The sequence below is a fragment of the Pelophylax lessonae genome (genome assembly GCF_965119305.1).
Source record: "Pelophylax lessonae genome assembly, chromosome: 7".
Classification (NCBI taxonomy): Eukaryota; Metazoa; Chordata; class Amphibia; order Anura; family Ranidae; genus Pelophylax; species Pelophylax lessonae.
The window spans coordinates 34,229,185-34,290,132 of NC_138774.1; the positions used below are offsets into that span (position 1 = coordinate 34,229,185).

Here is a 60,948-nt window from a genome sequence, read left to right on the forward strand (position 1 = left end):
GGACAATTGATATCATAGACAGGACTGAGGAGGACAGGGGACCAGTGATAGAGGAGGAGAGACTGAGGAGGAAGGTGGATCACTAATAGAGAAGAGGGGACTGAGAAGGACAGGGGACCATGGATATCATAGACAAGACTGAGGAGGACAGGGGACCATGGATAGAGAAGAGGAGACTGAAGAGAACAGGGGACCACTGATGGAGGAGAGGAGAATGAGAACAGGGAACCACTGATGGAAGAGAGGAGACTGAGGAGGACAGGGGACCACTGATGGAGGAGAGGAGACTGAGGAGGACAGGGGACCACTGATGGAGGAGAGGAGACCGAGGAGGACAGGGAACCAGTGATAGAGGAGGAGAGACTGAGGAGGAAGGTGGACCACTAATAGAGAAGAGGGGACTGGGAAGGACAGGTGACCATGGATAGAGGAGAGGAGACTGAGGAGGACAGGGGACCACTGATAGAGGAAAGGAGACTGAAGAGGACCTGGAACCAGTGATAGAGGAGGAGAGACTGAGGAGGAAGGTGGATCACTAATAGAGAAGAGGGGACTGGGAAGGACAGGGGACCATGGATAGAGGAGAGGAGACTGAGGAGAACAGGGGACCACTGATAGAGGAGAGGAGACCGAGGAGGACAGGGGACCACTGATGGAGGAGAGGAGACTGAGGAGGACAGGGGACCACTGATGGAGGAGAGGAGACTGAGGAGAACAGGGGACCACTGATAGAGGAGAGGAGACCGAGGAGGACAGGGGACCACTGATGGAGGAGAGGAGACTGAGGAGGACAGGGGACCACTGATGGAGGAGAGGAGACTGAGGAGAACAGGGGACCACTGATGGAGGAGAGGAGACCGAGGAGGACAGGGGACCACTGATGGAGGAGAGGAGACTGAGGAGGACAGGGGACCACTGATGGAGGAGAGGAGACTGAGGAGAACAGGGGACCACTGATGGAGGAGAGGAGACTGAGGAGGACAGGGGACCACTGATGGAGGAGAGGAGACTGAGGAGGACAGGGGACCACTGATGGAGGAGAGGAGACTGAGGAGAACAGGGGACCACTGATGGAGGAGAGGAGACTGAGGAGGACAGGGGACCACTGATGGAAGAGAGGAGACTGAGGAGGACAGGGGACCACTGATGGAGGAGAGGAGACTGAGGAGGACAGGGGACCACTGATGGAGGAGAGGAGACCGAGGAGGACAGGGGACCACTGATGGAGGAGAGGAGACTGAGGAGGACAGGGGACCACTGATGGAGGAGAGGAGACCGAGGAGGACAGGGGACCACTGATGGAGGAGAGGAGACTGAGGAGGACAGGGGACCACTGATGGAGGAGAGGAGACTGAGGAGGACAGGGGACCACTGATGGAGGAGAGGAGACTGAGGAGGACAGGGGACCACTGATGGAGGAGAGGAGACTGAGGAGGACAGGGGACCACTGATGGAGGAGAGGAGACTGAGGAGGACAGGGGACCACTGATGGAGGAGAGGAGACTGAGGAGGACAGGGGACCCCATGACAAAGAAGGGGAGACTGCTAATAACAGGGTACCACTGAGGAGAAAAAGGTAACACTGACAGAGGAGGGAAGGCTGAGGAGGACAGGATACCATTGATATAGAAGGAGAGACTGAGAAGGACAGGGGACCTCTGATCAAGGTGAGGACACTAAGGAGGACCAGGGGCCACTAATAAAGGAGAGGACACTCATAGAGGAGGGAAGACTGGGGAGAAGAGGGTACCACTGATAGAGATGGGGACACTGAGGAGAACAAGGTAACACTGACAGAGGAGGGAAGACTGAGGAGGACAGGATACCATTGATATAGGAGGAGAGACTGAGGACAGGGGACCCCTGATAGAGGAGATGGAGGTGGAAAGTGGGCCACTCTTAAAGTAGAGGAGACACAGGAGGACAAGGTACCACTGACAGAGGAGGAGAGACTAATGAAGACAGGTGACCACTAACCCTCACAGACTGAGAAGGAAACAGGTCCACTGATAGAGGAGATAAGTATGAGGGGAACAGGGTACTCCTAAAAGAGGAGGAGAGACTGAGGACAGGGTACCCCCAAAAGACATGGAGGGACACCTAATAGAGGAGGCACAGGGAGGGACGAGGCACAGACACTGATGGAGGAGAAAAGAGGATAGATTAGGCACAGGGATAATTGAGCCTGGGGGTATAGATAGAGGCCCAGGGAGGAGAATAGGGGGGTACAGATTGAGGCCCAGGGAGAAGAATAAGGGGTACAGATAGAGGCCTAGAGAGGAAGATCAGGGGTAAAGACAGAGGCCTAGGGAGGAGAATGGGGGGTACAGATAGAATCCTAAAGAAGAGAATGAGGGGTACAGATAGAAGCCTAGGGAGGAGGGGTACATATAGAGGTCCAGAGAGGAAGATGAGGGGTAGAGACAGAGGTCTAGAGAGAAGGAGGATGGGTATGGATAGAAGCCAAGGGAAGAGGATGAGGGGTACAGATTGAGGCCCAGGGAGGAGGAGAAGGGGTACAGATTGAGGCCTAGGGAGGAAGAGGAGGGTTACAGATAGAAGCCTAGGAAAGAGGAGGAGGGGTACAGACAAAGGCCTGGGGAGGAGGACAAGAGGTACAGATAGAAGCCCAGGGAAGAGGATTAGGGGTACAGACAGAGGCCTAGGGAGGAGGATGAGTACAGATAGAAGCCCAAGAAGGAGGATGAGGGGTACAGAGAGAGGCCTAGGGAGGAGGAGGAGGGGTACAGATAGAGGCCTGCGGAAGAGGATGAGGGATATAGACAGAGAGACCCAGGGAGGAAGGTGAGGGGTGCAGATAGAAGCACACGGACCATGCGGGGGGGGGGGGGGGGGCTAACAGAAAAAATACCAGGGAGGAAGAGGAGGGGTACAGATAGGGGCCTAGGGATGAGGATGAGGGGTACAGTATAATATGTTTGTTATTTAAAAAAAAAAACAAGACTTTACAATCACTTTAACATATAGCAACTTGATAAAAAAAATGTTCTTTAGCAAGGAACACACATTCCACATTAATGATTATGTTACTGAAATGAGTGTGTGCTGTAAATTCCCTCTAGCATTGTTCCTGTTTCTTCTTACTGGAGGCCACCATTTTGCTGAAGCCCAGAGCCCCTGAGTAGCAGTAAATCTTTAGGCTGTCAGCAGATCAACCTCTACAATTTCGGCACAGTGCCCAAAATGGAGAGCAATTGAGCATGGTCAGAGCAGGGTGAGACAGTGTATTATGTTTTACATATCTATACCTGCAAAAGAAGAGAGCCTGAAGGGATCTAGCAGGACTTAATTTTCTGAAAAAGTTAAATAACCAAGTTCAAAACAAGACTTCATATGACATTAAATGTTAATGGATATCAAATTTTCATTATCAAAGGAAAACTGGCCAAAGATAGTAAAAAAAATAAAGAATTTATTGACATTTAGCTGTATGTTTCTTACCATTCTCCTCCACCATTGTCTTCACCGCCAAAAAACAACCCTAAATATATTCCCCCACTCCTGATGTTCATGACATACTGTATATGGGTGATTTTTTTGCACCCCTTGCAGGGCCAAGGAACAATAATGCAAATTTTTTAGTTTTTTTTTCCTTAGTGGCGCTTAGAATGGGAACGGCGATACATGGATCGAAATTTGTCCGGTTCCAACCGAACCAGCCGAATTTCCATCCATATAACTGGCTTTAGATCTACCAACATCTATGTAGTGCAAAAGCCTGCCTGATTGGATACAAATTGATTGGACAGATTTGGTCGGTGCTCATACTCCATAGTGCACTAATTCTCCTCCCAGACAATCAGGAAGCGGGTCCTGAGACCTGTTTCCCGATTGGACGAAAGGCATGCTATTGGACAAGAAGAGGGGAGGAGACGGCCGCTGAGAAGGGACATGAAGGAGCCCGAGGGGGAAGCCGCTGTCGCCTGTCATTCCGGAGGAACAAGGTAAGTAAACTGGTGGGGGGGAGAGATGTGGTGGTGCAGGCTGGAGTGATATGGGGGGGGGGGATGCAGGTCCGTCTAACGCCCCCTCGACTGATTAGATCTACCAACATCTATGTAGTGCAAAAGCCTGCCTGATTGGATACAAATTGATTGGACAGATTCGGTAGGTGCTAATACTGCATATAGTTTTGGTAAATCTAAAGGTGATTGTACTGTCAGGTTGTTAGTGTATGGTGACCCTTAGGCCTGGTTCACACCTATGCGTCTTTCAGTGCGATTTCAGTTTTGCTGACAATCTGAGTGGAGAAAGGTCATCAGCACACCAAGGATTCCTCAGAAGAGTCCAAAGCTTTATTCACATGGTCACACACTACACATACGGCAACATTTCGGAGCCACGCAGGGCCCCTTCATCAGGTCACTTGCCTGGAGAAGGGGCCCTGCGTGGCTCCGAAACTTTGCTGTATGTGTAGTGTGTGACCATGAGAATAAAGCTTTGGACCCTTCTGAGGAATACTTGGTGTGCTGATGACCTTTCTCCACTCAGATTGTCTGTGGTTTCCAGATGGCTGTCATTACAGCACCCGGCATTATTACAGCCATTTCCAGTGGCGGCCCGTCCATTGGGGGCGCAGAGGTGCCACCCCCCCCCCCATCCATGCATCCGGCCCCCCCAATCTACATGCAGTGCGCCGGATGCATGGATTCCAATGGGGTTTTTTCCAATGAGGCTCTAATAGGCTTCAAAAAAGGGTTGGCTTGGAGCGCAGAGTACTGCGCCCTGAGCCCACCCAGTTGTGTGACCTTAGCGAATGAATATTCACTATTGCCACATGGATTCTCCTCCCAGCCAATCAGGAAGCGGGTCCTGAGACCTGTTTGCCGATTGGCCGAAAGGAGAAGGCATGCTATTGGCAAAGAAGGGGGGAGGAGACAGCCGCCGAGAAGGGACATGAAGGAGTCTGAGGGGGAAGCAGCTGCCTGTTATTCCGGAGGAACAAGGTAAGTAAACAAGCGGGCGGGGGGAGAGATGTGATGGTGCAGGCTGGAGTGGTATGGGGGGGGCAGGTCTGTCTGCCGCCCCCCGACTGATGGAGCACCAGCCGCCACTGGCCATTTCCATGACTGTGTGCGTGGGGATTGGTAATATTGTGTTCAGTTTTGCAGAAACACACTACAGTCTATTTACAATGGTTTCCTATGGGTCAGGTTCACATCTGTGTGGGTGCATTTTTTTGGAAAGGGTCGGGGACTTTTCCCGCAGCAGGTTGCATTTTTGGTTTCATAGGCTTGAATGGAAACGCAGTGCTTACGTTTTTGATGTGTTTTTGCTGGTTCCTTCTGCAAGACAACAGACACCTCCCAAAAAAAACGAATCAAGAATGCATTAAAAAGGTGTCAAAGACACGTGTGAAAAAAGACTAAACGCACCCAGAAAACACATCAATTGCAACCTGCATAGGAGTGAAATCAAAATGATGGAATATAAATTAAGTTACAAGTGCTTTGCGAAAGTATTCGGCCCCCTTGAACTTTGCGACCTTTTGCCACATTTCAGGCTTCAAACATAAAGATATAAAACTGTAATTTTTTGTGAAGAATCAACAACAAGTTGGACACAATCATGAAGTGGAACGAAATTTATTGGATATTTCAAACTTTTTTAACAAATAAAAACCTAAAAAATTGGGCGTGCAAAATTATTCAGCCCCCTTAAGTTAATACTTTGTAGCGCCAACTTTTGCTGTGATTACAGCTGTAAGTCGCTTGGGGTGTGTCTCTATCAGTTTTGCACATCGAGAGAATTAAATTTTTGCCCATTCCTACTTGCAAAACAGCTCGAGCTCAGTGAGGTTGGATGGAGAGCGTTTGTGAACAGCAGTTTTCAGTTCTTTCCACAGATTCTCGATTGGATTCATGTCTGTACTTTGACTTGGCCATTCTAACACCTGGATATGTTTATTTGTGAACCATTCCATTGTAGATTTTGCTTTATGTTTTGGATCATTGTCTTGTTGGAAGACAAATCTCCGTCCCAGTCTCAGGTCTTTTGCAGACTCCATCAGGTTTTCTTCCAGAATGGTCCTGTATTTGGCTCCATCCATCTTCCCATCAATTTTAACCATCTTCCCTGTCCCTGCTGAAGAAAAGCAGGCCCAAACCATGATGCTGCCACCACCATGTTTGACAGTGGGGATGGTGTGTTCAGGGTGATGAGCTGTGTTGCTTTTACGCCAAACATAACGTTTTGCATTGTTGCCAAAAAGTTGGATTTTGGTTTCATCTGACCAGAGCACCTTCTTCCACATGTTTGGTGTCTCCCAGGTGGCTTGTGGCAAACTTTAAACGACACTTTTTATGGATATCTTTAAGAAATGGCTTTCTTCTTGTCACTCTTCCATAAAGGCCAGATTTGTGCAGTATACGACTGATTGTTGTCCTATGGACAGAGTCTCCCACCTCAGCTGTAGATCTCTGCAGTTCATCCAGAGTGATCATGGGCCTCTTGGCTGCATCTCTGATCAGTCTTCTCCTTGTATGAGCTGAAAGTTTAGAGGGACGGCCAGGTCTTCGTAGATTTGCAGTGGTCTGATACTCCTTCCATTTCAATATTATCGCTTGCACAATGCTTCTTGGGATGTTTTAAGCTTGGGAAATCTTTTTGTATCCAAATCCGGCTTTAAACTTCTCCACAACAGTATCTCGGACCTGCCTGGTGTGTTCCTTGTTCTTCATGATGCTCTCTGCGCTTTAAACGGACCTCTGAGACTATCACAGTGCAGGTGCATTTATACGGAGACTTGATTACACACAGGTGGATTCTATTTATCATCATTAGTCATTTAGGTCAACATTGGATCATTCAGAGATCCTCACTGAACTTCTGGAGAGAGTTTGCTGCACTGAAAGTAAAAGGGCTGAATAATTTTGCACGCCCAATTCACTTTTTTATTTGTTAACAAAGTTTGAAATATCCAATAAATTTCGTTCCACTTCATGATTGTGTCCCACTTGTTGTTGATTCTTCACAAAAAATTACAGTTTTATATCTTTATGTTTGAAGCCTGAAATGTGGCAAAAGGTCGCAAAGTTCAAGGGGGCCGAATACTTTCGCAAGGCACTGTATATATCCACTACCTGCGCAACCTATTTAGAGAATGAAATGAATAACACTGCATAAAAAACATATGTATAAAGCTGCTGGTTGTAAGACCACAGGGTCTGAATAATTGAATTTCTAAAACAACCGGTCAACTGTTTAGTTGGTCGATACTTTGAACCACGCTTACCAAAAATATGTGTATACAAATTATAAAGTGCAATCTGTGCCAGAGTCTTAATTAGAACCTTCAGGGCCCCGGTGCAAGAAACCATGAAGAACCCCCCGGACCCCTGGCCGGGGCCCTTCCCTTTAAGCCTGGGGCTCCTCTCACTGATCCTGGGGCCCTTTACTCTCATTGCAGGGCCCTTTATTACGGTCCCGCATTGGGACCCTTTCACAAGTTCTGCAGTAGGCCTCTTTCCTGCCACCTTGGGGCCTCCGCATTGTGGGTGGAATACCAGGGCCCGGTCGCAAGTGTGACCTTTGCGATCCTGGAAGTTCACCCACTGGTCTCAGTAGTTTTATTTTTTGGCATTTTATTTGTATTATTTTTATCATTTTATTTTATTTTTTTTACAATGTCACTGACAATGACTCTGTCCATTCAGAAAAGGAAGGAGCTGGTAAATTACATATTTACTGACCCCTTCCTGGTTCTCTATTGTGACACATCCCCTGCAGCAGCCGGCAGGAGAGGGGAGGAAGCACAGTGGGGGGGGGGGGGAACCAGGGGAGCACACAGGGGCCCAGAGACAGCAGAACACAAGTGAATTGGGTAGGAGGAGTGGCGGGGGCAGCATACAGAGGAACCAATCTCCTCCATTTTCCTCCTGCAGCTACAGGAGGAAAAAGGAGGACAGCGGTTTCTCTACATACTGCCCCCCGCCGCCCCTCCTATCCAGGTGTACAGGGGAGCCGCCCAGGCCCCTGGAGCATGGGGCCCGGTTGCAATAGCAACCCCTGTAGTTACACTCTTGATCTGTGCATATGTACCGATAAAGCATCCCCTATGGGCAAATAAATAGTTCTAGCTACAGTAACCAAATTCATATAAGAAAGTGCACTGTGCAAATAAATAGTGCTTAAAACAGAACAATATTATAGCCAATATATATATAAATAAAGTGCTGTGATCAGAGAAAATTGAATAAATCCTGACTGTCCTTAATCACCGACAAGATGAAACGTGCCAAAGTAGTAAATTATATAAATAAAGTGCTGTGATTGGAGAAAATTGGATAAATGCTGTTTTTCAAAGAAGTAGTCCTTAATCACCAACGTGATTAAAGGTGCCAAAGTAGTCCTAACTCATTCATTCAAACTTCTTCCCAAAAGGCGTGTTGTGATAAATTTCTTGTCCACCACCATTAACAAAATTGCCTACTTATCAGAGGTAAGTATATATATATACAGTGGGTACGGAAAGTATTCAGACCCCCTTAAATTTTTCACTCTTTGTTATATTGCAGCCATTTGCTAAAATCATTTAAGTTCATTCTTCTTCCTCACGAATGTACACATAGCACCCCATACTGACAGAAAAACACAGAATTGTTGACATTGTTGCAGATTTATTAAAAAAGAAAAACTGAAATATCACATGGTCCTAAGTATTCAGACCCTTTGCTCAGTATTTAGTAGAAGCCCCCTTTTGATCTAATACAGCCAGGAGTCTTTTTGGGAAAGATGCAACAAGTCTTTCACACCTGGATTTGGGGATCCTCTGCCATTCCTCCTTGCAGATCCTCTCCAGTTCTGTCAGGTTGGATGGTAAACGTTGGTGGACAGCCATTTTTAGGTCTCTCCAGAGATGCTCAATTGGGTTTAAGTCAGGGCTCTGGCTGGGCCATTCAAGAACAGTCACGGAGTTGTTGTGAAGCCACTCCTTCGTTATTTTAGCTGTGTGCTTAGGGTCATTGTCTTGTTGAAAGGTAAACCTTCGGCCCAGTCTGAGGTCCAGAGCACTCTGGAGAAGGTTTTTGTCCAGGATATCCCTGTACTTGGCCGCATTCATCTTTCCCTCGATTGCAACCAGTCGTCCTGTCCCTGCAGCTGAAAAACACCCCCACAGCATGATGCTGCCACCACCATGCTTCACTGTTGGGACTGTATTGGACAGGTGATGAGCAGTGCCTGCTTTTCTCCACACATACCGCTTAGAATTAAGGCCAAAAAGTTCTATTTTGGTCTCATCAGACCAGAGAATCTTATTTCTCACCATCTTGGAGTCCTTCAGGTGTTTTTTAGCAAACTCCATGCGGGCTTTCATGTGTCTTACACTGAGGAGAGGCTTCCGTCGGGCCACTTTGCCATAAAGCCCCGACTGGTGGAGGGCTGCAGTGATGGTTGACTTTCTACAACTTTCTCCCATCTCCTGACTGCATCTCTGGAGCTCAGCCACAGTGATCTTTGGGTTCTTCTTTACCTCTCTCACCAAGGCTCTTCTCCCCCGATAGCTCAGTTTGGCCGGACGGCCAGCTCTAGGAAGGGTTCTAGTCGTCCCAAACGTCTTCCATTTGAGGATTATGGAGGCCACTGTGCTCTTAGGAACCTTAAGTGCAGCAGAAATCTTTTTGTAACCTTGGCCAGATCTGTGCCTTGCCACAATTCTGTCTCTGAGCTCTTCAGGCAGTTCCTTTGACCTCATGATTCTCATTTGCTCTGACATGTATTGTGATCTGGAAGGTCTTATACAGACAGGTGTGTGGTTTTCCTAATCAAGTCCAATCAGTATAATCAAACACAGCTGGACTCAAATGAAGGTGTAGAACCATCTCAAGGATGATCAGAAGAAATGGAAAGCACCTGAGTTAAATATATGAGTGTCACAGCAAAGGGTCTGAATACTTAGGACCATGTGATATTTCAGTTTTTCTTTTTTAATAAATCTGCAACAATGTCAACAATTCTGTGTTTTTCTGTCAGTATGGGGTGCTATGTGTACATTCATGAGGAAGAAGAATGAACTTAAATGATTTTAGCAAATGGCTGCAATATAACAAAGAGTGAAAAATTTAAGGGGGTCTGAATACTTTCCGTACCCACTGTATATATATATATATATATATATATATATATATATCGCTTCATTTGGGTGGGAGAGCCTACTCAACCAATGGTGCGGAAAAAACTCCATCCGGGCATCCATAATATTATAGGAGGCAAGAACAGAAGGCTTCCATAGTGAAGTATGTAGTATTTTTTGCTAGAAAATTACTTAGAACCCTCAAACATTATATATATATTGTTTTTAGCAAAGACTCTGGAGAATAAAATGAAGGTCATTGCAATATTTTTTGTCTTGCGGTATTTGCGCAGCGGTCTTTCAAACGCCATTTTTTTTGAATAATTACTAAAAATCACATTTCACTGCATTTAAAAAAACTAAACAGTAAAGTTAGCCCATTTTTTTTTGTATTTTGTGAAAGATGATGTCACGCCGAGTAAATAGATACCCAACATGTTACGGTTTAAAATTGCGCACACCCGTGGAATGGCGACAAACTACGGTCAATAGAAATCTGCATAGGCGGCGCTTTAAAAATTTTTAACGGTTACCAGTTTAGAGTTGGAGTGTAGCTCTTTTTTTTTTTTTTAATTATTGCTCACACTCTGGCGATCGCGGCGATATCTCACATGTGTGGTTTGAACAGCGATTTCATTTGCAGCTCGACTTCCGTATAGGTTTTCTTTCGTGCGCGAGCTAACGGTGACGGCTAAAATTATTTTTTTTTTTCCTATTTATTTTATTATTTTTTTTAATTTTAACAGGTTTTTAAAAAAAAAATAAAAATCTGATCACTTTTATTGCTGTCACAAGCAATGTAAACATCCCTTGCGACAGTAATATGCAGTGACAGGTACTCTTTATGGAGGAATCGGGGGTCTAAAAGACCCCAAACCCCTCCACTACACTTCCATGTATTCAAAACCCCGAAAACTGTACTTTTGAATACACTCACTTTTTTAATTTGCCACCTTTAGCAGCCGAGTAACACAAATGTGACGTCATGGACGCCGGCCCCTGGGTGACATCATCGGAGACCCGATCAAAGCCGCATCCAGCTTTGATCGGGACTCCATTCAGCCGGCGGAGGTGTCGGCTGGTTGCTCGGGTCTCCCGGTGGGACGGGAGACCCGGGCAGAGCCGCGGAAGGCGGCGGGAGGGGGGGAAGCGTCCCCTTCCGATCGCCGGGGTAATGATCGAGTGGCTCCCGAGCCGCATCGGTCCTTACCGCCAGAAAGCCGACCGCCGGCTCTAAACAACGGTACCGGGATGATGCCTCTAGCTAGAGGCATCATCCCAGTATAACCACGCAAATTCAGCCGACGGACGGGTACGTCACTTTGCGGTAAGTGGTTAAGCAGACACTGATAGAAGTCACAAGACTGCTATATACTGCTGATGAGAAAAGATATTTAGCAGTTTATATTTACTAAAATAATAATTTTCCATAAAAAAAAAAAAAAAATTTTTTGAGTACAGCGTCGCACGACCGCGCAATTATTAGTTAAAGTAACGCAGTGCCGAATCGTTACAAATGGCCTGGTCATTAAGGGGGTAAAACCTTCTGGTCCAGAAGTGGTTAAACTCAAAAGCAAACATTTATTTTATTGCAGCTTACCAATTCTTAGTCCCGGTTCACACTAAGGCGACCTGTGAGGCGACCTGGTCGCCTCACAGGTCGCCTCCCATAGGGAAGCTGCGGACCCGTTCTAATAGGAGCGACACAAGAGCTTCTTTGGGGCGACCAGGAGGCGACCGCCATAGACTTCAATGTTATGAAATCCGTGGCGGCCGCTCCGAGGTCGCGGCGCGCTGCTCGCACCGCGACCTCGGAGGTCGCGGTGCGAAGTAGCGTCGCTCGTATGTGAACGGGCACTTAGATGTGATGGCTGCATTTGTTTTCTTTCTTCTGTTTTCATCTGCTGATCCAGCTAGTAGGTCTGGTGTTATTGTTGTTTCTCCAGCAGAATGTAACATTTTACAGGGATGAGACAAAACATTTAACACTGACAGGGGTGCTTACAATAATCAGCTCTAAATAATTTAGGTAAAACCTTTATCCCAAAAGGAAAAAAAAAAACTACTCGCTGTAACTGATTATAAAGTGTGAACTGGAATTTTTCTTCAAATTGTTAGTGTATTTTTTAAATCTGCTTGTACCTCTAAAACTCCCCTCCCCTATCAATGCCGCTGTCCAAAGGTGCCCCCTGTGCTCCTTCATCCAGAGTGAGGGCGCTCTTAAACAGGTGGTGTGTTACTGGCCAGATCACCAGGTGAAAACAAAGTAGAAAAAAGCCTGAAAAAAAAAGAAAACTAATGCAGCCACCACATCACATAATAACTGGTAAGCTGCAATATATAAACTTTTTGGGTTTAACCACTTACGGCCCGCCCACCGTGTATTTACGACGGTACTTTGACATTAAATACCGGGGTTATGGGAGCAGATAGCTGCCATAACCCCGGTATTTTTTTAAATGGCGGGCGGTCCGCTTTAACATAAGAGTGGTCCCAGCGGCGGATTCGCTGCGGGATCACCTTTATGGGCGGCGAGAGAGGTGCCCCCCCGCTGCTACCTGGTTGTTTTCCCCGCTTACCGGACCTGTCGGTAGTGAGGAAAACAATCCGGTTTGCTGTCCCCTCAGATGGCCCTCACTCGACTCTATGGCCTTGGAGGACCGGAGCGACGTCATACGTGGCTTCCTAGCAACAGATTTAAAGAGCCCATGTTTTTTTCATTTTTTTAGTGTAGAAGTGAGATGTGAGGTCTTTTTGACCCCAGATCTCACATTAAAGAGGTCCTGTCCCGCTTATTTCTATTACAATCCTTGTAATAGGAATACAAGTGATCAAAATTTTTTTTTTTTTTTTTTTTTTAAAGGACAGTGTAAAAATAAAAGATAAAATAAATAGGAAAAAAAAAAACACCCAAAGGTGTTCTATGGGGTTGAGGTCAAGACTCTGTGCAGGCCAGTCAGGTTCCTCCACCCCAAACTCGCTCATCCATGTCTTTATGGACCTTGCTTTGTGCACTGGTGTGCAGTCATGTTGGAACAGGAAGGGGCCATCCCCAAACTGTTCCCACAAAGTTGGGAGCATGAAATTGTCCAAAATGTCTTGGTCTGCTGACACCTTAAGAGTTCCCTTCACTGGAACTAAGAGGCCCTTTGTGTCGTGATACGCGTCAACCTTTTACCTGTCCCATGTCTAACCAATCTTATCTTTGATGCCTGTGATGAAGAATAAAACTACTCCTTTTTTAGTTCAATTTTCGGAGTGCGGTCACCTTTTTTCTATGTTTGATTATTCATCTGGATGGCGGATCCGACCTGCACCTGAATCATACTCTACCTAGAGCGGTCCACCTGTGTTGGATTCCTACACTGGAACTAAGGGGCCAAGCCTAACTCCTGAAAAACAACGGTTATGAGTAAGCGGCTGTGTGCGCCGTGAAACGCGTCAACCTTGGATTACCTGTTCCCTGCACTGTCTGTTCATATATGATTTGAAGAATAAAAAGTATTTCTTTTACTTTCATCTACCTGAGTGCGGTTCCACTATTTCCTTGCACTTTATCCGGATGACGGGTCTCACCAGCACCAGGTCGGACTGATACACCTGAGCGGCTCTGTTTCTCTCATTCCCCCAACTCCTGAAAAACAACCCCCACACAATAATCCCCCCTCCACCAAATGATTTGGACCAGTGCCCAAAGCAAGGTCTATAAAGACATGGATGAGCGAGTTTGGGGTGGAGGAACTTGACTGGCCTGCACAGAGTCCTGACCTCAACCTGATAGGACACCTTTGGGATGAAATAGAGTGGAGACTGCGAGCCAGCTCTTCTTGTCCAACATCAGTGCCTGACCTCACAAATGCACTTCTGGAAGGATGGTGAAACATTCCCATAGACACACTCCTAAACCTTGTGGACAGCCTTCCCAGAAGAGTTGAAGATGTTATAGCTGTAAAGAGTGGGTCAACTCAATATTGAACCCTACGGACTAAGACTGGGATGCCATTAAGGTTAATGTGCATGTAAAGGCAGGCGTCCCAATACTTTTGGTAATATAGTGTATCTGGGGGGGGGGGGGGCCGTCCGAACACCATCTGTATACAGAACACCTCCAGGTAACCATATTGAAGTTTACAGAAAATGACAGCGGCTGCAGATTGAAAAGAAAAGATCATTTTTAATAACATTTAATTACAATAGGATTTGTGTCACAGTTGTATACACTATTTTAAATTAATTTTTGTTTGCTATTTTTTTTTCCTCCCTATGAAAGCGGAGTTACCCTTTAAGCTCACTGCTAATGACTCAATTCTACTAGATATAGCATGACCTGGATCAGCGAGAACCTTCACAGCGATGGATCTTATTCTACTCCATCAGGTCTTGTAATGCCCCCCCAGGGAGAAGGCAGACCTCCACTGACAATAGGGGGGGTATATTCAGAGGGGGGTGGGGGGCCGGGATATCATCTGCACAGTGTGAACATTTGGAGACAGAGGAGCAGCAAAGCTCAGTGGACATGAAGGAGCAGCGTGTCACCTTGTCACCGGCTGTGCCAGACAGATCTCTGCCAGCACGCTCTGATCACACTCTCTGCATGCATCCTCGCCTGTCTGCCGCAGATAAGGCCCCCCTGCGGTCTCGCCCGTGGCGTTCCCCACTCTGGGAAATCATTGTCTGAGTGACTAACGCATTTTAACTTCTACAATGCCATGCTGCTTCCAAGAGATACATTGCATCCGGAAAGTATTCACTTTTCCCACATTTTGTTATATTACAGCCTTTTTCCATAATGGAAAAAAATTCATTATTTTCCTCAAAATTCTAAAAACAATCCCCCACCATGGCAACGTGAAAGAAGTTTGTTTGAGCTCAGGTGCATCCTGTTTCCACTGATCAGCTTTGAGATGTTTCTACAACTTGATTGGAGTCCACCTGTGGTAAATTCAGAAGATTGGACATGATTTGGAAAGGCACACACCTGTCTATATAAGGTCCCACAGTTAACAGAGCATGTTAGAGCACAAACAGCAGACAGGATTGTATGGAGGCACAGATTTAGGGAAGGGTACAGAAACATTGCTGCAGCATTGAAGGTCCCAAATGAGCACAGTGGCCTCCATCATCCATAAATGGAAGAAGTTTGGAACCACCAGGACTCTTCCTACAGCATGCTCCCTGGCCAAACTGAGTGATCGGGGAGAAGGGTCTTAAGCCTAGTACACACGCAACGATTATCGGCCGACCGGTTGTCCGGCTTTTGTCCAAGTTGTGTTTTGTTGCTTGGAATGTGCCTAGACTACACTGGACTTTTGTCGACCGACAGAATTCTACTTCAGGGAGTGATGTCATGTGTTGGGTTGCTTTCTTTGTGTTCTTTCTTCTCTGAGCATGCCCAGACTTGCTCATCAGATTTTTCCCTGTCGAAATCTGTACTGACTGCACGAAAATCGGCCTTGTTTTGACGGTGGACAAAAATCTTATAGCCTGCACACCGACTTTTCGGCCGAAAAAAATCTGGAGTCGGTTGTCGGAAGCATCATACTAACAAGCCGAAAATCGGCAGATCGGTCGTCGGACGAAAATTCCCTGCCAATTTTCGAACGCGTGTGTACGAGGCTTTAGTTAGGGAGGTGACCGAGAACCCGGTGGTCACTCTTGACAGAGCTCCAGCGTTTCTCTGTGGAGAGAGGAGAACCTTCCAGAAGAACAAACACCGTCTCTGCAGCAGTCCACCAATCAGGCCTGTATGGTAGAGTAGCCAGACAGAAGCCGCTTCTCAGTAAAAGGCACATGACAGCCCATCTGGAGTTTTCCAAAAGGCGCCTGAAGGACTCTCAGACCATGAGAAACAAAATTCTCTGGTCTGACGAAACAAAGATTGAACTCTTTGGCCTGAATGGCAAGCGTCATGTCTGGAGGAAATCAGGGAACCGATCAAAACCTGGTCAATACCGTCCCTATAGTGAAGCATGGTGGTGGCAGGATCATGCTGTGGGGATGTTTTTTGAGCGGCAGGTACTGGGAGACTAGTCAGGATCGAGGGAAAGATGGATGCAGCAATGTACAAAGACATCCTTGATGAAAACCTGCTCCAGAGCGCTTTGGACCTCAGACTGGGGTGAAGGTTCATCTTCCAACAGGACAACAACCCTAAGCACACAGCCAAGATAACAAAGGAGTGGCTACGGGACAACTCTGTGAATGGCCTTGAGTAGCCCAGCCAGAGCCCAGACTTGAATCCGATTGAACATCTCTGGAGAGATCTGAAAATGGCTGTGTACCGACGCTCCCCATCCAACCTGATGAAGCTTGAGAGGTCCTACGAAGAAGAATGGGAGAAAATGCCCAAAAATAGGTGTGCCAAGCCTGTAGCATCATACTCAAAAAGTCTTGAGGCCGTAATTGGTGCCAAAGGTGCTTCAACAAAGTATTGAGCTAAGGCTGTGATGCTTATGTACATGGGATTTTTTTACTATTTTATTTTTAATAAATTTGCAAAGATTTCAAACAAACTTCTTTCCAGGTTGTCATTGCAGGATATTGTTTGTAAAATTTTAAGGAAAATAATGAATTTAATCAATTTTGGAATAAGGCTGTAACATAACAAAATGTGGAAAAAGTGAAGCGCTGTGAATACTTTCCGGATGCACTGTACAAGAGGGAAGCCGAGCCTTGGAGCTCACAGTCCGAAATAATGACACGGCAACTGTAGACTAAAATGCAAGCCTGGCCCAGGTCTGACTCATTGACACTACAACGCATGCACTGACACGTGCTTTAGACATTTCACACTTTACGAATTGGAATTTTTGGGTCAGAGCAACCCAAACCCCAAAGCAAGTGCAGCATGCGGGAATTTTGGAAATACACCAGTGTCACAAATAAACAATGATTCACAATGCATGTTACTGCAAAATACGTCTTGTGCATAAGAAACTGGAAAATCCCTATTTGTCTCATGAATGTTGCAAATGGTGCGCCATTTAGTTCATAAGATCGCATACATTTTGGTTGCATGGAATAAGCACATTAGTGTGCCAGGCATTAAGTGGTGCAGGACTCTTTATAAAATAGTCACTGTGACCTAAAGTGTTACTAAACCCACAACAGTAAAATCAGTGTGTATATGCAGTAAAGCATGCTTGTTCTACTCACTGTGGAACCCAAGGGGTTAATCATCTGCATTGTGTAGAAAGCCTGATCCTGTCTTCTCTGATCCTCCCCTTCTTCCACTGTCCCCAATCCATCTCCTGATAGTACAGAGCCTTGGAGTCACTCTGCACATGCTCAGTTTGGTGTGTACTGTTTTTTTTTTTTCTTGGGAGAGTGCATGTGATCAGCACAGGGCCAATCAGCACTGTCCAGACAGAGGGTCAGGGGTCTCTCAGGGTCATAAGACACACACAAGACTGTTATATATTACTGATGGGAAAAGGTATTTAGCAGTTTCTGTTTACGAAAATAATTACATTTCCATGTTCTGTGTACTGTGGGAGACCAGATATAGTGACTGCAGGCTCCTGGGTTTAGTAACACTTTAACCACTTACCGACTGCCCCACCCACATTTACTGCGGCAGGGCGGCTCGGCTGCGCATAATCATGTAGATCTACGTGATTATGTGCACACGCGCGTGCTGCCAGAGCGGCACTCCTGCTGTGATTAGGCACCGCAGGAGGAGCGGGCACGATCACCGCCGACCTCCCGCAATCTTCGGGGAAACTGACAGGAGAGCCGCCTGCCTATGTAAACAAAGCAGGCGGCTCTCCTGTCAGACATGCACACAGAGATGGTGTGACACCCCCCCCCCCCCCCCACACCTCCACACTGTTAGCAAGCACCATTTTTTTGCAATACAGCACTGCGTTACTTTAACTGACAATTGCGTGGCCATGCAACACTGTACATAAATGAAATATATACAATTCCCCCCCCCCCCCCCCCCACAATTAGAGCTTTCTTTTGGTGGTATTTGATCACCTCTGCAGTTTTTTTTTTTTTTGTGCTATAAACCAAAAAAAGACCGACAATTATGAAAAAAATAAAATAAAAATATATATATATATATATATATATATATATATATATATATTTTACTTTTTGCTATAAAACATCCAATAAATAATGTAAAAGAAAAATGGGATTTTAGACCGTAAAATCCCTTTGTCTGATGTTCATTGATGGACACAGCTCCTGATCTTCTTAACCATTGGGTTATACTTCCCGCTACAGCAGTAGGACACTAGGCAGAAAAAAAGTCTGGCTATGCCTATGGACAGTCCCAGGGGGTATACTCCCTCTTCCTGCTATAGGTACAAGCAGTATCAGAAGAATTACAACTCCACAGAGAGGTGGTTGCTGTGTCCGTCAATGAACATCAGAGAAATGGATTTTACGGTACGTCAAAAATCCCATTTTCTCTTTCGTTCATTGACGGACACAGTTCCTGATCTTCTTAACCATTGGGACGTCCCAAAGCAGTGTTTAACATGAGGGTGGGAACAGCGAAAAATAAATTCCCAAGGCTAACTATAGCCAACCAAGTAAACAGGAGCTCAACCAAAACAACTGGAGCTCACTTGAAAAAACAATACACCCTCAAAGAGGATCAGGTCCTCTAAACAGCAGCCTGCAAAACCTTGCGGCCAAAGGAAGCACCAGCAGATACCAACACATCCTTTTTATAGAACTTTGTGAAAGTGTGCACCGACGACCAGGTGGCCGCCTTGCAAACCTGTGTCACTGACGCCTGATGACGGAAGGTCCAGGAGGCACTGAGCGCCCGAGTAGAGTGCGCCTTGATAGAAAAAGGTGGAACCTGATCCCTGATGGAATAGGCCTGGATCACCGCCTTTCTGATCCATCTGGAAATGGACAACCCTTTTCCATGAGCACAAATAGTGAGTCTGATTTCCTAAAAGACGCCATAGCTGCCAGGTACACCCTAATTGCCCCGACCTCATCCAAAGCATGCAAGGCAATTTCCTTTGGATGTTTTGGTCTGGGACACAAGGAAGGCAACACAATGTCTTCATTCAAATGAAAATCAGAGAAAACCTTTGGTAGCAACGACGTACAGGGACGAAGAACCACCTTATCTCTGTGAACCACCACGTAAGGTGAACGATAGGATAAAGTGATAGCCACCAAGAAGGCCACCTTCTGGGACAGAGTAAGTAGGGGAATCTCCTGAAGATTCTCAAAAGGAGGCTTCTGAAGGACTGAGAGCACCAAATTGAGGGCCCAAGGTGGATAACAGAGACGGCAGTGGAGGGGGCAAGTGCCTAACTCCTTGAAGAAAAGTACATACCTGGGAGTATGTGGCCAAGGGCCATTGAAAGAAGCTGACACTTGACCCTCGATAGTACTCAAGGCCAGTTTCTGCTCAACCCCCCGTTGAATCCTGAGTAGAAGTCTTGGTAGAAGCTTGAGAGGAAGGAAGGCGTAAATCAGACGATACTGACCCCACGGGGCCACCAGGACATCTGTGGCATCTGCCAGAGGATCCCTTGCCACAAACCTCTGCATATTTCTGTTAAGCGGAGAACGCCAACAGATCCACCTCGGGGATGCTGCACCGGGGACAGAACTGATGAAACACCTCCAGATGAAGGGACTTCAACTGAGGTAATCCATCTGCCAGTTTTCCACCTCAGGAATGTGTACGGCGGAGAGGTCTGGAACAAACTGTTCTGCCCACCTTAGAATGCTGGCTTCCTCCAGAGCCGCCAGGACACTTCTTGTGCCCCCCTGGTGATTAACATAAGCCACGGCCATGGCATTGTCGGATTGAATGTGCACTGGACATCCCTGAAGACGATCTGTCCAATGGTCCAGGCACAGTCTGATGGCTCTGTTTTTTTACCAGAGCATTAGGAGAATCATCCAAGTAGCCCAGTATCACGATCCCCCGTTGGCGTAACAATGCTAGCACCGGTGCTAACACTTTTGTGAAGACCCGAGGAGCAGAGGCGAGATCAAAGGGTAAACGCCACAAACTGATTATGCTCCTCTCCCGCGGCAAAGCGGAGAAAGCGCTGGTGACCGGGACGTATTGGAATGTGAAGGTAAGCTTCCTTGATGTCGATAGAGACAAGAAAATCCCCCTGATGCAGGGATGCCACCAATGTGCGAATGGACTCCATCCTGAACTTCTGCACCCGCACAAAGCAGTTCAGCGCCTTGAGGTCCAGGATTGGATGCACCTTGCCTTCCTTCCTTGGAACTGTAAACAGGTCTAAATAAAAAAAACTTTGAAAACGTTCTGAAGTCGGAACCATGACAATCACCCCTTGAAGTAACAGGTCTTGTACCGCCCCAAACAGACCCTGTTAGCGGCCTGAGGACAGGCGCAAGTTGGAAGGAAAGAACCTTGCCGGGGGACAAGAGCGAAACTCGATCTTGTAGCCGGACCAAATTACTTTGTGGACCCACTTGTTTTGTACCAGGGAATTCCACGGGTCTGGAAACCAGCGAAGACGTCCCACCACCCCGATACAGGGGAGGGCGCACCTTCATGCTGAAGAAGCCTTGTCAGCAGATCTGGAGAAGCCCGCTCTTGGCTTGCCAGACCAGGTTCCTTTTGATCCTCCCTGAAGGATGAAAAAACGTATGAGCCGAGAAGTAGGGCCCACGTCTATGACGAGGGTCCTTGCCCTTATAAGCCTGTGGAAGAAAGGTACTCTTTCCCCCTGTGAGACCTTTAATGATGTCATTACTTAGTTTATAATTTAATAATAAATTGCAGCCCCTGGACCAGCTGGTCCGCCAGCTCAGCAAAGGCAGGGGGGAGCTGGTCTCCCTCTAGGTCACGGCGTAAAAGCTTAGCCCACTCAGTCAGAGTTTGCGACACCAGGGCAATGGTAAATACCAGCCTCAGTGCCAAACCAGCCAGAGTGTACATATTGCGGGCCACAGCCTCCGCCTTCCTGTCAGTCGGATCCTTAAAGGCCGGGGACTCTTCAACCGGAATCATGGTTGCCTTGTTCAATCTGGAAACAGGGGGTGGGGGGGGGGAGGGGTCCGCCCCCAGTGGAACAGTCCACTTCTTAACAAGGGACTCCTCATAGGGGTATCGCCTAGCAAATAGCTTAGGGACCCCAAGGGGACACTTGTGTCATCCCCACTCTTTAGCGACAATTCTGTCAAAATAGGCCGGGAAAGGAAACACCTTTGCAGTTCTGGATGTCTTGCGAGTGCCAAAGGGAACCTGCACTTTCGTCGCAGCCATGTCCTCCATCTGTAAGGTCTCACGCACAGATATACTTTTTGGTTGCAGATGTGGAGGAATCATCTTCACTATCTGAGGATTCCGGGCGTGTGGTCGCAGACCAAGCAGGGAGACCCACATCCGCGGTTGCCGGGCCAGATTCAGGATCTGATGAGACAGATGAGGCAGGGGAAGCTTTTTTGCTAGCCCATTGCCCGAAAGCCACCTCTACCTGGGACACAAAGGACTCCGGGACCTCCGTCAGTGCATTAATAAATGGTTGGGACCCAGAGGGCCCCGCAGCCTCGGAGAGGGGAGGTGGGGAGATGTGCTCCAAAGACTCCATGAGTCACCAATGGGACCCCACAAAGTGTAAAACACTGCAAAGGGACAATACCCACCGTGCTGGCAGCACCACCCGGTCGCCAGGCACAAAGCAGCAAGCGATCCTCAGCAGAGAGGGAGAGAACCCCACCAGACTCCCAACCCCACAGAAACAGGCACCTGCAGCCGCCAGGATAATCTGCACTCCACGTGCGGCAATCAGGAAGTGAAAAGATCCAGGAGTATGCACCAGGAGATGAGAAGAGGCTCCCCCCTCCAAAATCGCCACCGACAGAGCTCCACAGTCATCGCCGCCGCTATTTTCATTGGCAAACCACTGCAAAATGGCCAGACTATACAAAAATGGCTGCCGTTCATTGAGCACACAGGCTACAACAAAATGGCAGCCCTGCGTGGCTCCGCTCCCAGGAGCGATCTCTAGGCCTCAAGCCCCCCCCCCCCCCGCACAGCCGATCATCTGGTTGCCGGCGACGCCCCCCATCACCAGTATAGTGCCCTGCCCCCACCCCAGGAGGTGAACCAAACCACCCACACAGCCCCAGCATAAGTGGAGGGGGGTAGGATTGAGGGACAGATGAAGGGGGGTGCCTGACGGGAAGTAGGGGAACCCAGGGGTCCAACCGGAGAGGGGGTCAGTTACTCACCATACCAGGAACCAGGTGGGCCCTGCTCCAGACAGAATCCCTTACCATCGAAATGGGGTGGGGGGGCTGTCATCCAGGAGGAACGCTGCGACTCAGGCCGAGACCCGGTCGTATGCTACCTTGCAAGGCGTTTAACTTGCAGGCCAGCCCCTGGCCGGTGGGGCTATGTCACAGCTGACCTAGCGTGGAGCTGAGGTCTGCGCGCACTCGCTGGCCAGACTGGGGTGGCCTCTGGATCTAGATTATCTAGCCTGTCGCCCAGTGAGGCAGTTGATTGCAGATCTCACAGAAAGAAAAAACAGGAGAAAAATTTCTATCTAAAAAGAAAAAACTGCCAGGACCAGAGATCCCAGCAAGGAACTTGCGCCTTTAACATGCCAGTAAACCGGAAGTGATGCAATGACGTGGGCTCTAAAAAACGGTACGGGGGTGATGCACCACTTAAAGTCTAATGATGTACAGGTACATGATTTGGCGGCAAGTAATGTGGTTGTAATCTCTTACATATACCCAGTGAGGTAAATTGCCTACACACAGATGAAACAAATCCTCCTGCACAAGTTGTACCTGTTTATCTGCAGTATTATCAGTACAGCCATTCAAAGTGCAGAATATTTAAAGCTTGTCTGAGAGTTCAGAAGGGGGTGGAGAGCTGAAGTCAAACACAGCAGAGCTCAGTAAGGAGAGCTCTGAGAGCTGATTGGAGGGAAAGGACAAGCAGAGGAAGGGAGGAACAGACAGAAATGACACTTAGTGCTCTTAACTGAAACAATTACACACTATAGAGGGATGTGCTTTGTTCATATTTCATGTCTGAGGTTTACAACCACTTTAAGGCTAGGTTCATAGTTACTAATGTAAGTTAGGAATGCATACAAAGTCACAAGCTGGCCTTTTAGCAGACACGTGTAGTGCCATTCATTCCTAATGGGACCCCCAAGGACCTGCTAATGCGGATGTTTCGTCACAATTTTGAAAGAGCCAGGGGCTTCTTTTCTGCGTTTCTCACGCACAGGGCATCCCATTGAAATTAATGGGATGTCCTATACGCGACGTATAGGAACGTGCTGAAAACACATTGTTTCCGTCGCACACAGTGTGAACTAAGCCTAAAACAAGGACCTTTTTTTAGCTATAATTTTCAAAAACCGTTGTATTTTTTATTAGTAAAGCTGAACTCCAGGAATATATTAGATACACAAATGAACACAGTTCTGTAATCGTCAAATGTATACAATGCAAGCAGTGTAAGCACCTGTACAGAGTTGGGGATGGGTACCATGCTAATAGGAGAGAGCAAAGAGACAGAAAGATATCAGTCTGCTGCTTCTCCTTTCACGGTCCAGTAAGAGGCTGAGATTGGGGACAGACACGTAACTAGAACCTTTAGGGCCCTGGTACAAGAAACCATCCTTCCTTCCGAGTCTGGGGCCCTTTACTCCCATTCCCATCGGGGTCCCCTTTATTACGGTCCCGCATCTGCCCCCTTCCTGCTGTCTTGGGAAGGGTTGCCACCTTTTCTTCAAGCCACACCCAAAGACTTTAGTGGCCTATGGCAATTTGTTTTTTTGTAGCATGGACTATACATATATTTTGTGATTAAATAACATTTCTAATCATATGGATTTAATCACAAGAGTCCCCCCTTACATCAGAGCCTGCAGAGTTCCTTTACACTGTAAGGGGAGACTCTGGGGACTCTAATTTAAGGGAATCACTGAGAACTCTGATGTATGAATGGAACTCTGATGTAAGAGAAAACACTGCAGCCTCTGGTAACCGGAGCCCCCACACATCAGTGTTCCCAGCATTCCCCTTTAATCAGGGTTCCCAGAGTTCTCCCTTACATCAGAGTCTGCAGAGCCCCCCTTTCATCAGTGTCCACATAATTTCCACTTACACTGTAAAGAGTCTTGTCTGTGAAATCTGGAATTAAAGCATATTGCTGATGCAGCCCGCAATGAAATTGAGTTTGACACCCCTGATATAGATGTTCCTGGACTTCCTCCAGCCAGGAAATGAGACAGCTCTATCTGACTTCCTGGAAATTCTAAAGTACATTGTGAGGAGCTCTCCCTGAACTTTCACATGAAAGGTGTATATCAAATGCTGAGGTGTTGCAGTGCATGTACATTTATTAGCAAGTTTCTGTTCATACACATCACTTCTATAACACATCCACTTTATTGCTATAGTAAATAAAAAAACTGTCCCAAAATACTGGTTACCTATTACTACCAAGTACACTATTTTATTGTATCCACTGCTCTAGAAGAATGACAGCAGATGTTGGGTTGCATTTGACACCAGAGACTCTTCCTTCTAGACAGATTCTCTATACAAGTACCGTCTTGACTTCTGCAGTTAAACATTTTTAATATGTGTTAATAGTGAAGAGTATCTGAAGAAAGGTTTATGAGGTCCAAACCTAAATGGATTCTTCTCCTAGATTTCATAGAGGTCATCTGTGTAGCTAAAAGGAATATGCAGACCTCAGCCAATCAAAAAAAAAGTAACCACCTAATTTTTTATGAGCCCATTCCTAGGGCACTCATAAAGCCCCGTACACACGTACCGATTGTCGGACGTAAATATTCGGCCAACGCCTGATCGGCCGATTGTCGGCTTGTTAGTATGATGCTTCCGACAACCGACTGCGACTTTTCGGCCGAACAAAATCTGGTGTGCAGGCTATAAAATTTTTGTTGGCCAACAAAGAACGGTCGATTGTTCGTCAGTCAGTACAGATTTCGGCCGACAAAAGCCAGATGAGCAAGACTGGGCATGCTCAGAGAAGAAAAAACACACGGAAAGTAAACCAGCACATGACATCACTTCTGAAGTTGGTTGTTGTTGGCCGACAAAATTCGTGTGCAGTCTTTAGCACTTTTCAACCTACACGACAGCACTGGACAAAAGACGGCCGAACGGTCGGCCGACAATCGGTACGTGTGTACGGGGCTTAAGGCTGCATTCAGGCCGTTAGCTACACTGCAAATCCCAGTGGTGGCAATCTACTGATTCCTGCTGCTGGGTTATAACAGCTATGAGTGCTCCACACCACAATCACCCGCTCTGCTTTATGGGTGGCTAGGATTAACCACTTTACCACCGGAGGATTTTGCTGTCTTACGTCCAGGCCACTTTTTGCAATTCAGCGCTGTGCGACTTTAACTGACAATTGCGCAGTCGTGCAACGCCGTACCCAAAACAAAATTTACGTCCTCGTTTTCCCAAAAACAGAGCTTTCTTTTGGTGGTATTTGATCACCTGTGCGATTTTTACTTTTTGCGCTATAAACAAAAAAAAAGAGCGTAAATTCGGAAAAAATAACAATATTTTTCACATTTTTTTATATGAAATTCCCCCCAAAAAAATGTAAAAATCAAAATCTTTTAAAATTTTTGGCCAATTTGTTTTCTGCTACTTATGTTTGGTAAAAAAAGTCACAATAAGCGTATTTTGATTGGTTTGCGCTAAAGTTATTGCGTTTACTATCTAAGGGAAAGATTTCTGTCATTTTTCGTGTTTTTTTTTTTTTTAACGAGTAATGGCGGCGATCTGCGATTTTTTTTGCGGGACTGCGACGGACAGATCGGACCCTTGACTGACATTTTTTACACTTTTGGGGGTACCGGTGACATTACTACAGTAATCAGTGCTATATATATATATATATATATATATGCACTGTTACTGTAAAAATGACACTGGCAGGGAAGGGGTTAATTTTATTGGAGAGGGAGGGGCTAATGTATGCCTGGTGCTTACTAACGTGTGTGGGGGGAGGTGACTGAGTGACTCAGGGACAGATCGCAGGTTCAGCTATGCTGAACCCTGCAATGTGTCACTGTCTGTCACTTAGGAGATCCGCCCGCTTTGTTTACACAAGCGGGCGGATCTCCAAACTCGATTCCCCGACGATTGGGGAAGAGCAGCGGCGATCTCCCCTGGCCCGACTCCCGCTGTGACTGAATACAGCGGGAGCGAGCCTCCGGCGGCGCGCGAGCGCCGCCCACAAGGGGAGGAGTCCAGCGACGTAGGTCTATGTCGCTGGACGGGAACGAGCCACTGTGCCGCAGTAGAGGCACAGTGAACGGGGATTAAGTGGTTAAACAGACACCGCTGCCTGATTGCCCTTCGATATGCCTAGACTGAGGGGGGTGGATTCCCTTTTTTTTTTTTTTTTTAAAGTGGAGCAGATTGAATTGGAGGTAGGTGGGTATAAATGGGTTAGGGGAGAGAGAGGTTGTAGAGTGCTCGCCTTTTCCTTTTTTCTGAAAAGATTAACTAAGGCTACGTTCACGTTAGCGTAGCGGACCGTGAGCAGAATCACTGCGATTCTGCTCACGATCTGGAAATCATTGCAAATCGCGGGACGCCTGTGCCTTGCCGTTGATTTACAATGGCACCCCAAACGCTGTGCGATGTTGCCGCGATTTCCGCCTGCCGAATCGTGGTAACATCACAAACAGAATCGCGGGACGCATGAAGCCCAAAAAAGGTACAAGAGCTTCACCGCGATTCTGCCCGCGGTCCGCTACGCTAACATGTGAACATAGCCTTAGGCACGACGTAAACTTTCTTGCAACCAAGGGATGCTGGAGAGAAATTTGCACAATTCCCCCATCAACACAGGCAATGCTGACAGGGGAATCAGCCATCCCCACCGGGAGAAAACAGTGATTGTGAATAATCGCAAGAGGATCCAGAAGGCTGGTTGTACCCAAGTTGATCAACTTGGTACATTCAACCTGCCCAATAACAGGTCGAATCTCGCCCAGTTCCTGCTGAACCAGCTAAGATTTGAACCATGTATGGGCGGGCCTTGCAATTTAAGTGTATCTAAACCCAAGCACCAAAATGCAATATATTACCAATAATTAGATGTGGTGCATGTATTAATTTTCAAATTTTTAGTATTTTTCCAATAATACCTGGTAATCCTGCCCATAACACATTATTAGTGGTGCATTGAAACGGCTAACTTTTTGCATTGACGTCAATAGAATGCAGCATGTGATGATTGGCACCCTTTTTTTTTTTTTTTTCTTTTGGCAAAAGGCTGATAAACCTTTTTCACCCAATAATTTTTGGCAGCTGATATATTGGTGCATCTCTACCCACTATGGTGACAATGCTAATTCACTGTATCTATGAAGAAACAGCATGTTCACAAGACAGCAGAACACCTCTCACTTTCCTCACCCCCATAACATACAAGAATGGGTTTGTTCTGTAGTCCAGAGAGCTGGCAACAGTGCTGACTGTTACAATACTGCAAATGCAGTATATACAGGAAGGTAGGCACGCAGAATATTTTTTTGGCAGGATCAGCAGTTATTTTTTTTCTTCTTTTGCACATATCAAACATATGTAAGAAAAATACTTTCCCTGGAATAATTACCAGACCAAAAAGGAGCCAATAAGAGAATTCATTGTTAGAGTTTACACACTCTTTAACAGTTAGGTGCACACTTTAACCTCTTCCCTACTTTGCTATAGCCGAAAGTTGGCTACAGTGCAGCTTTCCAGTTCTGGGAGGGCGTCCATGGATGTCCTCTCAGAATTGCGCCTCCCGTGCGCCCCCTGGGGAACATATTGGGCATGCTCAGTGACCTTTGGACACAGCTGATCACAGTAAAGGGCCAATCACTGTGGCCCTTTACCACATGATCAGTCCAATCACAGCTGGTCACATGTAAACAGACTTGCCGGTTATTGGCAGTCCTTTCCTTACATGCTGTCTCTGTGTGAGGAAAGGAGAGACGATAACCGGCAAGGCTGACAGCACAGCGTTTACACTGATATTCAGGGCCCTGAGCATCAGTGCAGCCCCATCAGTACCAACTAATGCAGCTTCATCAGTGCCACCCATCAATACCAACTAATGCAGCTTCATCAGTGCAGCCCCATCAGTACCAACTAATGCAGCTTCATCAGTGCCACCCATCAATACCAACTAATGCAGCATATCAGTGCCACCCATCAGTGCAGCCCCATCAGTACCAACTAATGCAGCTTATCAGTGCCACCCATCAGTACCAACTAATGAAGCTTATCAGTGCCACCCATCAGTATCAACTAATGCAGCTTATCAGTGCCACCCATCAGTATCAACTAATGAAGCTTATCAGTGCCACCCATCAGTATCAACTAATGCAGCTTATCAGTGCCACCCATCAGTATCAACTAATGCAGCTTATCAGTGCCACCCATCAGTACCAACTAATGAAGCTTATCAGTGCCACCCATCAGTATCAACTAATGCAGCTCATCAGTGCCACCCATCAGTATCAACTAATGCAGCTTATCAGTGCCACCCATCAGTGCAGCCCCATCAGTATCAACTAATGCAGCTTATCAGTGCCACCCATCAGTGCAGCCCCATCAGTACCAACTAATGCAGCTTATCAGTGCCACCCATCAGTATCAACTAATGAAGCTTATCAGTGTCACCCATCAGTATCAACTAATGCAGCTTATCAGTGCCACCCATCAGTATCAACTAATGCAGCTTATCAGTGCCACCCATCAGTATCAACTAATGCAGAATATCAGTGTCACCCATTAGTATCAAATAATGCAGCTCATCAGTGCCACCCATCAGTACCAACTATTGCAGCTTATCGGTGCCACCCATCAGTATCAACTAATGCAGCATATCAGTGCCACCCATCAGTGCAGCCCCATCAGTATCAACTAATGCAGCTTATCAGTGCCACCCATCAGTACCAACTAATGCAGCTTATCAGTGCCACCCATCAGTACCAACTAATGCAGCTTATCAGTGCCACCCATCAGTACCAACTATTGCAGCTTATCGGTGCCACCCATCAGTATCAACTAATGCAGCATATCAGTGCCACCCATCAGTGCAGCCCCATCAGTATCAACTAATGCAGCTTATCAGTGCCACCCATCAGTACCAACTAATGCAGCTTATCAGTGCCACCCATCAGTATCAACTAATGCAGCATATCAGTGTCACCCATCAGTGCAGCCCCATCAGTATCAACTAATGCAGCTTATCAGTGCCACCCATCAGTACCAACTATTGCAGCTTATCAGTGCCACCCATCAGTACCAACTATTGCAGCTTATCAGTGCCACCCATCAGTACCAACTAATGCAGCTTATCAGTGCCACCCATCAGTACCAACTATTGCAGCTTATCAGTGCCACCCATCAGTACCAACTAATGCAGCTTATCAGTGCCACCCATCAGTATCAACTAATGCAGCATATCAGTGTCACCCATCAGTGCAGCCCCATCAGTATCAACTAATGCAGCTTATCAGTGCCACCCATCAGTACCAACTATTGCAGCTTATCAGTGCCACCCATCAGTATCAACTAATGCAGCTTATCAGTGCCACCCATCAGTATCAACTAATGCAGCTTATCAGTGCCACCCATCAGTACCAACTATTGCAGCTTATCGGTGCCACCCATCAGTATCAACTTATGCAGCATATCAGTGCCACCCATCAGTACCAACTAATGCAGCTTATCAGTGCCACCCATCAGTATCAACTAATGCAGCTTATCAGTGCCACCCATCAGTATCAACTAATGCAGCTTATCAGTGCCACCCATCAGTACCAACTAATGCAGCTTATCAGTGCCACCCATCAGTATCAACTAATGCAGCTTATCAGTGCCACCCATCAGTATCAACTAATGCAGCTTATCAGTGCCACCCATCAGTACCAACTAATGCAGCTTATCAGTGCCACCCATCAGTATCAACTAATGCAGCATATCAGTGCCACCCATCAGTGCAGCCCCATCAGTATCAACTAATGCAGCTTATCAGTGCCACCCATCAGTACCAACTAATGCAGCTTATCAGTGCAGCCCCAGCAGTATCAGTCAGAGCAGCATCATCAGTGCCCATCAGCGAAGAAGAAAAAATTACTTATTTGCTAAATTTTATAACAAACGAAGAAAAACGCATTTTTTAAAATGATAAAATACCACCAAAAGAAAGCCCCATCTGTTTTAAAAAAAAAATAATAAAAACGTAGTAAAGGTAGTGTTGCATGACTGCACAATCCTCATGTAAAGTGCGACAACACTGAAAAGTCGGCTGGACAGGAAAGGGGTGAAAGTGTCCGGTATTGAAGTGGTTAAAGCAAAGTGCATTAATACTTTTTGCCCCCTTCCCCTGACCTAACCTAACCCACCCTCCCCCTCCACAGAGATATACTTTCCCTCCAGTGTTCATTTACACCCTGGCAGTTCCTGCATCCTACAGACCTCTATGTGGCTGTGTCCTGAGGCTGTAGACGGCCCCATAGAAGTCTATAGGGCTGTAGGGCACAGGTGTGATCAGCAAAGACTTGCTGAGGGGGAAGGTGAGTTCTGTTAGAACAGGGAAAGGGGCAAAAAAGGATAAGTGAACTTTGTTTTAAAGTCGATCATCCTTTAGGCCCCTTTCACACTTGTACAACCTGAAAGTAGCGCAACTTTGATACGACTTGAAGCAATGTCTGCGTAATCTTGAGGTCTGTGGACCTCAAGCTGCATCGAAGTCAGACCAAAGTAGTGCAGGGACTACTTTGACGTCACACAGATATGAATGTTACTCACTGGAAATCATGGGGTACGACTGTTCATGTGACTTTGCAGTCCCAAGTCGCAGGACAAGTAGCACAAGTGTGAAAGGGGCCTAACCTGTTGCTGACAGCATAACCCAGTTTTGCACGGCCCGAAAAGGGTGGACTTTAACACCCACATGCCACACATATGCATCACTGGGTGGCTGATGCTCACAGCACAGAAACCAAGTAGATATGTGGGGATCGCCACTCCACCCAACCGGACCCATGCAGTCCTAAAGTAAGAAATGGCCTCAGCCTATAGGTCTCTGGTAAGCCACACCCCCTGATGTGTTTCACTCAACCCACCGAGGCTTAACCACTTGATCTCCGGAAGATTTACCCCCCTTCTTGGCAATACGGCACTGCATTATTTTAACTAACAATTGCGAGGTCATGCAACTCTGTACCCAATCAAAATGTACGTCCTTTTTTCCCCCCCACAGAAGTTTCTTTTTGTGGTATTTAATCACCAATGCGTTTTTTTTTTTTGTTTTTTTGCGCGATAAAGAAGAAAAAAAAAAAGAAGAGTGACAACTTTGAAAAAAAAAAAAAACAATATTTTTACTTTCTGCTATAAAACATATCCATTAAATACAAAACAAAAAAAAAAAATCAAAATTTCTTGAGAACTACAAATATTTGGTAAAAAAAAGTACAGTGGGGAAGGTGCTAAGGGAAGACATGGATTCATGTCCGTGCTTTGCAGAGACACAGGATCCATGCCTTACCTCCTGTCAGAACAGCGATCTGCTTTGTTTACATAGACAGACTGCCATTCTGCATCTTTGCTAGAGCATCGGCAGGTGCCGGAAGACATCAAGTATACCGCGCTGTGCCAATCGCAGTGAGCGATGTATTCTGTTATTGAATGCAAAGCCTGCTCAGGTTGGCAGAGTCAGAGAGGTGGGCTGATGTTACTCAATCGGAGAAGGCTTTGCATTCAATAATAGAATACATCGCTCTCCCTGATTGGCTCAGCGCGGTACACTGTATGTAGCCGAAGCTACGGTACATACGGTATACCGGTACAGGATTCCCACACAGCCAGCATCTTAAAAGATAACATCTACTGGTAATACTTATATTTAGGTTACCTTGGAGATGATATACTCGGCGTATAAGACGACCCCCTATTTTTGGGGGATTTTTTTGAGGTTCAAAAGAAGTCTTATACGCCAGAAAATACAATATATTATATATATATATATATATATACACACACACACACACACACACATATTTATATATATATATATATATATATATATATATATATATATATATATATTTATATACTTGATCTGGCACACAGGTGGTGCCCTGTAGCAGTATACTGCTATGGGGCAGACCTGAGGTGGTTAATCATAGGGTGATTATGACAAAACGCATCAGCTTGTGGTTTAGCGGAGAACCACAGGCTGAAGCTGCTAATTACTTTTGGACTGCACGGGGTGGCTGGGTTGAGTGGCAGTCCCAACACTTATACATGACTGCTCTCTGGATCGGCACAAGGACCATGGACACTGCCAGCACCCAGACAACCTTGAGGATCTTTTGAAGAGGTTTATTCCTGCTTGGAGTGATGTCACAAGCTATGAGGTCTCTTGGTCCCCACTAAAGATCTGTAGCTGGCGGGACCAGCTCCCTCTGCCGTGACAGTAAATAATGGGTTACATGATCCCCGTTCCTTCCCACCCCCCACTGGGTGCACAGACCCTATTAAAGGGACATGGGGGCTGAGCTGGAAGGGGTTAAGGAGTGTACTGTAAACAATCTGCCATGACAGCGACACATCAATGTATATTTATTGAAATACAGACATTCCGATTGCTGCATCAAACAGACGGCGTTCTCATAGCAGCGAGAGGTGTCTCCCTTTCTAGATCACTAATGTCTCTCTACCCTCATTGTACGAATATCCGTAGAACCGTTATCTTACACTACAAATGCTCCCCTACTGGATCTAGAAGCATCCGGTTAGAAAATGTCAGAGCTTCAGTGTAAGTTTGTCAGTTTTAGTTTCCCTTTTCTTCAGTCCTGTAAGTGTTTAAATGCCCATAAAGCGACACCGTAGTGCGGCTAGCACCCTTTTGTTTGGTGCTTTTCTCCATGTCTGATGTCAAGAGCGCCTGTTTGTCTCCGCCCACGTGACGCGTGCTTGGTTAGGTTTAATGAAGTTCTTTAATGTATATCAGACTCGAGTCTTAATCTTAGAGACTGACGCTCCTGTGATGGCCGAACATCCCCCTGCTTCCTCTCTCGCCAGCTCTCTCCCGACCTGCGTCGTTCTCGTCTTCCTCGGTCTCTATGTCTCTCCCATCTAGACTGGTGATGTCGCTCAGACCACGCAAGTGCTCCACCGAGTCGCTTTTCTGCAAGTCAGAGGCGATGGTCTGCAGACTAAGGAGGGAAACCGTGTCGGAGGGCGGGCCCATCTCGCCATCTGTCAGTGGGGCAGGGGCTTCAGCCCCGAGTGGCGGGGCCCTGAGTGTTAGCATGGGGCCTTTAGTGCGGCGGGCGTGGATCTCCTCGCTGATTTGCTCCAAACTGCGGAGTGCCGCTGAGTATCGCAGCTTGGCCTGTGACACGGAGACCTCCAGAGATGTGACCCGGGCCTTGTGTTCCTGTGAAAGAACAATGAAAGTTATGAAATCAGTCACATCGGTGTAAAGTATCTGCTGATAGAAACACTGAGGCCGCTGTTGCAGTGTCATGAGAGAAACACTGCGGCTGCCACTGCTTTCATCAGCAAATGCTAATTTCCTGGCTGTACATACAGTGACCAGAGTAATAGTGTTTACCATAGTAACACTGAACTGCTCTGGGGAGGTGATCAGGATTGTATTTTTTTTTTTTACACGCACTAGGCCTCTTTCACACGGTCCGTCTCCGTAGGCGGATCCGTGTTGCTCAGCGGGGATCGATCCGCGATCCCCGCTGAGCCGGCGGATGACAGCTCCGTCTCCGCTCGCAGAGCGGAGAGGGAGGTGTCTCAGCCCCCGCTGCCCTCTATGGGGGATCGGATGAGAGCGGACCGCCTGTCCGCTCTCATCTGATCCGATCACTGAGCGGATGGAAAAAACGGAATTTTTGTAAAATCTTACCTGTAAAATTCCTTTCTCCGAGTCCTCCGACAGTCGCCGCCTCTTCATATTCGTCACATATGGGGTATTAGACTTTGCTCCGAAGGAGTAGCTAGGCAACAGAATATGTTAACAATAAAGCTTTTAACATATCCCACCCTCAAGGGGTGGTCCCCTCAGTCAATACCCTCCTACTTCCTGCAACCATATCTCAGTTTTAGTGGAATAGCAGTAGAGTATACAACCAAACCCCAAAAGAGGGGCGGGGGCGGCGACTGTCGGAGGACTCAGAGAAAGGAATTTTACAGGTAAGATTTTACAAAAATTCCGTTTTCTCTTACGTCCTCCGACAGTCGCCGCCTCTTCATATTCGTCACATATGGGGACGTCCCAAAGCAGTGCAAACATGAGGGGTGGGAAACGCATCCGCGCCGAAAAGGCAACGCAGTCTCCGCATCAAAGAAAGGAACCTTACCAAAGGAAGGAAACCAGCTGGGCAACAGCAAAAAAACAAGTGCTCAACAGGAGCAACAACCCAGGAAAAGACAAAAAACCAGGGGATACAAAAAACTATCCCAACAGCCAGGAGTCCCCAACAAGGGACCCTATGGAACAGCCGCACTAAGAACCTTGCGGCCAAAGGAAGCATCCGCCGATGCCTGAACATCTACTTTGTAGAATTTTGTGAAAGTGTGCACGGTCGACCAGGTCGCCGCCTTACACACCTGGGCTACAGAAGCCCCATGACGACAGGCCCAAGACGTACTCAGAGATCTAGTAGAGTGCGCCTTCACAGGGACAGGAGGAGCCTTACCCTGCAAAGCATAGGCCTGTTCAATGGTCTGCCTGATCCATTTGGCGATGGTAGAGGCCGAAGCCGCCATGCCCTTCCGAGGACCCTCTGGAAGAACAAACAAGGAGTCAGTCTTACGAAAAAACTCAGTCGATTTAAGGTAAACCCTTATCGCCCGAACAACATCCAGAGAATGCAATCTCACCTCCTTTGGATGTTTAGGCTTCGCGCACAGCGAAGGCAAGACAATATCCTCATTAAGATGGAAATCCGAAACTCGTTTCGGAAGAAAAGAAGGATTAGGTCGCAAGACCACCTTATCCAAATGAATAACCAGGTACGGAGACTTGCAGGACAAAGCCGCCAGCTCCGACACTCTGCGAGCCGAAGTGATCGCCACCAAAAAGGCGACCTTTTTGGACAACATAGACAACGAGATCTCCCTGATCTGTTCAAAAGGAGCACGTTGTAACACAGATAGAACGAGATTCAAGTCCCAAGGGGGCAAAGGATCCCTCCTAGGAGGAACCAGATGCCGCACACCCTGAATAAAAGTGCCAACCAAGGAGTTGGAAGCCACGGGACGTTGAAACAGAACGGCCAGCGCAGACACCTGACCCTTTATCGTAGCCAGCGCCAAACGCTGATCAACACCCGTCTGAAGAAAAGACAGCACACGGGAAACCGAGTACGTGCGGGGTGAAAACCCCCTGGACTCACACCAGGCAATATAGGCCTTCCAAGTACAGTAATAAACCTTCCCCGAGGAAGACTTCCTCGCCTTGATCAAAGTATGAACGACCTCTGGAGAGAGACCCTTCTCCTTCAGGACCTCTGTCTCAACAGCCAGGCCGTCAAAGCCAGCGACTGTAAAGCAGGATGGTAAATCGGTCCCTGAGACAGTAGATCGTCTCGAAGAGGTAGACGCCAGGGGGCGTCGACCGCCAGATTCACGAGGTCTGCGTACCAGGACCGGCGAGGCCAGTCCGGTGCCACAAGAATCACTGTGCTGCGTTCCGAGAGTAACCTGCGAAGGAACCTGGACAGCAACTGAATCGGTGGGAAAGCGTACATCAGCCTGTACTGATGCCACGGGGCCACTAACGCGTCCGACGCGTCTGCCCGAGGGTCGCGCGTCCTTGCCACGAACCTTCTCACCTTGTTGTTGAGACGAGACGCGAACAGGTCCACATCTGGAAGACCCCACTTCGCGCACAACATCTGGAAGACAGCCGGGTGAAGAGACCATTCCCCCTGATCCAGGGTCTGGCGACTCAGATAGTCCGCCTGCCAGTTCTCCACCCCCGGAATGTGAACTGCCGTTATCGCCGGGACATGAGTCTCGGCCCAAGACAGAATGTCGGCCACTTCTCGAGCCGCCCGGGCACTCCTGGTGCCCCCTTGGTGGTTGATGTAGGCCACCGCCGTGGCATTGTCCGTCTGCACCCGAACCGGGCAGCCCTGCAGCCGGTCCGTCCAGCGATGAAGACAGAGATTTATCGCACGTAATTCCAGAATGTTGATCGGAAGGGAAGACTCTCCCTCCGACCAAGTCCCCTGGGCAGACAGAACGCCCAGAACACCACCCCAACCCGACAGGCTGGCATCCGTGGTGATCACCGTCCACGATGTAGGACGAAACGACTTGCCCCCGGACACCATCGGGGACTGGAGCCACCACAGAAGGTCTCTTCTGGTGCGATGACTCAACGAGATCTGAAGATCCAGAGATTGAGGTCGCCCGTCCCACTTGGACAGGATCTCCGCTTGGAGACCCCGCGTGTGAAACTGGGCGAAGGGAATCGCCTCGAAGGCCGAGACCATAAATCCCAGACATCTCATGCACGTCCTTAAAGACGAGTGCGGAACGTCCCTGAGGGACCTGACTTCCTCCTGAAGCGTTCTGAGTTTGTCTTCCGGCAGGAAGACCTTTGCTTGTACCGAGTCCAGAATCATTCCCAGGTAGGGAAGACGAACCGACGGACTCAGCGTCGACTTTGGAAAATTTATCGTCCAACCAAACTCCTGTAGAGTTTGCATCGTGACAGACAGGTCCTCCTCCAGACCCTGGCTGGTCGCAGACCGAACCAGGATGTCGTCTAGATACCCCAGGACAGAAATGCCCTGGGCCCTCAACAATGCCAGAACCGGTGCAAGCACCTTGGTGAAGACCCGCGGAGCCGAGGCGAGACCAAAAGGCAACGCCACGAACTGGTAGTGATCCTCCGCAATGGCGAATCGAAGGTACCTCTGGTGACCTTCGAAAATGGGGATGTGAAGGTACGCATCCTTCAAATCGATGGAGGCCATGAATTCCCCCGGAACCAGGGCAGCCACCACCGACCGCAGGGATTCCATGCGGAACTTGCGAACCCGCACAGAGCGGTTCAGAGCCTTCAAGTCCAGAATTGGACGAACCTTGCCCTCCTTCCTGGGCACGGTGAACAGATTGGAATAAAACCCCCGAAATCTGTCCCGATGAGGCACCGGAACCACCACTCCCTGAGCCCTCAGGTCCCGCACCGCCAGGTGCAGGTCCCGCAAACGCTCTGGAGACAGTTGAAGATTTGAGGGAAAAAATCTGCTCTCCGGCCGAGAGAGAAACTTGATCTTGTAACCAGATTGAACGATTTCCTGAACCCATCTGTCCCGCACACGGGCCAACCAGGGCTGAAGAAAACCGAGCAAGCGTCCCCCCACCCCAAAACTGGGTGAGGGCGCCCCTTCAGGCCGCACTGTTATGGGCTGCAGATCCGGATTGGCCGGACTTCTGTTTACCAGACCAGGACTTCTTCTGAGAGCCTTGACCTTTGAACGGCTTGCCCTTGTAGTGCGGCCGAAAGGCACGAAAGGACCCCTGAGGGGGCCGAAAATTAGCATGCTTCTTCCCAGAAGCCCCCTTAGCTTTGGGGAAATGGGGCAAGAGAGTGCTCTTACCCCCGGTGATCCCCTTAATCAACACATCCAGGGACTCCCCAAAAAGGCGAGACCCATCATAAGGCAGATTGGCTAAGGTCTTACGTGAAGACTGGTCCACCGACCAACATTTTAACCAAATCAGGCGGCGAGACAACACCGCCACACTGTGCACACGTGCAGCCAACGGAACCAGGTCCAGGTCCGCATCACACAGATACATGACACCCTGGTGGATTTGATCCACCATATCCAGGGTCGCCGGTGAGGCCGAATCGGCCACTAGGACGCGCCTGAGCATCTGCGTCCAACTTGCGATCGCCTGGGCCGCCATGAGAGAAGCAAACAGAGCCTTAAGCATAGAACCCGTAACAGAATAAGTATGACGGGTAAGAGACTCCAGTCTCCTATCCGTGGCGTCACGGAACACAGGGGAATCCTCTGCAGGAATCGCAGTGGCTTTGTTTAAAACCGCAATTGCGTGATCCACTGGGGGTGGCACACACCACCTTTCATCAGTGGAAGGTGAGAAAGGATAACGCAGCTTGAATCTACTTGGTACAGCAAAAGGTTTGCGTAGATTGCGCCATTGTTCCTTAACAGCGCGCTGAAAATCATCATTGCAGGGAAAAACCTGCGGCGTCCTGCGTTTTCTCTGCGTCCCATAAGCCGCCAAGGCGGCGGGGGGACACACCTCATCCTGCAAACGCAGCGTTTGCTTTATGGAAGCAATCAACTCATCCATGATTGCAAGCTCTTCAGGCGAGCCAGGGGGAGAATTATCAACCCCCTCAACTTCAGCCTCCACCTCAGACCCTATTAGATCAAGAGAGGAGCGGGACCCCGATAAGGAGGCCCCCGCCATAACAGCCCCATCACCTTCACCCTCAGAATCAGAGGAAAGAGCAACTCTGGGCCTTTTAGTAGATTGAGCAGCCACCAGCATCTGCACCTGAGCAGCAAGGCCAGCCACAATAGTGGCCAAATCCCCCCCTGGGGGGGAGACAGCGGTCCCCTGGCTTTCCACCAAGGCTGTAGGAAATTTTCCCTCCTGAGAATCCATTGCCCCTGTAATGCCAGACAACAAGGGGTTAACTGCCCCTTTTAAGCAAGCGCGGCAAGCGCAGCCCACCGCACCACACTCATGCACAATAAGACCCCCACAGGGAATATGCAAACTGAACACAGGCAATGGATAGCAAGAACAGAAGGGTAAAACCTGAGGAGACCCTCGCCGCCGCTGCTGCCTCGATCGGTGTTCCTGGAAAGAGGAAGTGATGCTGCCAGGGCGCTCTATGTAAGCCTATGGAGGCTACAAGAAAATGGCCGCCATGCATGTAAAAACATGCGGCCGGAGCGGGTGTAGGCAAAATGGCGCCGTTTGGCGCCGAAACCGCCGCTCCACAGTGCAGTAAAAAAAAAAAAAAAAAAAAACACACATTACATTCCAGTATCAGAATACATGTCAGATCGCCGCAGCGATCGCTGTATAGTGCCCAAACATGCCAAAAAACATGCCCCACAGCACACAGCTTCACACACTGACCAGGCTGACACACACAGTGTCACACAGCTCCCCCCCCCCCCCCCCTTGCAGCCCACAGCATGCAGCCGAGAGATAGGGAGACAAGCAGTGTGATTAAAGGCAGGTTACACAGTCCCAGACTGACACCCCCCCAGACAGACAGGTCCCCACATAAATACACTTACCTCACATGGCGTGGGGGACCCGCACAGGCGAACAAGCCGCTGCACATGAGGCAGGGAGAGTCGCATTCAAGACGCACAAAATGGGGGTTAAGAAACCGCACAGCGTCCAGTGAGGTAGCCACCTCACCAATCATCCCTGCACCGAACAGGGATGGGTCGTTCACTGTGCCAGGAGCGTTACCTGGCTGAACGCTCGATGGCAGACTGGGAAGCCACTGACCCACGACCTGCGATCAGGGGGATCAGCCCGAGACCCAGTCTGCATGATCCTCTTCATCCGAAGAACTAACTAACGCTGACAAAAATAACAGCTAAGTAAAGGTAGAGAGAAAACTCAAACAAAATTTTAAAAAGAAGAAAGAGTCTGGGGCAGAAAGCCCCAGCACAGAAAAAGCCAGCCACTCCTGACAAGCTAGACATTAAAACTGGGATATGGTTGCAGGAAGTAGGAGGGTATTGACTGAGGGGACCACCCCTTGAGGGTGGGATATGTTAAAAGCTTTATTGTTAACATATTCTGTTGCCTAGCTACTCCTTCGGAGCAAAGTCTAATACCCCATATGTGACGAATATGAAGAGGCGGCGACTGTCGGAGGACGTAAGAGAAATAGGGTTTCCATCCGTCCAGATTTCACGGACAGGATCGGACACGGATGGCAGCGGGTGTCAGCGGAGGTGTCCCCATAGAGCTGCATGGAGGATCCGATCAAATCCGCCTAAAAAACTGACAGGCGGATCTGATCCGATCGCCCGTGTGAAAGGGCCCTTATGGTTGCTTATACCAGTGCATTTCACAGTTATAAGCAACCAATTTTTCTGAATGAAAACTATTCATTCAATGTTTACTATTGTGATTAGCCACAGTTAATCACATGGTACAGACGGGCTGTGATTGGCCCTGTCTGTACCATGTGGTCACTGTGACCAATCACAGAGCTCATCACATTAGTACACAATGAAAGGCATCAAAGCCATTCATTGTGTACAGCTGTCGTGTGATCTGCTGTGATTGGCCACAGCAACCATATGGTACCGGCAGCAGGCCAGTACAGCGATCTGTCATCACAGCCGGTGACAGATCCCTCCGAAGCACGGCCCATGGGATGCACGATTTCCATCATCCTGGGTGGCCATCAAATTTTAATAAGCTGGGTGGGAGGGGGGGGATATGTTTTGTTATTCAACAGCACTGAAACAAGACACAGCCAGGCAGCTAGCATTTTCAGAAGTAGGTGAATAGTCGTCATAGCCCCATAGACCGGTTTACTATAGGTCTGCCTGCAAGGAGGCAGCAGCCCAAGGTAAGCTCCTAAGTAACTGCTGGGAAAGGGGGGGGGGGGCAGGATGATCCAAGCTATTGAGGAGAGGGGAGCAGGTGGTTGTTGGAGGGAACAGGCGGAGCTGAGAAGTCATTGCTGGGGGGGGGGGGGGGGGACTGGGTCAGCTCAAATGCTTAGTCACAGTTGTGAGGGGAGAACTGAGCTGCTGAGTCATTGCTGGTAGAGGGAACAGTGCGAGTTGGGTCACTCCTGGCAGGGGAGGGTACTGTGAGCAAGTCACTGCTGGGAGGGGGGGGAGCAAGGGACAGTTAGCTGCTGAGTTACTGCTGGAAGGTGGTAGAAGGGTGAGCTGAATCTGCTTAGTCACAGCTGTGAGGGGAGAACGGAGCTGCTGAGTCATTGCTGGTAGAGGGAACAGCATGAATTGAGTCACTCCTGGGAGGGTACTGTGGGCAAGTCACTGCTGGGAGGGGAGAGCAAGGAACAGTTAGCTGCTGAGTTACTGCTGGAAGGTGGTAGAAGGGTGAGCTTGGAAAGCTGGGAAAGGAGTTCAGCAGTGACTCAGCTCAATAATGGGAGAGAGAGCTGAGAGATGTGGCAAGGACATGAATTACATCAGTTATTCTCTGATCTTTGTTGATGAATTGCTCTACGATGCCTCTAGTTACAGAGGGTTCCTTGAGGGCTAGTTTACCTAACCACCTTCCGACCGCTCACAGAAAATATACTACGAGTGGGCAGCAGGCACAATTACGTGCGTCACCTGTACATGGGCGCACAGCACACCACTCCTGTGACCGATGTCTCCATCGGACACAACGGATTACTGTTACCAGTACCCTATATCATGTGATCTCTATGATTGGTCATAGCAATCACACTATTACAATGTAAACAAAACAGTCAGGATTGTTTTCACTCATGACTGCTTGCTTAGTGTTGGAAAGCTGTGATTGGCTCACAGCCATCACATGGTACCTGGCTACCTGTACCTGGCTGGGGTCACAGCATGTCAACAGTGACTAAGCATTCATTAATGTTAACCCATTCATGGCAGCTAAAACTATTGCTTATAACAGTGAACTTCACTGTTATAAGCAAACCCAGTGTTAAAAAAAAAAAAATCCCTAATCACCCCCCAGAGTAGCACAGTGTCACTATGGTGACACTGAATTACCTTGAAGGACAGGATGGAAAAAAAAAAAAAAAAGTGTTTAAATTTATTTTTACATACAAGTCACAAGTCAGTACCCCTGATCACTGCCACACCAGTCTGATGATGCTGTACTGCACTGGTGACAGTGCACACTGGTGGAAAATTGTGAAAAAAAATTTGTTTTATGCAATTTCTTTTTTTCCAAAAAACAAAAAAATACAACTTCAAGCCTCTAAGTAAATACTTCTGGTCTACTTTGTACTGTTCTGGCATTTTAGGGTCTCAAGAAATTAGATCAGTACATCCGGGTTGATACATTTTCAAATGTATATACCACAGTTTGTAGATGCTATAACTTTCACACAAACCAATATACACATATGGGATTTTATTTTATTTTTTTTTTACAAAAAAATTTAGCAGAACACATTTTGGCCTAGGTTTATGAAGAAATTTGATTTTTTTTTTAATTTTTATTGGATAGGTTTTATAACAGAAAGTAGAATTTTTATTTCCTTTTTATTTTTCGTTTATATAATAAAAAAAATATTAAACTCAGTGGTGATCAAATACCACAATTACATCAATTTCATTTGCATAATACAGTGTTGCATGACCGCGCAAATTAAAGTAGCGCAGTGCTGAATAGCAAAAGATGCCCTAGTCACGAGAGGTAAAACCTTCAGGAGGTCAAGTTGTTAAGCTCTTGGTGCCGGTCGTGCGCAAATAGACGGCCTCTTGGCGGGTGGACCTTGGCACCCAATAGCCACATATTTGCGTGCATTAGTGCAAATACAGCTGTGCAGAGAACGCGCGCCCTGCGAGTTCCCAATCACTGCCTGCGACTAGATTTCCAATCATGTGACCTGCCATGACAGCCAAACACGGCGGTCACATGATCATAACCCCCGCACCGCCTCCCTAAACCCCTCAAGGGCCGGGAGGTGCCGGCTCCAAGGGGTTAAAGGTGAAGAATTATAACTAGTAATATTCTGAGGTGATCAAATACAGTACTGAATCAGTAGATTTAATGGGCTATTTAATTAGAAACACAAACTGCTAGCCTTTTCAATGGGCCTCCTGATATTCATTTTAAAATATTTTAAGTGATAAAAAATTTAAATGACACGACTTTAATCTTTAACCACTTTACCACCGGAGGATTTTGCTGTGTTACGTCCAGGCCACTTTTTGCGATTTGGCACTGTGCGACTTTAACTGACAGTTGCGCGGTCGTGCGACGCCGTACCCAAACGAAATTTACATAAATTTTTGCCCACAAACAGAGCTTTCTTTTGGCGGTATTTGATCACCTGTGCGATTTTTAGTTTTTGCGCTATAAACAAAAAAAAAGCGTAAATTTAAAAAAAAAAAAAATAATATTTTTCACATTTTTTTTATATGAAATTCCCCCCCCCCCCCCCAAAAAAAATGTAAAAAAAAAAAAAAAAAAAAATCTAAATTTTTTTACATTTTTGGCCAATTTGTTTTCTGCTACCTATGTTTGGTAAAAAAAAAAAAAAAAAAAAAAATCACAATAAGTGTATTTTGATTGGTTTGCACAAAATTTATTGCGTTTACTAACTAAGGGAAAGATTTCTGTCATTTTTGGTGTTTTTTTTTTTTTTTTTAACGAGTAATGGCGGCGATCTGCGATTTTTTTTGCGGGACTGCGACATTGCGGCGGACAGATCGGACCCTTGACTGACATTTTTGGGGGTACCAGTGACATTACTACAGTAATCAGTGCTAGAAATATGCACTGTTACTGTAAAAATGACACTGGCAGGGAAGGGGTTAATTTTATTGGAGAGGGAGGGGTTAATGTATGCCTGGTGCTTACTAACATGTGTGGGGGGAGGTGACTGAGTGACACAGGGACAGATCGCAGGTTCAGCTATGCTGAACCCTGCAATCTGACCCTGTCTGTCACTTAGGAGATCCGCCCGCTTTGTTTACACAAGCGGGCGGATCTCCAAACTCGATTCCCCGACGATCGGGGAAGAGCGGCGGTGATCATTGCCGCTCCTCCCCTGGCCCGACTCCCGCTGTGACCGAATACAGCGGGAGCAAGCCTGCGGCGGCGCGCGTGCGCCGCCCACAAGGGGAGGAGTCCAGCGACGTAGGTCTACGTCGCTGGACGGAAACTAACCACTTTGCCGCAGTAGAGCTCGAGTGAGCGGTCGGAGAGTGCTTAAAATATAGACTCGGCACATTATTTTGCCATTGGATATGATTTTTGGGACATATTTTTGGGGCAGTTTCAAAAGCCCCTTTTGGGTGTTGGAGTTCTATGTACACTGTCATCATTATTACCAGAAAGAACAAGGAGCGATGACCTGCACAGCAGACAGTTATGACATCATGTTCATATGAAAAGGGAATATTCATGTTTATTACACAAAGACCAGACTAGCTGATCATTGTCATACAGCAGAGTATCGTCACCTCTAACACTGTATTGAACTGCGCCTTCAGTTCGAAGTAGGGGCGACTCTTGATGATGACGCGTTTCAGGCTCTTCTGCAAGGTCTGCACTCTGGCTTCAGCTGCATGGCATTGCCGGGTCACCCGTTGGTGCTCAAACTCGCTGCGCAGTCGCTCCTCCTCCGCCTCATTCACCTGTTACCGGGATTAAGGAACCAGAAATTAGTAATAAACCAAAAAAAAAAAATCACAACTATTTGTAATGTCAGAACTGTTCTGTCCCCCCCAAAAAAATCACCTATTAATATAATTTAAGGTGGTTCTGACGACTGAGGGTTTTTTACCTTTAAGTATTCTATGCATAAAAGTAAAAAAAACACAATAGACCCTCAAAGAGGACCAGGTCCTCTAAACAGCAGCCTGCAAAAACCTTGCGGCCAAAGGAACATTCGTAGATGCCAACACATCCACTTTATAAAAATTTTGTGCAAGTGTGTACCGACGACCACGTGGCCGCATTGCAAACCTGCGTCACTGACGCCTGATGAGGGAAGGCCCAGGAGGCACTGAGCGCCCGAGTAGAGTGTGCCTTGACAGGGAAAGGAGGAACCTGACCCCTGATGGAATAAACCTGAACCACTGTGTCTGATCCATTTGGAAATGGTCCCAGAGGAAGCGGACAACCGTTTCCAAGGCCCATCCATGAGCACAAATAGTGAGTCCGTCTTCCTAAAAGACTCCATAGCTTCCAGGTACACCTAATTGCCTGGACCTCACCCAAGATATGCAAAGCAATTTCCTTCGGATGTTTTGGCCTGGGACACAGGGAAGGCAACACAATGTCTTCATTCAAATGAAAATCAGAGACAACCCGAGGAAAAAACGACGGACAGAGGCGAAGAACCACCTTATCTCTGTGAACCACCAAGTAAAGTGAAGGACAGGATAACAATTCTGACACCGACAACCCGCGCGCAGAGATGATAGCCACGAAAGGACAACGTAAGCAGGGGAATCTTCCAATGATTCTCAAAAGGAGACTTCTGGAAGACAGAGCACCAAATTGAGGTCCCAAGTCGTCAGAGACTGCACGTGCCTAACTCCCTGAAAAAAAGTATGTCCCAGGGAGTATGTGGCCAAGCGCCATTGAAAGAAGCATGCTAAGGACGACACCTTACCCTTGATACTACTCAAGGCCAGTTTCTGCTCAACTCCCCGTTGAAGGAAGGTCAAGATCCGAGCCACTGAAAAGGAGCGAGGATGAACCCCAAGAGACTCAAACCACGCAATGTACGTCTTCCACGTAGGATGGTAGATCTTCCTAGAAGTAGATTTCCTAGCTTTTAACAGTGTTGGAATCACAGACTGAACAAAACCTCTATCCATCAGCACCTGGTGTTCAACAAGCCAGCGACTGTAAAGAGGATGGAAGATTGGTCCTTGGGACATCAAATCCTCCCCGAGAGGAAGCTTCCAAGGAATGTTGGAGACCAGCCACACCAGATCGGTGTACCAAGCCCGGCGAGGCCAGTGCGGGGCCACTAAGATGACCGGAATTCAATCTGCCTCGATCCTGTGTAGAAATCTTGGCAGAAGCTTGAGAGGGAAGGCGTAAATCAGACGATACTGACCCCACGGGCCACTAGCGCATCTGTGGCGTCCCAAGAGGATTCCGTGACCGAGCCATAAACCTCTGCAACTTTCTGTTGACCCAAGATAACAGATCCACCTCGGGATGCCCCACCGGAGACACAACTGATGAAACACCTCTGGAGGAAGGGACCACTCCCCTTGGTTCAAAGCCTACCGACTGAGGTATTCCGCCTGCCAGTTTTCCACCCCTGGAATGTGTACAGCGGAGAGGGCTGGAACGAACCGTTCTATCCACCTTAGAATGCCGCTACCTCCACAGACGCCAGAACACTTCTTGTGGCCCCCTGGTGATTAACATAAGCCACGGTCGTGGCATTGTCCGATTGAATGTGCACTGGACATCCCTGAAGACAATCCGTCCAATGGTCAAGGCACAGTCTGATCGCTCGGAGTTCCATGACATTATTCGGACTTTTCAGTGTCCAGATCCCCTGAGCAGAATTTTTGCAGAGAACACCTCCCCAGTCGGACAGGCTGGCATCCTTGGTGACCACTGTCCAATAGAAGGGGAGGAAGAATTTGCCCAGCCGAAGCGCCAGAGAATGAAGCCACCATATCAGGGACTTTTTCGTTCGCCAGATGGGATTGTCCAGAGACTGCGGATTCTTGTCCCATTTGGCCAGAATCTCCCTTCCAGGGACCTCGGTATGGAACTGTGCAAACAGAACCACCTCCAAGGTAGATAGCCTCAGGCCCAGCACCCGCATGCAGGTCCAGAGGGATGACAATCTGCTGGAGAGCAGCAGACTAATTGTAACCCGGAGGGATGACCATCTGCTGGACAGCAGGAGACGAATTGTAGCCTGCAGTTTCTGGAGTTTGTCCTGAGAAAGGAGCACTCTGGCTAAGGCCGAGTCCAGAGTCAGATCCAGATACAGCTTTGTGGACAGAACAAGAGCAGACTTCTGAAAATACAGAATCCAGCCAAGCTCCCTCAAAGTAGGAGACTCCGCTCGCAGGAGGAGGTCGTCCAAGTAGCCCAGTACCGAGATCCCCCATTGGAGTAACAATGCTAGCACAGGGGCCAACAATTTCATGAAGACCCGAGGAGCGGACGCAAGACCAAAAGGGCTACACCACAAACTGATAAATGCTCCTTTCCCACGGCAAAGCTGAGGAAGCGCTGGTGACCGGCATATTGCAATGTAAAGGTAAGCGTCCTTGATGTTGATGGAGGCAAGAAAATCTCCCTGATGCAGGAAAGCCACCACCGTGCAAATTGACTTCTGCACCCGCACAAAGCAGTTCAGTGCCTTGAGGTCCAGAATTAGACGCACCTTGTCTACCTTCCTGGGGACTGTAAACAGGTTTGAATAAAAATCCCTGAAAGCGTTCCGAAGTCGGAACCAGGACAATCACCCTTTGAAGTAAAAGGTCTTGCACCGCCCCAAAAAGAGTCTGTAACCAGACCGGGGACAGTCACACGTTGGAAGGAAGAACCTTACAGGAGGGTAAGAACGAAACTCGATCTTGTAGCCGGGCTGTATGACCTCGTGGACCCACTTGTCTTGTACCAGGGAAGTCTAAAGGGTCCAGGAACCAGCAAAGACAACCCCCCACCCCATATACAAGTGCGGGCGCACCTTCCAGCTGAAGGGGCCTTGTCCGCGGGTCTGCAGAAGCCCGCTCTTGACTTGCCAGACCAAGTTCATTTGGATCCTCCAGAGGAGGCCCCGAAGGGCTTTGATCCCTTGTCAGTTGACCCTGAGGGACAAAAAACTTCTAATGAACTGAGAAGGATGGCCCACATCTACAACGAGGGTCCTTGCCCTTAGTAGCTTGCGGGGAAAAAAAAAAAAAGGTACTCTTCCCCCTGTGAGACCTTTAACGATGTAATCCAGAGTAGCACCAAACAGGTGATCTCCTTGAAAGGGAAGATCAGTCAGGCCTTTTTAGAAGTCTGGTCTGCAGACCTGCATTTGAGCCAAAAGACATATCGAAGGACCACAGCCAAAACAGAGAGCCAAGCCACTAGGGGAGCCGCAGGCAGGGAGGGGGGAGCTACTCCCCCTCCAGGTCATGGCGCAAAAGCTTAGCCCACTCAGTCAGAGTCTGCGACACCAGGGCAATGGTGAATATCAGCCTCAGTGCCAAACCAGGCAGGGTGTATATATTGCGAGCCACAGCCTCCGCCTTCCTGTCAGCCAAGTCCTTCAAAGCTGGGGACTCTTCAACCGGAATCACGGTTGCCTTGTTTAATCAGGAAACCGAAAGGGTCCACCACCGGTGGAACAGTCCACATCTTAATAAGGAGCTCCTCATAGGAATAACGCCTAGTAAATCGCTTAGGGACCCCAAGGGGACGCTTTGGTCATCCCCACTCTTTAGCGACAATTCTGTCAAAATAGGCAGAGAAAAGAAACACCTTTGCCGCTCTGGATGGCTTGGGAGTGCCAAAGTAAACCTGCGCCTCTGTCGCAGCTGCATCCTCCATCTTCAAGGTCTCACGCAAAAATACAATCAGTGTATCCACCAGCGCCTGTTCGTGCGTGGTTGCAGATGTGAAGGAATCATCCTCACCCTCTGAGGATTTCGGGCGCATGGTCACAGACCCAGCAGGGTGACCCACGTTCGCAGCGGCCGAATCAGATTCAGGATCTGATGAGATAGATAAAGGCAGGGAAAAGTGGGGGGCACTTTTTGCTTGCTCGTCGCCCGAAAGCCACCTCCACCCAGGACACAAAGGACTCCAGGAACATCGTCAGTTCATGGATGGATGGTTGGGACCTGGAGGGCCCGCAGCCTCAGAGAGGGGATCAGGTGGGGAGATGTGCTCTAAAGACACCATGAGTCACCAGGGGGACCCCACAAAAGTGTTAAAAACACTGCAAAGGGACAACCCCCACCGCGCAAGCAGCACCACCCAGTCGCCAGGCACAAAGCACCAAGCGATCCTCATCAGAGATGGAGAGAACCCCACCAGACTCACCACCCAGCAGAAAAAGGCACCTGCAGCCACCAGGATAATCTTCACTCCACGATCAGGAAGTGAAAAGATCCAGGAGTCAGCACCAGGGATGGGGAGGGGCTCCCACCGCCAAAACCGTCGCCCACAGGGCTCCACTGTCATGGCCGCCACTAATTTCAATGGCAAACCACCACAAAATGGGCGCCAGACTACACAAACATGGCTGCCGTGCATAGAAACACAGGCTACAGCAAAATGGTGGCCCTGCTAGGCTCCCAGGGACCCATGAGGGTTTCACAGGCCTCAAGGCCAGGCCCAGGCAGGACAGAGGGGAGCCACCACCAGGTATACAACCCCCCCCCCCCCCCCGCACACAGCCATTCCTCCGGTCGCCGGCGGCCCCTATTGCCAGCATAGCGCCCTGCCCCCAACTCCAGGAGGTGGACCAGACCACCCACACAGCCCTAACATAAGTGGAGGGGGGATGGGGGACAGATGAAAGGGGGGTGCCTGATGGGAGGAGGGGAACCCGGGGGTCCGACCGTCCCAAGGAGGGGCCCACGTCCACCCCAAAACCCTCCAAGGGGACTACTCACCATACCAAAAACCAGGCGGGCACCACTCCAGACAGGACCCCTCGCCATCGAAATGGGGGGCTGTCGTCCAGAAGGAACATTGCGACTCGGGCCAAAAACCCGGTTGAATGCGACCTAGCAAGCCGTTTAACTCACAGGCCAGCCCCCGTCCAGTGGGGCTATGTCGCGGCCAACCTAGCACGGAGCAGAGGTCTGCATGCTCTCACTGGCCAGACTGGGGTGACCACTGGATCTAGAATATCCAGCCCGTCGCCCAGTCTGGCAGTTGATTGTAGATCTCACAGGTAAAAACCAGGAGAAAAAATTTCCATCTAAAAAGAAAAAACGTTGCCAGGACCAAAGATCCCAGGCCTACACAGCAGATGCTAAAACAGGGTACAATTTTAAAATGGCACTACGAGAAATAACCGCTACCCCAGTCTTTCAGCATCAGGAAGCTTCCCCTGAGGGCTAGTACTGCCCGCCCTCTCTTACTTTGCAGGTAGCGTGGTTCAGCATTTCTTGCCACGTTGGGTCCAGTCTGTTCTTGTCAGCAGTGACACCCTGCTCAGCAACAAACACCATTTCCCGGGCAGCAGCGTGCATGCTGACCGCCCTTTCATACCGCAGAGCAGCGCTGTGAGTGTCCTGCTGAGCCTAGAAGGAAGAAAAAGAAAATAATCAAAATGAAATCTTCATACATACATAAATGCCTGGTCATATTCTAATTGTGAAACGACACCTCTGCATCTGAGAACAAATACTGCAATACAATGTACATATTCTTTAGACAAATACCTTATACAGGCTCTCAGTTTATCCATTGCTAAGATTACACATACACACACAATATGTTCCAGCTTTGTTATTCATACACGTTATAACAGGGGTCCTCAAATTTTCTTAATTAAGGTTACAGTTTATGGTCCTTCAAACTTTAGCGAGACCGGACAGTGGGCATAGAAAATGTCACCACCTCATTGAGAGGAGTAGTGCCCCATCATAGGTGTCACTGGGAGGAATAGTGCCCCGTCTTTGGTTTCAGTGGGAGAAATAGGGCCCCATCATTGGTGTCAGTGGGAGGACTAGTGCCCCATCATTGGTGTCAGTGGGAGAAATAGTGCCCCATCATTGGGGTCAGTGGGAGGAATAGTGCCCCATCATTGGGGTCAGTGGGAGGAATAGTGCCCCATCATTGGTTTCAGTAGGAGGAATAGTACCCCATCATTGGTGTCAGTGGGAGGAATAGTGCCCCATCATTGGTGTCAGTGGGAGGAATAGTGCCCCATCATTGGTGTCAGTGGGAGGAATAGTGCCCCATCATTGGTGTCAGTGGGAGGAATAGTGCCCCATGATTGGTGTCAGTGGGAGAAATAGTGCCCCATCATTGGTGTTAGTGGGAGGAATAGTGCCCCATCATTGGTGTCAGTGGGGGGGGGGGGGGGGAATAGTGCCCCATCATGGGTGTCAGTGGGGGGGGGGGGGGGGGGAATAGTGCGCCATCGTTGGTGTCAGTGGGAGGAATAGTGCCCCATCATTGGGGTCAGTGGGAGGAATAGTGCCCCATCATTGGGGTCAGTAGGAGAAATAGTACCCCATCATTGGTGTCAGTGGAAGGAATAGTGCCCCATCATTGGTTGCAGTGGGAGAAATAGTGCCCCATCATTGGTTGCAGTGGGAGGAATAGTGCCCCATCATTGGTGTCAGTGGGGGGGGGAATAGTGCGCCATCGTTGGTGTCAGTGGGAGGAAAAGTACCCCATCATTGGTGTCAGTGGGAGGAATAGTACCCCATCATAGGTGTCTGTTAGAGGAATAGTGTCCCATTATTGGTGTTGGTGAGAGAAATAGAGCCTCATCATTGGCGTCAGTGAGAGGAAAAAAGTGTCCCATCACTGGTGTCAGTGGGAGGAATAGTGCCCCATCATTGTCAGTAGCACTAATAGTGCCCCACCATAGGTGTCAGTTGGAGGAATAGTTCCCCATCAATGGTGGCAGTAAGAGCAATAGCGCTCCATCATTGGTTTCAGTGGGAGGAATAGTGCGCCATCATTGGTTTCAGTGGGAGGAATAGCTCCCCATCATTGGTATCAGCTGGAGAAATGGAGCCCCAATAGAGCAAGCAAAGGGGTGCATCAATGACCACACTTTCGAGGCTTGCCTTGGCACAACATTTTGATTTTGTGCAACTAAAACCTGTTTTTAATCTAAACATTGCAAACAATAAATCACTGTTTTCTGTCTATCTGGTACGAGTACTGGGGACACTTCGTAGTATCTGGATGGGTGACCATATAATTAAAGCATTTCTGTGCTCTCTGTATTAGTAAGTACTGTTTAGTTCAGAAACACAAGCTAGTAAATGCCTTGTGCAGTTTGGAAAATCTTTGTATGGTATGTATGTGGATGCAGTGTCCATTGATGCAGTGTCCATGGATAGAGTATGTGGATGTTATCTGCCACATCATTCCTTATTTTCTGCCCCATGATTGTGCCACGGGATCATGAAATATTTATCTGTACAAATGACTAAAGATCAGCAGACAAATCGTACCTCCTTGGCCAATCTTCTTGCTTCATAGTAGGGCCTGGCTTTCTCGATGCAGGCTCCGAGCTGAGTGGCCAGAGAGTTCAGGCGTCTGGCAGACTCCGTAAGAATTCGGCGGTAGGCGGTGCGGGCATCCTGCAGGGGGCAGTATAATACATATGAATGTTTATGGATGGAGCACCTTGGACAGAATTACAGAGAAGTGACCCAACACTCACATCCAACTGCAGCTCCAGCTGGTTGATCTCCTCGCTGGCCTGGTTCAGACGCTCCAATTCTTCCTGGAGAGATGGCACAATGGCAATTGTCACAATGCAATAAAGGCAGCAAAACATAGTGAGGATGACGGGGGTGAAAAATAACCAAAATGTTAAAAATAAATATTGGTGATTTTATTACAAGGATTTGTCACATCTGTGTGACCTAAAGGAAGCCGTCATTTTCCAACACCTATCCTCAATACTGGTTTTATAGCAGTACCAAGGAATTGTATTTCTGCTTTGTAGGAACACAGGATCAATGCCTTCCATAATGACAAACAGCAATCTGCATTGTTTACATAGGAAGACTGCCGTTCTGCCTGTGTAATGAACGATCAACAGGTGCCAGCAGGACATCAAGTCTGCCGCAGCCACTGATCAGCTCCCGCTGCGCACAAGCACACTGGGAGCGAGCCTTCGGTGGCGCGCATTTGCGCCCAATACCTGGAAGTGCAGGATCATGTATATATACGCGATTCTGCGCAGCGCAGCTGCCCTGTAGCAGTAAATCTGCTATAAGGCGGTCAGCAACTGGTTAAATGGCATAAGTTGGCATGGCAGCAGCAGGGGGTTTCACCTGACATGCAGACTGCCACCCAAATACTTCCACACACACCACAGGAACATTCTCCCCATCCACCCCCATATTTCCCAGGCCCAGCTCTCTCATCACCAATGCTCAAAGGATCCGAACAAAGGATTCAAGAAAATGCAACATCAGATGTAGATAGAAAAGCGTAACCCCAATAAAATATCTCCTCTTTTACTTCTATTCCATATATATATATACACACATACATACATATATATATATATATATATATATATATATATTAGTGCAGTGATTTTATTCTGTGCTTTGCAAAGTATGATGAACCATTGAGAAGAGTCGGTTCCCAGTCTATGGGGTGTATCACACTCACCGCATCTCATATATACAAAGACTGGGGCCAGGGTGGTCAGATGCTGGTTAGCATAGTAATATATTTTTGGGCTGTAGGAGGAAACCAATGTGAATGCGGAGAGCAAACTCAATGCAGATAGTGTCCCTTGTGGGACCTGATTTCAGGACCCAGAGCTGCAAGGCGAGAATGCTAATCACAGCCACTGAGAATGTGAAGAATGACAATTACTGCACTGACAGCGCAGGGGAATGATGACATGCCCTGTAGCTATAGGGCAGAGAGTTCCTTGTTAGTCTCCTTCAATGGGCATGATGTCACAGCAAGGTTAAAGGCACAGTCTCATCTTTCTTACCATGATTCATGTTACATCCACATTTAGGGTGCAATATCTATGGTCGCATTCCCCAACCCCCACCCTCAATGTGCCCCCCCCCCCACTTACCTGAATTGTGGGGTGCTTCTCCTTGCAGCATCCAGCTTTTTTTTTTTTTTTTTATTACTTCAGCCCTGGAAGGTTTTACCCCCTTAAGCTGGATACACTATACAATTGTCTTTAGATTTTTTTTCTTTTAGATTTACCAAAACTATATAATATGAGGTCAAACCTAAACACTTTTTTTTACTCTCTGCTATAGCACACATCCAATAAAAAAAAGAAATAAATAAAAATCCAAATTTCTTCATGAATTTAGGCCAATGTGTATTGTGCTACACATTTTTGGTTAAAAAAAAAAAAATCCCAATACGCGTATATTGATTGGTTTGCGCAAAAAGTTATATAGTGTCTAAGGAAGGGATATTTTTATGGAATTTTTTTTTTTTTTACTAGTAATGGCGGCGATCAGCGACTTCGACATCGCGGTGAAAAAAAAATCGGACACCTGACACATTTGACACTTTTTTGGCGACCAGCGTCACTAATACAGTGATCAGTGCTAAAAAATATACGCACTGTTACTCTAATGACACTGGCTGGGAAGGGGTTAACATCAAGAGCGATCAAAGGGATAAATGTGTTCCCTAGGTGCAGGGATCCTCAAACTACGGCCCTCCAGCTGTTGCAGAACTACACATCCCATGAGGCATTGTAAAACTCCGACATTCACAGCCATGACTAGGCATGATGTAGTTCTTGAACAACTGGAGGGCCATAGTTTGAAGGCCCCTGCCTAGGAGTATTTACTGTGTGGGGGAGGTGCTCTGACTGGAGGAAGACAGATATTGGTGATTGAGCTTAGCAGAAACACAAGATCTCCACCTTTCCCTCTTACAGAACAGCGATCTGCCTTGTTTACTGCCAACCCCGTTCTGTGTCTCTCGGGAACGAGCGTGGGTGGCCGGCAGACATTGAGTCCACCAGACCAGCGGATTGGCCCCCCTGTAGCCAATCAGCGCGGGAACGCACCTCAGGGGGTGCGCGCGCCCCCTGGAGCCCCTACACTGAATTACGTACCGGTACCTAATTTCACGCAGGGAAGCCGATTTGCCGCAGTAAAAGTAAGTTAGGCAGTTGGCAAGTGGTTAATGTAGAGCTCCGGCGCATCATCCATTCACAGAGATCTGTAATTGGGAATACTACCCTGGCTGAGGGACTCATAGATCTCAATAGAACACAAGGGAACCGCACTCGCAGTCCACCGATTACTTCTTCCAGTCCCATAAAAGAAGGTCCATACCACTGTATAGAACTGGGGTGAAGGGAAGAATCTGCAAGAGTCTGGGCACTGCACCTACGACACCCCGGTTGTGGTTCCAATGCTCCAGTGCAAAAATATAATAACTGCTTGCTGACCGCCTCACGTAGGAGTACAGCGGCAGAGCTGCTCTCCTGTGCTGGGTCCCATATCTAGTATGAGATTCAGCACTTCCGGGTAAGGGGCGCAAGCCTTGCCTGTGCTGTGATTAATTGCAGCACAAGCTGATCAGCGGGTGCCGGCCAATGATTACCCGACGGCATCCACTGACATCCCGATGCCTCAATATGGCTTCCACATATACTTGCAAATGTTGTGCAACTAAAACCTGTTTTCAATGCAAATTGTTAGAGCGTTTAGAGGAGTTTAGAGAGGAAAAAAAACAAAAAACACTGCTAGCGCGTTAGGATCAGCAGCGTTTTGGCAGGAAAAATGCCTGGCGCGTCTAAACACGTCCAAATGTGTGCATTAACGCTAGTCCCATTCAGCGCTTGAGCATTAATTAATTTTAATGGCCATTTGTGCATTTGTCAAGAGTCAATTTGCAAGGGTCAAGAGTTTTTTTTAAGCCAAAACGCTGCTGCCAGGAGGAAAGGCATCTAGCAGAGATGGGCAAACGCAGCGTGTGTATGAGTGGTTGCCATTTTTGTACAGCATGCTGGCATTGGCATGCGGACACATTGGCCTTTTTTAGCTGCCATTCTGCCCGTTCCTCATTAAAGGCGCTTTGTGTCCCTGCACCTTTAAAGTGGTTGTAAAGGCTCAAGGTTTTTCATGCATGAAGGTAAAAAAACTTTGTGTGCAGCAGCCCCCCTTACCTGAGCCCCACCTCAATCCAGCGATGTGCATGAGAGCAGCAGTTCTCTGGGCTCTCTGCTTCTGCTACTGTCAATCACAGCCAGCGAGCCAATGAGAAGAGGGTGAAGGAAGGGCCGAGCTGTGCTCTGTGTCTGGACAGACAGACAGCAGCGGCTTGGGAGTGGGCCTGCTCAGGTGCCCCTACAGCAAGCTGCTTGCTATGGGGGTTTTTAGCCCAGAAGAGGAGGATCGGGGCTGCTCTGTGCAATTCCATTACACAGAGAAAGCAAGTATTACATGTCAGCCTTTAACCACTTCCCAACCGTGCTATAGCTGAATGACGGCTACAGTGCAGTCGCACATTTCCGGGAGGGCGTCTATTGACATTCTCTTGTGATCGCACTTCCTGTGCGCCCCCTGCGGCGTGCATCAGCAGGGATACTTCAGACACAGGTGATCACAGATTTGGGTATAGAGCCAATAACAGCCACTCTTTACCATGTGATCAGCTGTGTCCAATGACAGCTGATCGCAGTGTAAACATGATTTGCCGGTTATTGGCAGTGCTCTCCTCACACTGACATTGTATGAGGGGAGCCGGTAAGCAGCAATCCACACAGGGGACATCTACACTGATCATCAGTGTCCTGATTTTCAGCGGAGCCCCAACAGTGTTCCCAATCAGTGCCGACTACCAATGCCCATCATTGCTGCCTACCAGGGCACATCACTGCAGCCCCATCAGCGGCCACCACTGCAACCCCATCAGCGGCCACCACTGCAGCCCCATCAGCGCCCATCACTGCAGCCCCATCAGCGCCCATCACTGCAGCCCCATCAGCGCCCATCACTGCAGCCCCATCAGTGCCCATCACTGCAGCCCCATCAGCGCCCATCACTGCAGCCCCATCAGCGCCCATCATAAAAATTTCATATGGGTGCAGCGTTGCATGACTGCACAATTGTCATTCAAAGTGCAACTTGTGACTGCGCCTTTAGATAAGAAACAAGGATATTTCAGGAGATCATTCCTTTATTGGGGGGGGGGTGTTGTGTGGCGGGTTATTATCCTGGTGATCCGATTTAACAGGCAGGAATAAGATAGAGATATATATATATAATATATATATATTTATTTATTTATTTATATATACATACACACACCAGCCAGCTGAACTCCTCTATATACTCTGAGTGAAGCTGGCCATACACTGATAGAAATTCAGCATGGACTGGCCAGACTTCAATCAGTTTGTGGCCGTCCCTGCTGAACAGAAGTCATTTAAATCGACCTCTGTGCTATGGATATGTTGGAAAATTTTCCATTGATTGGCAACTACTGCCAGTGGTCAATGTATCCTGACAGTGGTCAACGCATCCTGACAGTGGTCAACGCATCCTGACAGTGGTCAACGCATCCTGACAGTGGTCAACGCATCCTGACAGTGGTCAACGCATCCTGACAGTGGTCAACGCATCCTGACAGTGGTCAACGCATCCTGACAGTGGTCAACGCATCCTGACAGTGGTCAACGCATCCTGACAGTGGTCAACGTATCCTGACAGTGGTCAACGCATCCTGACAGTGGTCAACGCATCCTGACAGTGGTCAACGCATCCTGACAGTGGTCAACGCATCCTGACAGTGGTCAACGTATCCTGACAGTGGTCAACGTATCCTGACAGTGGTCAACGCATCCTGACAGTGGTCAACGCATCCTGACAGTGGTCAACGTATCCTGACAGTGGTCAACGTATCCTGACAGTGGTCAATGCATCCTGACAGTGGCAGATGCTGCGGTCAGAAAACAACGTCTGGCTGAGCGAAAAAATCATCTGTGTATAACCAGTTTAAAGAGGTATTAAGGAAAAATTGTTTGGATAGGTCAGGCAAGGACTTTGAAGGCACCAAAGCAGTTTTTATAAAATAAACAAATTTATTAATGAATTGATTAAAAACCATCAAACATGGTACGTGGGCCCCAAAAAACTTAAAACCACAAATGTAATATATTGCAGCTTACCGATCATTAGATGTGGTGGCTGCATTCGTTTTCTTTTCTTTGGCTTTTTCCCCTCTGTTTTCCCCTGGTGATCTGGCCAGTAACACATCTCCTGTATTACAGCGCTCCAATCCGGATGAAGGAGCACCTTTGGACAGCAGCATTGTCAGTCTGGGGGGGGGGGGTGATGTTAGATGTAATAGCAGTTTTAGATACACTAACAAATTGAAGCCAAACTCCAGATCACACTTTATAATCAGTTACAGCAGTTTTTGTTTCCCTTTTGGGATAAGAGTCCATTCACACTTTGGGTGATTTCAAAATCGCATGATTTCCATTGCGACTTTACAGTGTGACTTTGATGTAGGGCTGCAACTAACGATTACTTTCATAATCGATTAGTTGGCCGATTGTTTCGATTAAAAATCGACTAATCGGATAAAAACCTCAACAAAAAAAAAGGTTGGTATATAATTTAGTTAATATTCTTGAATATCTATATACAGTGGTAAATATAAATATCCAGCTATATAATCCACTCTGAGACAGATACAGTGGGTACGGAAAGTATTCAGACCCCCTTAAATTTTTCACTCTTTGTTATATGCAGCCATTTGCTAAAATCATTTAGGTTCATTCTTCTTCCTCATGAATGTACACATAGCACCCCATACTGACAGAAAAACACAGAATTGTTGACATTGTTGCAGATTTATTAAAAAAGAAAAACTGAAATATCACATGGTCCTAAGTATTCAGACCCTTTGCTCAGTATTTAGTAGAAGCCCCCTTTTGATCTAATACAGCCAGGAGTATTTTTGGGAAAGATGCAACAAGTCTTTCACACCTGGATTTGGGGATCCTCTGCCATTCCTCCTTGCAGATCCTCTCCAGTTCTGTCAGGTTGGATGGTAAATGTTGGTGGACAGCCATTTTTAGGTCTCTCCAGAGATGCTCAATTGGGTTTAAGTCAGGGCTCTGGCTGGGCCATTCAAGAACAGTCACGGAGTTGTTGTGAAGCCACTCCTTCGTTATTTTAGCTGTGTGCTTAGGGTCATTGTCTTGTTGGAAGGTAAACCTTCGGCCCAGTCTGAGATCCAGAGCACTCTGGAGAAGGTTTTTATCCAGAATATCCCTGTACTTGGCCGCATTCATCTTTCCCTCGATTGCAACCAGTCGTCCTGTCCCTGCAGCTGAAAAACACCCGCACAGCATGATGCTGCCACCACCATGCTTCACTGTTGGGACTGTATTGGACAGGTGATGAGCACTGCCTGGTTTTCTCCACACATACCGCTTAGAATTAAGGCCAAAAAGTTCTATTTTGGTCTCATCAGACCAGAGAATCTTATTTCTCACCATCTTGGAGTCCTTCAGGTGCAAACTCCATGCGGGCTTTCATGTGTCTTACACTGAGGAGAGGCTTCCGTCGGGCCACTCTGCCATAAAGCCCCGACTGGTGGAGGGCTGCAGTGATGGTTGACTTTCTACAACTTTCTCCCATCTCCTGACTGCATCTCTGGAGCTCAGCCACAGTGATCTTTGGGTTCTTCTTTACCTCTCTCACCAAGGCTCTTCTCCCCCCGATAGCTCAGTTTGGCCGGACGGCCAGCTCTAGGAAGGGTTCTGGTCGTCCCAAACGTCTTCCATTTGAGGATTATGGAGGCCACTGTCCTCTTCGGAACCTTAAGTGCAGCAGAAATCTTTTTGTAACCTTGGCCAGATCTGTGCCTTGCCACAATTCTGTCTCTGAGCTCTTCAGGCAGTTCCTTTAACCTCATGATTCTCATTTGCTCTGACATGCATTGTGATCTGGAAGGTCTTATATAGACAGGTGTGTGGCTTTCCTAATCAAGTCCAATCAGTATAATCAAACACAGCTGGACTCAAATGAAGGTGTAGAACCATCTCAAGGATGATCAGAAGAAATGGAAAGCACCTGAGTTAAATATATGAGTGTCACAGCAAAGGGTCTGAATACTTAGGACCATGTGATATTTCAGTTTTTCTTTTTTAATAAATCTGCAACAATGTCAACAATTCTGTGTTTTTCTGTCAGTATGGGGTGCTATGTGTACATTCATGAGGAAGAAGAATGAACTTAAATGATTTTAGCAAATGGCTGCAATATAACAAAGAGTGAAAAATTTAAGGGGGTCTGAATACTTTCCGTACCCACTGTATGTCATGTTCTGGGTCCTGATCGGGGATCTCCCCTCTGTGTAACCGCACTGTCGGCTACAGTATCCGGCTCTTGCAGAGTGTGCAGCGAGCGGCTGGACCGTGCGCAGGCGCACCGCATTGAGCTACCTTGAGTCATCAGAGGTGGTTGCCTTAGCTGGACATTATCCACGTACTACTGCGGGAATGAACAGCTGAGCCGCCGGCAAGGAGGAGAGTACCCTACACACATCAGATCGGGGGATATAATTTCCATGCATGACACTATACTTGTTTGTGAGTACCTGTTTTTATGGCTTTAATTATTTTCATTAAATGGTGTTACACTAGGGCGGTGTGCGCTCTCTTTCTTTTGTTTTCTGCCATATTTAGAAATCGGAGTTTGTGCTGTTGAAAAACAGCAGACTTGGTGGCAGATCACCAGATGAAAATAGAAGAAAGCGAGCCTAAAAAAAGAAAAGGAATGCAGCCATCGCATCTAAGAATTGGTAAGCTGCAATATAATAAAATGTTTGCTTTGGGATTAATACCTCTTAAAGAACACAAATCTAATACCTGTATTCGGGGATCCAGCTCTTCCTCCAACTCGCCTTCATCCTTCTTTCCATTGCAGAGCTCTTCAGCCGGCTTCTTCATCTCAGTGCCACCGTCTCCCTTCAGCTCTCGGTGGTCAGTTGGGTTGTCCTCGGCTCCTGGAGTTGGAAGCCTCTCCTCACACGGGGGCCCCTCCCTGACCTCCATGATGGGACAGCTCACAAGCGCATTGCTTTCTTCAGCACTGCGGAACACAGAAACAATGAATAGAAGAGGGAGACAGAAATGTCCTACTGGAAAGATGCAAACACAACTCCACACATAAGGATTCATTTTTCATTTTCAAAAATCTACTAGTGTATGTCCGGCCTATTAGCCACTTCCGGACCTCCCGACGCAGTTTTACGTCGGTACTTTGACGTTAAATACCGGAGTTATGGCAGCAGACAGCAGATAGCTGCCATAACCCCGGTATTTTTTTTAAACGGCGGGCGGTCCGCTTTCATTTTTTTATAAATGTATAAAAATATCGGCCCATACCGATATGCATTGGCCAAAATATCTGTATCTGCAACAAAAAACCGATATCAGTCGATCACTAGTCTGTGCCCTGGTTCAGAAGATTTCA

The 60,948-nt window shown here is 47.8% G+C and overlaps 1 protein-coding gene across 1 annotated transcript; it reads right to left on the reverse strand.

Annotated features, from left to right (window-relative positions):
- Positions 1-32,624: 32,624 nt before the first annotated feature.
- Positions 32,625-60,549, reverse strand: SH3BP5L (SH3 binding domain protein 5 like). The gene is made up of 6 exons (XM_082262536.1): positions 60,342-60,549; positions 52,164-52,226; positions 51,952-52,080; positions 49,894-50,055; positions 44,284-44,457; positions 32,625-33,521 (listed from the first exon to the last, which is right to left on the reverse strand). The coding sequence occupies exons 1-6, from the start codon at positions 60,525-60,527 to the stop codon at positions 33,108-33,110; spliced, it is 1,128 nt and encodes a 375-aa protein (XP_082118662.1). The 5' UTR covers positions 60,528-60,549; the 3' UTR covers positions 32,625-33,107.
- Positions 60,550-60,948: the final 399 nt, after the last annotated feature.

Coding starts and splice junctions, on each gene's coding strand:
- SH3BP5L (XM_082262536.1), bottom strand. CDS start 60,527: ATGGAGGTCAGGGAGGGGCCCCCGTGTGAGGAGAGGCTTCCAACTCCA. Junction 52,081..52,163: donor AGCTGGAGCTGCAGTTGGAT/GTGAGTGTTGGG, acceptor TGCCCCCTGCAG/GATGCCCGCACCGCCTACCG. Junction 50,056..51,951: donor CAAGAAGATTGGCCAAGGAG/GTACGATTTGTC, acceptor TCTTCCTTCTAG/GCTCAGCAGGACACTCACAG.